Source organism: Marmota marmota, unplaced genomic scaffold (assembly GCF_001458135.2).
Source record: "Marmota marmota marmota unplaced genomic scaffold, marMar, whole genome shotgun sequence".
Classification (NCBI taxonomy): Eukaryota; Metazoa; Chordata; class Mammalia; order Rodentia; family Sciuridae; genus Marmota; species Marmota marmota.
In genome coordinates, this window is record NW_026000241.1 from 11,096,111 (window position 1) to 11,160,657 (window position 64,547).

Sequence of the window (64,547 nt, forward strand, 5' to 3'; positions counted from 1 at the left end):
GTGTACCTCCCACACTCAGCCAGCAGTTTGTAGAGATGATTTGAAGGTGACGCCTGGGTGAGAGGGTCTAGGGGTTGGGAGAGGGAAGAGGATATCAAGCTTGGCTAAAGTATATGTTTAGAACATTATTTAGAAGAAACTCTCCTCTGCAGAGCTAAGGGTTCCTGTTTGCTCATGCCAACCCAGAAGTGGGGAGAGTGGGGACAATGAATTCTGTGGAGAGCAGTTGCCACTGCAGATGTCCTTTGCAGATTTGCTTTGGAGGTTTGTACTAAGGAGCAACACAAGCAAACGTACCAGACAGACCCTTCTCTTGCTTTGCTCACGCCCTCAGAGTGCCGTTCCCACTCAGGAAGAGAAAGATGGACCCAGCCTGGGTGGATCTGCCTGGGCTGTGATCTGAGACCTCTTGGTATGTAAGAAAACAAATTCTTGCCTGCTTCTGCTACCCTGGGCAGGTATTTGTTAAACACAGCAAAACATCCTCCCAACCAGGACACCTGGAAAATAACCCACATTGGGGGGCTGCCCACACACGGGTCTTACTTGACTAGCATAGTGTTTTAAGTAAATGTACTTTAATTTTTTTCATTTGGTACCAGGGATTGGACCCAGAGGTGCTTAACCACCAAGCTACATCCCTAGCCCTTTTTTTGTTTTTTATTTTGAGACAGGATCTAAGTTGCTCAGGGCCTCGCCAAGTTGCTGAGGCTGACTTTGAACTCTAGATCCTCCTGCCTCAGCCTCTCAAGTTGTTGGGATGACAGGCATGCACTGCTGTGCCCAGCTAAGTCACTGTACGTTAAAGGCGGGAAATTTCAATCAAAATCCAGATTGCTAGCTTCTTTTTAAAAGTTAGGGGCATGGGGCTGGGGATGTGGCTCAAGTGATAGCGCGCTCGCCTGGCATGCGTGCGGCCCGGGTTCGATCCTCAGCACCACATAAAAAAAACAAAGATGTTGTGTCCGCCAAAAAAACTAAAAAATAAATATTAAAATTATAAAAAAAAAAAAAAGTTAGGGGCATGGAAAGATGTGGCTTCTTTTGCTGTAGAGCAGCACAGTCCAACCCGACCTCACTCCCTCTAGGGAAGGGAGGGGCAGTCACTGCTCAGCATCACAAACCTGAGCTGATTTCCCCAGGGACCCCGCAGCCCTCTGTATTGGTGAGCCCTGGTGTTGGAAAAAGCACAAGTTTGTTAGTTGGTCATCTGGGCATGAATCCCTGCTCTGAGTCAGGTCCTTAGCCTCTCTCTGAGTCTCTGTTTCCTAATAGATATAAAACTACCCCAAGAAGGGAAGGTTTGGGTTTAAGGGAAAAATTTGAAGGCACTTTGCACATCTGCTATTTCAGCCCTCATGGTAGAGAACTAAACCAAACAAACCAATAAAACAAAAACAAAATCCATAGTGCAAGAATTAAAATCAAGAATCTATAAACGGGATGGTGAATAGAGAGCCTACAAATTGGGAACAAATTCTTACCATATGCATGTCAGATAGAGCACTGATCTCCAGGATACATAAAGAACTCAAAAATCTTAACACCCAAAAAACAAATAATCCAATCAATAATGGGCCAAGGAATGAACAGACACTTCTCAGGAGGTGATAGACAATCAATCAACAAATATATTAAAAAATGTTCCACATCTCTAGCAATTAGAGAAATGCAAATCAAACTACTCTAAGATTTCATCTCACTCGAGTCAGAATGGCAGCTATTAAGAATACAAACAACAATAAGTGTTGGCGAGGATGTGGGGGAAAAGGCACGCTCATACATCGCTGGTGGTACTATAAATCGGTGCAACCAATATGGAAAGCAGTGTGGAGAATTCTTGGAAAACTTGGAATGGAACCACAATTTGACCCAGCTACCCCAATCCTCGGTCTGTACCCAAAGGACTTAAAAACAGCATACTACAGGGACACAGCCACATTACTGTTTATAGCAGTACAATTCACAATAGCTAAACTGTAGAAACAAACTAGATGCCCTTCAGTAGATACTGTGGTGTATATACACATGGAATATTATTCAGCATTAAGAGAGATTAAAATCATGGCATTTGCAGGTAAATGGATGGAGCTGGAGAATACAATGCTAAATGAAATTAGCCAATCCCAAAAAACCAAATGCTGAATGATTTCTCTGATTTAAGGGTGCTGGTTCATAATATGCTGCAGGGTACAGGAGATGGGAGGATTAAATAAACTCTAGATAGGGCAGAGGGAAAAGGGGGGAGGGAGGGAGCATAGGGATAGGAAAGATGGAGGAATGAGCTAAACATCATTACCCTAAGTACATGTATGAAGACACGAAGAATGTGACTCCACTTTATATACAACCAGAGATATGAAAAATTGTGCTCTATATGTGTAATATGAATTGTAATGCAGTTTGTTGTTATATATAACAAATTAAAATTTTTTGAAAATTTTAAAAATAAATTTAAAAAAAGAAAGAAACAAACAAAAAAACCCCAAATCCATAATCTCAGGTTCTTCTACCTGCCCCAGATCTTGGAGGTTAAGGTAAAGGTGAAGCTGGTAGAGTGCAGGTCCATTTCTCGGAATCACACAATCAGGACAGTTTGCAGCTTTGATTTTTCCACAAACATGAGAATCGCGGGCAGAAGATTTGCTCTTGCAAACTGGCTAATATCTAGTCCTCATTAAAGGTTTTGGTAAAAGATTTAGGCCAGTTCCAAGGAATGATGAACCCTAAGAGTTTCAGTGATTTGAGTACTAAATTCCCAAGCCTCCCCGTGGAGACCTGCGGCACAGCAGCCTCTTCCCCAAGGCCCTTTGTAGCAGCTAGGAATTATGGATTTTCTTTGTGAAATCTTCACCTATTCAAGAAACTCACGCTAATATTGGCGAAAAGCATGGTAATTGCCACTTATTAACTTTTCCATGCATTAAATGTATACATGCTTTTGAACAACCAACAATAAAAACTTTAAAAAAAAAAGATATTAGCAAAAAAACATGAAAAAAAAAATGTATACATGCATTTTCTCACCCGTAACTGGAAACTTCTTGAAACTTGTCAAAATTTCTCAAAATAAGGACAAGGGTCAGCCCTTTCCATCTACCCACCAACATGCATGCCCAGGTGCTCCTGTCCCTGCATGTCTCCTGAGACTCACATGCACACATGTATTCATTCATTGCACACTTGTAAGTTCTTACTCTGCTCCAGGGACTTTTCTAGATGTCGGGAAAATGCTGTAAACAAGAACAACAGAGAACTTGCCCTTAGGTCCTGTATTCCATGAATAGAGAGAAAAAAATCAACTTTAAAGACTGTTAGGGCTACAAAGAAAATACAGGTCCTGGCTCATGGACCTTCAAAGGCACCTTTTCAAGGTGACATCTCCTTGCTTCTCTCTTGATACTGGCAGGGGAGCAGCACCAGGAAGGGGGTGGTGTTCAAGGAACAAAACAGCAAAAACCATGTCATGAGCAGAAGCCAAGCGGCAGCTCTGCCCAGGACCATCCTCTATGCCATCAAGCCCAATGCCTCACACTGGGGACTTGGCCAATCCATCCCTTCTGCAGGAACATCCTTCCCACCTTCTTAGGGGGGATCCAAAAACCCACCCACTTACTTGTTGAGGCCTGCTCCCTCCTTGCTCTCTGTAGAATTCCATTTTCTGCTTGAGCTCCTGTCATGTCATATACCAGTTAGTCTATTAGGAAAGACAGTATTTTAATATCTCCAGCTACCACTGAGGGCCCAGAGCTTAGCAGGTGTTTAATAAATGAGATGAGTGTTGACTGCCTGATGGGTGGAGAGGTGGGCTATTCTGTCTGGCTATAGACAGAGAGAAATCATTGCTGGCTTGAGCCTTGCCCTCCGTCCATGTCATTGCTCCTTCTAGAGCATATTCCCCTGAGACTGGACTGGGCAGAAATCCACTGAGACCCCAGAATTTTCCTCCTTTGGAGCTTGCTGCCCAGAGGAGGAGTGGAGCGAAGGCAGCAGACCAGGATCTATCTGCACATCATTTCCCTCTCACCTAACGGGTCAGTGCATCCCCACCTCCAGCCCCATTATTCCAGGGCTTTCTGCCTTGTCTGCGTCTGCGGTCTTCCCTCAGGCCAGCTCCTCTCCCTGCTCTCACCCCACTGCTGACAGCTTCCTATTGCCTGGAGGAAGCGGAAGCAGAAGCTGACTCCGGGCTCCAGCTCCCTGGCCCCGAGCTCTGAGCTCTGAGCTCTCAGCCTCGGTTCTCTCCACCCTTACTACGGGAGATGGGCCTTTCCAGCCAAGGGCAGCTCTTCTGCCCCAGAGCCCGCCCCCTCTCAGAGCACAGCTCCAGCAGCTCCCTACCTCAGGCTTCTCACTGTCACACAAGCACGTCCCTGTTTCTTCTCTCTGAAAGGAGAAAGCATGTCCTTGACCCCACCTGCTTCTGTGCAGATGTTACCCAGCTGTCATGCCTCTAGAACAGAATCCTTAAAGGTCCCTAGTGCCCCTCTGCAATTCTCCTCCTCTCTTTCTCTTCTTTGTAGATCTGTGCCAATCAGCCTTCACGGCCCTCCCAGCTCACCAGAGACCTCTGCTCCGCTAGCACCAGCACCAAGCTCAGGCCTGAACTTGATGACACTCTCAGTTATTCCTGGCCCATCCGGGACCCATTCTTCACTCCACCTGCAGAACCTTACATGCTGGGCCTCCCCCTGCTTCAGCTGCTCCATCTCAAACTTGTGCCAGCTCCTCTTCACCTCTCCAACACTGCCCCGGACACCACAGACAAACCCCAGGCCCTCTTCTCTGTATGCTCACCCCCTTGTGGAACTCACTCGCCTGGTCCCTTGGACATTTAAGCCTCTGCATCTGCACACAGCCCAGTGTCCCTCCTCCCTGGCATCTCTCCACAGGAGCTTTTTATCAATCAGGACAAACTAGATGAAGGTATACCACTATCAACTGCACCCTCTCCATGGCCTAAAACAATAAAGGTTCATTTCTCACCATGCCACCTTCCAGGTCAGCTGGGACTTTTACTCATGTTTACCATTCAGGGTCCCCAGGCAACGAAGGGGCCAGCCTCTTTTGGGCAGCCTTCTCAACACAGACTTGGGACATGCCATGGCAGGGGAAGAGGGCATGGAGAATCGGGTACTCTCCTCCCCAACTTAAGCCAATCACATCTGGAGAGTGTCCTCTCTGCCATTGCCATAGGCAGTTTTCAGAAAGAATTATGTACATACACACGCAAATACACGTCAATTTCATAATCCCATATAAAACTAGCCACACTCATGAACAATGTGGTTCATGTCATGTTCTCAAAGTTCTGCGCCTAAGATGGAGTTATAACAAAGTCTGTGAAAGTCGAGGATTGGGTCTCTGGCAAATGAGGGCTTCCCCCAGTGAGGCGCTTATAAATGTTTAACAACCAAAAAACATTCTGCTTTCTCTAAAACCAAAACCAAAAAAAAAGAAAAAGAAAGAAAAACCAAACCTTTGATTTGTACAGTTTGCCAACTAGCATGGTGTCTAAAACGCCACCATGATTGATTTCAAGTCACTGAGCTTACAAGTACTGAAAATCAAGTCACAGACCCTTGTGAGCTGCTATAAGCCAGCTCTGTCACACCCTGGTCTTTACCCCAAATTCTTCTTTCTCACAGCACTTGACCTACTCTCCAGAAAAGAATGAGTGGGAAGCAGAAACATGCCAGTAACTGCTAACACTGGGTGTTACTCAATTTAAGATGGGTATTAGTCAGTATGTTGGTTCCACTGCTTTAACAAAAAGACCCAAGGTAAGATTTACACCATAGCAGTACTATCCACAGAGGCCCAGAGGCAGAAATGACTCAAATGTCCATCAACAGCTGAGTGGATACATGAATAAACAATAATATACACGCCATCGAATACTATTCAGATCTTAAAAGGGCGGAAATTCTAACATGGCTACGACATGAATAAACCTTGAAAACATTAGGCTTGATTAAATAAGCCAGAATCAAAAGGACGAAAACTGCGTGATTCCTCCTCCCCAAGGTACCTAGAATAGTCAAATTCATAGAGATTCTTTAAAACAATAGAGGTCCCTCTGCTGGGAAAGGGGGCAACGAGGAATGACGAAAGGGTTCTAGAATGGACAGAGGTGAGGCTACACAACATTGGAATATACTCAGTGCTACTGAATGACATGCTTAAATGCTTCAAAAGATCGCTTTTGCTTCACATAGGTTTCACCACAATAAAAATGTTTAATTACTATTTGTCACTCATCAAAAGCTAAGGAGCTGGACCACAGCTGATACATAACCCCACAATCACCAGAACAAATCTTCTACCTGGTTTCTTTGCCACTTTCAATGTGAGGTTTTTTGTTTGTTTGTTTTCTCCTTCTGGGTTCCAGTGGCTACTTCTGTTCCCACCATGATATCAGCATCCCAGCCAGCAAGAAAAAAGAGCATGGAAAGGGAGAGATGTTCTTACCTTTCAAGAGTAAAGCTTGATATTACTACACATAGCTTCCACTTTTATCCTATTAGCCCAGAACAAGCTTGTGTAGCTGGGATTTTTTTTTTTCTTTTTTTTTTTTTTTGTACCAGGGATTGAACTCAGGGGCACTCAACCCCCGAGTCACATCCCAGCCCTATTTTGTATTTTTTATTTAGAGACTGGGTCTCACTAAGTTGTTTAGCTGGGATTATAGGAGTGTGCCACCACCACGCCCAGCTGGAAATATAGTCTTTAATGTAGACAGGCGTATGTGTGCACAAAGTTGACTGCTGTATAAAAGAGGGAGAAGGGGTATTGGGAGATAGATAGCAAAGTCTGTGGGAAGTCGTTATAACCCTGTGAAGTACCTACTATTACTCCATCTTACAGATCAAAAAACTGAGACTTAACAACTTAACAGAGCTGTTAAGTAATATAGCTCAAGGTGCCTCCACAAAGGAATGGCAGACTCCAAAAGCCCTGCTGTTTCTCATTCCATGTCCCTCAGGGACACTGCACAGGAGAGGACCAACTGGAAGCAGAGGGAAGGGTGGGGCAGCCACACAGGAGGGGGTATCCCTGTGTCCATTCACCACAAACTCAATCTGGTGGTGAAGTTAGGGTGACATCTCTGAAAGCACCATGAGCTGCCATCGGGCCCTGCCCACAGTGCTGTGACCCAGCTGGCTCTTCCTTGGCCCATGAGAATACTTATTAAATGTCCAGAAATTTTGTGATCTGGCTGTTAAACAGTCATCATAAAAATCAAATTACATAAACTTACAATGAAATACTAAGATAACACATACACAGACCCTAGACCCATCATGTCCTAATGATGTCTCTGCATTTTAGTTTGATCTATGCTCCTGAGCGCCTTTGTGTGTGTCACATCTGTATGATGGACATACAATCTAAGGGTGGGTCATGCCCAGTAACATCAGGCCAGGTAGCTGGACATCAGTTGGGGGAGGAGCATTTACAACCCAAGAACCCACAAAGGTACAAACTAGAGCTTTTGCCACTTCTTAGAATCTGGTTGCTTATGCCTGTGAGGCCCCCCAGGAAGCTGTCTTGGGAGGGGTAGCCAAGGCCCATGCCCCCTTCTCTGACTGCCTCCCCGGGCTTTTTTTTTTTAAAAAAAACTTTAATTTTTATTTTTGTGTGCAGTGCTAGGGATCAAACCCAAGGCCTTGTGCATGCAACCCAAGCACTCTACCAACTGAGCTATATTCCCAGCCCTCCCTTGTCTTTCTTTCCTGCAGTCTGTCTCTCCTGATAAAAGACAAGCAGAAGGAAGCTCCCAGCTGCATTTTAAGAGATAAATTCCCAATAAACAAAGTATTGAGGGATTGAAGTAGAAAATGACTTGGGCTGATATCCATATGCCTGTTGCCACATAGTCCCTGGCTGAGGGCTTGCAGAGGCTCCACTTGTGGCCACTACACCCCTCCCACCACTTCTGCACTTCCTCTATCTGTAGTGGGTGTGGATGGCCTAATCCCCTTTCCCAGGGGGTGGAGGCAGGAGGAAGTGAATGTTGGGATGAAAGATTGTTCCCAGCAGGGACTCCCTCTTGTCCTTTGAATAGATAATGTCAGTTTCCCATTGGGACATGAATCAGGTGGTAAAGTGGTGTCCTGGTCCCAGAGCAGGCACCTCTACAGGCCTACAGGCATTTGGGGGCCGCAGAGTCAGGGACGTGAGAGGGACAGCAGCCAGGGGCTGCAGGCATAGCTGAGCATGGCTCAGTCAGGAGAATGCTGAGGCCCCAGGGATTCATGGTCATCAGGCCCCAGGGCTCTAAGTCTCCCTCATTAACACACACAGAGGCAAGGACCCACATCTCATCTGCAAGCAGAGAAAACAAAAACAAAGTAAGTGTTAAAGATGAAGGAGCCTGCCTCATTTTTCTGTATAAGAAACAAAAGTGGCTTTTAGAAAATATCTACAATGTTAAGCTGAGCCCCCTCAGCACTCGATCACAGCCTCCCTCTCTCCAAAGACTCTCCTGTCCAAAGACTTGTGGTTCTACTGCAGGTCAGGTCCCCTGGATTTCTTAGGGGTTGGGACTGTGGTGAGAAGTAGGGCAGGATAAGCAGAGGGAGAAGCTGACCCAGGCCCATGAAGCTTGGCTGGCTCGGCCTAGGGCCAACAGTAAGATGGCCGGCCAGTGTCCACATTTGCTCCAGCTTTTCTGCATCTGGCTCCTCCAGTGCTGAATGCCACACACATGAAGGAGCTCACAGCTCCTGACCGCATGCCCCACAGCTGGCCACCAAGTCCTCTCTGAAGGGAGATCTGGACAGCACAGCTCCATTACACAAGCCAGGAATGCTCTGACGTTACATCTGAGGTTGGCGGGCCCCACAGGGCTGTATTTGCCTCACCAAAACAACAGGAGCTTGAATACTTCCTGCTTTTCATCCCTGCAGCCGGATGTGGTACTTCCATCTTAAACCTCCATTTCTTCATTTGTAAAATGAGGTATGAACACTCCTGAACTCGGGATGCAGCAGGCCCTGGGCAAAGGCATGTATGTGTCTTTCTCCTCCCTGTCCAGCAGCTCATCCCCTGCTTCCTGTGATGGCAAAACCAGACCTGGTTGTGAAATGAAATTATAAAAACATTATAGTAAGAAACTGATGCCTGGGGAAAGGGTCAGTCCCCCCACCCCACCACCACCAGAAGCCTTTTTTCAGGAAGCTTAATAAACCATGGGTTCCTATCTTTTGTATTATAAATAAGTGCCCTAATGTAAATACCCCTGTGCCAGGCTTTCAAGGCTAGAGATTTAAGAGATGCCTGCGAAAAGAGCCATTTCTTCTTTCCTATTTCTGTAAGCTTGTTTTATGTTAGAGACTCTGTACAAGGCCTTCAGTCATTTAGATTAGGATCTTTCTTTCTTTCTTTCTTTCTTTCTTTCTTTCTTTCTTTCTTTCTTTCTTTCTTTCTTTCTTTCTTTCTTTCTTTCTTTTAAGGGGAAAAAAATCCCCGATGATAAGACAGGTCTAAAATGACACCAAATAACCTATAAATGTTGTGAGAAACTGGGGTTCAGGGCTCAGAATTTGGAGTTTGTTCTCTTCTGGGCCCACCGGTATAAAATAAAGTTTGGAGTTCTCTTCCTCTCCGACTGCTGCTTGCTCCTTCTCAACTTATCTCTTTCCCACTACATTCCCAGAGTGACCAAGACTCTCCTTTCCTGATTTTCTATAATTGCACACTTTACCCCCATTTCTCTCACTTCCTTGGTGTCTGGGGCCCCCCATGTCTGTTTGAGAGCTATCTTTACAGACATCTGTCCAACTCCCCACATCCCAAAGTCTTTTAAAGAACAATTGACCAAGTCTCCACCTCTGCTCCCTAGTCCCTCATTTAAAACCTTAATATTTTCCTTTATTTATTTGTTTGTTTGTTTATTTTTGTGGTGCTAGAGATTGAACCCAGGGCTTTGTTCATGTGAGGCAAGTGCACTACCAACAGAGCTATATCCCCAGCCCAAATCCTCAACATCTTCCTAAACTTCCAAACTATATTAGAATCCTATTGCTGCTGTAACAAATGGTCACAATCTTGGAGGCTTCAAACAACACAAGTTCATTGTCTTATAGTTCTAGAGGTGAGAAGTCCATCCTGCATCTTACTGGATAAAATCCAGATGTCCATGTAGCTGTGCTTCTTTTGAAAGACTCGAGGGGAGAATCTATTCCCCTCCTTTTCCAGTTTCTAGAGGCTGCCCACATTCCTTGGCTCATGGCCCCTTTCATCTTCAAATCCAGCGATGACCAGTCCAGTCTTTGTCATGTCACATTGGTGGTATGGTATTGACTTTTCTGTCCCCACTTCCACATTTAAGTATCCTTGAGATTGTATGGGGCCTATCTGAAAAATCCTGGTTATTATTCTTATTTAAAGGTCAGTTGATCAGTAATCTTAATTTCATCTGTTACCTTAATTCCCCCTTATTTAACATAACATATTTACAGGTTTCGGGGATTAGGACCTGGATATTCTTGTGGGGTAGGAGGGTGTGTTATTCTGTCTATCACACAGGCCAAGGGTGGGACCCCCATGATGTCATGAATGGCTTTATCAAAGAAGGAAGAGAGGTCTGAGCTAGCGGACTTGCTCTGTCTCGCCATGGATGCCTCCGTCATGCAATGATGCAGCAAGATGGCCCCTCCCAGAGGAGGAGCAGTTGGCTGGCACCATGCTCTTGGACTCCCCAGACTCAGAACTGTGAATCAAATAAGCTTCTATTCTTTATAAATTATCCAGTCTCAGGGATTTTGTTGTAGCAACAGAAAATGGACTAATGCAAGGTAAAATATACTGGATTATCTCAGTGGGACCAGTATAATCACAATGATCGTTAAAAGAGGGAGGCAAGAGAGTGGGAAATAAAAAAAAAAAAAAGAAAGAAAGAGAGATTCCATGACAGAACCAGAGGTCAGAGTGATATACCAAGGAAGGCAAGCATTCTCAATAAACTGTAAAAGGCCAGAAATGGATTCCTCCTTAAATAAAGTCTCCAGAAAGAAACTGCCCTGCCCACACACCTTACTTTTAGACTTTGACCTCCAGAACCGTAAGACAATGAATCTCTGTTGTAAGGTAATTTGTTATAGTAGCAATAAGAAAATGATTTTAGATAAGAAATTAGCCACTGACTGCTCAATATGCCATTACTGCAGGCCAGAATAGTGCTTCCTATGGAGTGGAACCCAATAAATAGTGGTGGGTGGATGGATGGATGGATAGATGGATGAATGAAATCCCCAGCAGACAGACCGTAAGGATTCCTGCTCTTCACTAGCCTGGTGCGCATGCTTCCTTGACACTTCAGTTCCCAGGGGAAGAAATATGGAAAACTATTCTCAGAGTTGGCCTGTGAAAAAGCATAGAATAACGGGCTGCAGTGGTGTGGTGACAGGATCCGCCCGAAAGAACAGCAGCACAGCCTAGAGGCTCCAGGAGTAAGGGAGAGACCCTGTGTGGATTACGAGGGTGGAGCAGGAAGAACTTCCAGCGCCTCTGACTGCATAGTTTTGAGGTGTGCATAGGGTCCTCTTCATCTTAACGGGCAAGGGACCTGGCCAGGTGAGTCTGCCTGAAGAGACTGGTTGAAAGTGTAGCCCTGCACCCCTGCTATATGCACAAGTCTTTGCTTGTCTCTCATACGTTAAGAGATAGGGAACCAACAAGGTAGAGAGAATGAATTGGTGCAGGGAGGCAGGAGCAGAGGAGGAAATTCATAGGAATCTGCAATGTTTAGTTCCTTAACAATAAAATAGTCAGAGAATGCTGGGCGTGGTGGCATACGCCTGTAACCCCAGTGGCTCAGGAGGCTGAGGCAGGAGGATTGCAAGTTCAAAGCCAGCCTCAGCAAAAACAAGGCGCTAAGCAACTCAGTGAGACCCTGTCTCTAAATAAAATACAAAATGGGGCTGGGGATGTGGCCCAGTGGTCAAGTGCCCCTGAATTCAATCCCTGATACATCATGCCCCCCCCCCCAAAAAAATCTGAAAATGGCAAAATGCTAACTAACGTTTATTGAATCTAGGAATGGGGTATACATGATTCTCCCAATTTTTCTGTGTTTAAATATTTTTTAAACAATGGAAAAATAAAGAATACCATTCTCTGATATGAATTCATAAAGGAATCACGCTAATTCCCTCTTTTTCTTACGCACATACACACACATATTCACCTCCACCCCATGTAGATTTCTACATAGGCTCATTACCCAGTCCTGTCTCCTTTCCTCCCTTTACAAAAAAATAAATAATAATTTTCTCTGCATATAGAACGTATACAATCACAGTAGCCTTAGTGCTTTTTAAAAATTCAATGAGTTCTCTTATCAATTTAATTTTTTCAACACATTGTTCAAGTTAATTAACTTTTCAGAGTTGATTTAATTTTATGCGAAGGAAAGGGTTTTCGGCTCAAGAAGAAAAAGATTTTTGAAAGTCAACAATACGAAAATGCATGTTCGTAATTGAAATTCTTGTTGCAAAAATATTTACCTGCACTTTTCTAATCACTCTACCAGGCATCACCTCAACAGAAGTTCTTAATATGTTATATATGTCCTTTAGGTCACTTTTAAAAATAGGTAAAAATGTCATTAACTCAAATTTGTGTTTTTCTCCCTTAACATTGGATCATAAATGTTATAAAAGCATTAAAAACTCTTGAGTGTTATTTCAGTGGAGTCTTAATATTCATTTAGACGCATGTACCATAAATTTAGACAACTGCTATTTGCCAACATTTAGCATGTCCTGTACTTTCATTGTTACTTTAGTTCTGAGATAAACATCTTGGTGTGAATCTTTGACCCCAATTATGTTTATTTTCTCAGGGCAGCTTCTTAGAATTAAAGTTCCTGGGTGAAAGGGTACACAAGAGACATTTTTAGTTTCTTGATAACAGTTGCCAAATTGCTTCTAGTGTACAGGGCCACCAGAAAGTGTCTGCCCAACAGCCAGTGTGACCAGAATTTAGGAAATCTATCTCATTGGTTGAATTTGTTCCTTTGATAGTTAGTAAACTTAAACAGGTTTCCCAACTGCTTTAAGCATTTCAGTGTGTACTTCCTCTTGATAGTCTTTGCCCACATTACCTGAGTCTTACTGTAATTCCTACACACTGGTATGAGTGCTTTATCTACTAAGAAGACATTCTTTTGTCTCAGCCTCCTGAATTCCTGGGATTCCAGGGGTACGTCACCACACCCGACTGTCCTCTTAACTTTGCATATGGACTGGGAACTGCAGCTTGGTGGTAGAGTGCTTGTTTATTATGCATGAGGCCCTGGGTTCAATTCCTGGCTACAGCCAAAAACAAAACAAAAAAAGGTCATTTAATATTGTATATAATGTTTTTGGTGCATGAACAGTAGTTTATGTAGCTCCATTGATCTTTTTCCTTTGAATTGAGATGAGTCAGAGATCAATGTAAAAATAATAAACCAAAATGTCAATTTAAAAACATAAAGCACAAATATAATCAAGAGATGTAATATAATCAAGATGATTTAATTCTTTAATGCATTTGAACCTATTTGGGGGTAGGGCAGCAAGTGGGCTCTCGATTGATTTTATTTCCCCTCAAATAGCTACATTTGTTAAACACTTTTTTAAATTTTCACATTGATTTGTAGGGCTCTCTTTATCATTAGATTAGATTTTGGTGTGTGCAAATGTTGCCTTTTACAGCATAAGTGCCCTGACCTTGAAATGTTTTCTGTGATTTTGCTTTCTTCTGATTCTCTTTGTACCTCTCTGATTGAAACTTTCCCGTCTCCATGACTCTTAAGGTTTGGAAAGCCAACTGCTTAAGTACCAGTGGGCCTCAGTTTACCTGGATATCATTCACTTTGCAGGAACTCTCCCTCCTACCACCTGTTAACTGGCACCTTCTTCCTAATGAGAGCTGAGACTAATTGATTTATCAAATGGATATTTTTTGCAGCACTGGGGTTTGAACCCAGGGCCTCTTGCATGGACAGTAGTTTATGTATTGAGCTTTATCATTGAGCTGCAGCCTGAATCTGGATACCAGCCCACACCTTTCCCTTTAGTTTCAGACCCAAACTGCATCCCGAGTGCCCATATGTGGAAATGTCTCAAAATCCCTCTGTACAAAACTGGACATATCATCTATTTCACCAGCATCATATGACTGGTTCATAGGTGTAGAGTATGGATTGAGTTTCCTGGTGTGTGTGTGTGTGTTAGAAGAACACACAGTAGCCATCCTAGTAACAAGTACCTCACATGGACAGGTTATGCCAGATTCATGGGACCCCCCAATAGACCTCCAGGAGCCGAATCTGATGCAATCACACAAGAGTCTTTATTGCAAGCTCGAGCCTGGACTCACAACCGTTCCCGACGCAGCTGTCCCAGGGAGTGAGTCCAGGTCCTTTGTTCAGTGAGATTTTATAGGTTTTTGGGGAATACTCTATGCATCACAACATCACACAGCAAATCATTCCATATAGCAGGAAAATCACACAACAACTCTTAACATTGATTAGCACATTCACTGGCGGGAACAAATTGGGTAAGGGTGATTGGTTAGTACCAGAGGGGGATTCATTTGAACTGATTGGTTTAGGCCACGAGGGGTGTACATGCTGAACTACATGGTTTCCCAATATGTTATCAACCACCATAAACTACTGGGGGGTCATCTGGCATTCCAGGTATTTTCCCTGTCTCATATTGATTGGAGGTTGCTAGGGGGGTTGCTTTGCTATGGGTCCTCACTTAGCCTGACTGAGTCAGGGACACCTGGTGCCACAGACCTCTCCTGTTATTTACAGACAAACAACTCAGCAGGGTGGGTATGTGCTTAGGAGTGCTCTGTGGGTTTTTCCAAGGACAAGGGTCACGCCCCCTTCCTTGGACAGGCTTTGCTCTGAGGTAGAGGCTGGTTTCTCAAAAACGGAGTCACATTAGTTTCTCAGACAGGGAAGACAGAGCTCAACGGAGACCCCAAGGTCCCCAAATCACCAGTCCTGCCCTATAGTCAAGGCAGCTTCAGGCCCCTCAGCAGCAAGAACTGCCTCTTCATACAGCCATCTTGCCTTCCACAGGACCTGGCCCCTCTCTGGGTCTGCTCTGATCCCTGAGGGTGACCAGATCACACCTCCCCTCCCTCTCCTCTCACATCCTAGTCTGTACCAGGACTGTTCCTTGAATGGGCCATGTGATGCTTTGTGCCTACTCCATGGCTACTTTTACCTTCTATGTCCATGAAATGTAACATCATTTTCATTTCTCATCTCAAATTCTCAAGCACAGGAATCTGACTGGGCTTGGTCCTTTCACTCCAGAACGTGCCAGGTTAACAATCGGAGGTGGCTTCACATTGATCCTGGAATTGAACAATGAAGGAAGTGGATGGGAAGCAAGGGGAGCCGGTTCCTCACTGGGATCTCACACTGTCCCTCCCGTGTCCTCGTCCATCTTTCCCGCCGTCTTTCAACTTCCCTCGAACTACTCCTTAGATAAAATCTGTCTTAGAACTCTTCCAACTGAAATCCATGGAGGAACCCCATTGGTGTGGGGATGAGGTGTTGGGGAGGGAATATTCTATAATCTCCTGACTAAATCTCAGTCTTTCAGGGAACAGTCCTTGGGATATGACCTTTGCCCGAGCCTCAGGCCCTTAGGTGAGTCAAAAGGTGAACTCAGCTGGGGTTGGGGAAAAAGCCCTTTGCCCAGGTGAGATGAAGCTCTGGTGATGTCTGTTCCCACCGTTGACCTTTGCTGTAGGGAGTGCTCTGGACGTATTCTTTCCCCTTTCCATGCCAGAGCCAGGAGGGGAATCGCTCTTGATTTTTCACCAGAAGGATCTAGTAGGTTCCTAGAGGTAAAACCCATAGAAGTGTGGGGCCACCCTTAGGACTGAGACCTAAGGATTTTCACCCTCCCATTTGCCTAGACTCAGCTTCCAGCAGTTTATTGGAATTTTAATGTTAACAATCCCCACCAGTTTATGGTTCCACTGGCTTCTGCTTCAGATAAGTAGACTCAGCTGTGATTCTTTGTATTTGCCTTTCTGTCCAGATTTTGAAGTGGCAGATTACCCTATGGCCTCTATTCTTTAAAAGGTCCAAGAAAAATCACTAATTTTGTTCATTGATTTTTCTTATTTGAGGGTGGGAATGATGACTTCCGAGTTCTTCAAGCGTCTAATCCGAAACCAAAAGAGACTTATTTTTTAGGAGGTTTTAAAACATGAATTTAATATCTTTAATGGTTCAAGGACTATTCAACTATTAAGGAGGTTGTATTTGTAATTAAAAGCCCTCAAGAAAGAAATCTGCAGGCTCAGACGGTTTCATTGGAAAATTCTACCATATATTGAATAGTCCTATAACTTTAATTTCGTTTTAAATGCTCCATCTGAGTAACTTCAAGATCTAACCATCTTCTTTCCATTGCCATGAATTTTCATTTTAACTAAAAATGTATTTCTAGCTTGTATGTCTAGTTATGTATTTATGTCTTCAATGTTGCCCACCAGAATACAGTGATATTATTATTCTAGCTTTGTTTATTTCCTGATCAATCATCATCTTTACATCATATTTCAGCATATATCCTTGTTCTGTTTGAAGCACTCATTCCCATCTCTTTCTCTATATACTTAAAGGTTCTGTTGATGAAATTTGAAATGTGCAGATAAAACAAACAATACCTGTACCAATTGCCTTTGAGAGTGGTATGATAAAGCCTGTTAGTTTTGTTTTTTTTTTTTAATCAGCATCAATTAAAAAAAACAGACATTAGGACAAGTTTTAATCACTTTGCTGCTTTTCCATATTTATTACATTCAAGGGTCATCACAATCTGGGTGGGTGGGGGTCCTTGTAACTGGTGCCCTGATTAAACATTTCACTGAGGGCTTGTGGAGGCACCAACTATGTCTTGGTTCTGAGTCTGTCCTCCTCTCTGGCTTGTAGCACAGTAAGGTAAAAAGGTCAGGGGCAGTAGGGCAGTTGTTTGGGCATCATTTGGGACAGTTACTGCAACTCTTCCCTAGCACCAGCAGAAATCTCAAGAGTGCCCCAAGGTCAGGATACCAAACCAGGCTGTATATCCACATCACTTAGGAAACTTGTCAAAGACAGATTCCTAGGCTTCGACCCAGAAGAGTCTAATTTAGCAGAATGTGTCTCTGAAGTTTTAAACAAGACCCTCAAGGTCATCTGCTACATTTCCAATTTTGGACACCTGCAATCCAATGCATGTCTCTGCCTCCAGAGAACAGGCCACTTATATAGGTCCCAGAACCTTTGAGAGGGCTTCTTCTGCTGGAGATACTTTTTAAGCAAATTGTTTTTGGAAGCCATTTCCTGGTGATACTCAGTTCAAAAACTTTCCTGAGTGACTTATTCACCTCCTAAAAACATAGTCCAGCTCCTGTCCAAAACACCCACAGGCCCTGGGGTGAAAACCAGTCTGCTAGAATTTAACTTCCAGATGAGCAATGTAGATGCAGTTGGGTCCTCATCTCCACGGTCACAACTGGGAATCAGAGAGGCAGTGGGTGAAGAAGCTGCTACTTTCCCTGGAACTGGGTCTGGACACCTCCTTTGTTAGTGGTGCTCAGACCCAGCTGAGCAGGCCAGGCCCTCATAAACATGTGCCTTTGTTTGTTTGTTTGTCTGTCTGTTTTTAAATCTCCTTTGCTTATCACAGATCAAACTCTTTTGGGCTCCCAATGCAATTCCCTAGTCTTATCTCCTTTAGCCCCCAACTCCTGAGGCTGGAACCCCTGTCCCAGCATTTTCTGGCTAAGATCCCCTTCCTAGAGAAGAACTTCCAATGATGGCTTTTGACAACAAAAAGCTGATGAGTTTTGAGCTCATCAGAGAAATGGAGTTTCCAACTTTCTTATCCAGTCCCGATCAGAGTCACGGAAAGCAGGACCGACTTCATTCTCTCTCCTGTACTTTATCCTGCCCTTGATCTGCTGGAGCAGCTGGTGCTAAGAGCAACCAAAGGTTAGTTTGACTTTATCACGGAATTATGTTCCCAGCAGCTCTGGGAACCCAGGAATGGAGTTCCAAGGAAATGAGACCTATGATCTGCCATTCTGAGATGTGCATTTCTGCCACACAAGTATTTTCGTTGTGTGATGCTGAACCCAGTCATGCCCTGCTTCCACGGTGGCACAGAGCTGGATAAGTGTCACAGAGTAAAGAGGCCAAGTTCCATGGGGCCAGGTTACCAGCTGGGTCTCCTTTCCTTACCTTCTGGGAAATAGAATTTCACAAGACTTCCAGCAACAGCCACAGAGAACCTGATTGACTGTCCTGGGAGAGTGTTATCTTGGAGCAAGTAAGTCCTCCCACCTCCTTTTCTGAGGCTCTTTCACAATCTGTCACCCAACCAAAGAGTAGGGTCCTGTCTATCTCCCAGTGCTTAACCATTCCCAGACAGGACAGTCTCGATTGCTAGGCTTGTTTTCTTTTTATCACGGTAGTCTCAGGACTACACAACTTGAGGTGAAGGATACAGTGTCCTGCTGACCCCAATTCTTCTCCTCCTTGTCTCACCCTGAGTCCTTTGGATCTATGTTGTGTCTTTCTAAATAGGGAGTTGGCAAATTACGGTCCACAGGCTGAACGTCTGGTTTTGGAAATAAAATTTTATTAGTGCACACCTGCCTCCATCCACTTATATCTATAGCTGTTTTTGCATCAAAACAGAAGAATTAAATAGTTTCACCAGAGACTGGAGGGCCTGCAAAGCCTAAATTCTACTCTCTGATCAGGTACAGGAAATGTGTGCTGACTGCTGCTCTAAATGGAGAGTATTCAGTATCTTTATTTTTTTCATCTGGTTTCCAAAGCTCTCAGCTGTACCACCCTGCCTCTGGCCTCCCCCTCCTGGGTCTCTCTGGGTGCTACAGAACCACCCCAGAGGGCTGACATATATAAACTAGTGATGGGGTCTCATCTCATCTCTTTGAAGATGATCTAATCTCTCAGGGCTCCATCTCTTCTTGGGGATGGGGAGGGATCCTCAGTGCCATGAGGATCCGTGAAATGACCTACGAGGCCTTGGGCCAGTTTCTATTCTCCATTTTGCATGGGGAAGATCAGGCTTGGGAGGGGACTTGAGGTTGCCAAGTCTGTCAAGGGGGTCAGGTGAGATGGGTTATGAGAAGGCACGTGGCCTACAGCAGTTACCCGCTTGGTGCTCGTTGTCTGTGTTTCTTTCCTTGGTTTTCTCTCTCTTCTTTCCCATCCCCCAACTACTGCCATCTATCCTAGCTGGTGACCTAATGCTGGGTTCACAAAAATCTCACTATCCCAATCACTTAAGAAAATGGCGAAGAAAGCATGCAAACACACAGAAGTACCTTTTCAAAATCCAGGGATGGCTCTGTGACCTTAGGGGTCCATAGAAAGAGAGGGAGCCACTAGAATTCTTTATTCTTATATAGGAGACATATAAGGAGAGTTTCCTATCCCAAGAAGGGCAAAGAGGTAGGATTACAAAGGAACAGGTGAGTACCTTTTCAAAATCCAGGGATGGCTCTGTGACCTTAGGGGTCCGTAGAAAGAGAGGGAGCCACTAGAATTCTTTATTCTTATATAGGAGACATACAAGGAGAGTTTCCTATCCCAAGAAGGGCAAAGAGGTAGGATTACAAAGGAACAGGTGAGTGTAACTCAACCCCACTGCTGACACCTACTCCTGGAGCCACGCCTCATTATCTAAGCAGAGGTAAAGCCCAAGTTATTGCGGGGCACAATAATTGTTCAGTATCTTGCTCAAGACTTAAGGGCATATATTTCCAGAGCAGCTCCTGACACCCAACTTTCCATTAAACCTCCATCTACTCACTACACCCCCCCCCCAACCAAGAAAGCTCAGGGTAGAGTCAGGGGTCCTGATAGTCTGGGGAGGTGGGCAGTCTGTTTCTAATGGTGTCTGGGGTCAGGAGGGCCTCCTCCAGACCCTGGCTTAGAGTCTGGAGGCCAACGTTAAGTACATCACATTTCACTTTGGAAAACCCTCATACCTCTGAAGGAGTAATCAGATCTGGAGGTCAAGTCCCTGTCCCCCTCCAGGGCCTGTCCCCTTTAGCCCATGTCACCTTTACTCAGGAAATGAACCTCTGCCTAGGGGACCCCTTTTGGAAAATGAACCAGGGAAGACCTCCAGGTTGGGGGTGGGCACACTTCCCACTCTTGGCCATGGCTGATCTCAAGTCCAGGGAGAGCTTGGAGAACTTCTGTTCCTCCTATGGCTCCCATTTCCAGAAAAATCCAAAGAGAGCCCCTCCCTGCTTTCCTTGACCACTTGGTGGTGAGGAAATAAGGACACAAAATAATTACAAGTCCAAAGTCAAGCGACCGGAGCGGTTCAGTATTGAACCATGAATCCTAGCACAAGGCACCCAAATTTCTGAAGCCCTGCCCTATCCCTCCTGAACCCAGGGGAGCTGAGGACAGATGGCACACCCATTAAGTTCACCAGTACAGTGGAAGGTGGCTGGTAGAACAGAAGAGGCAGTTCTGTACCCACCAGGGATGCCTCCCAGAGCTGCCATCTGCTGTTGTTATGCTCGAATTCGGGACCCCCGAAGACTACCAGAGACCCAAGATCGATGTAAGCAGCAAAGAGGTGTTTATTGCGAGCTAGCTCGGTCCTCCACACGCACACACAGCAACTGGTGACGCTGAGAGGCCCTGAGCCCAGGGTTTGCAGCATTTTTATACATTCTTTGGAGAGGGCAGGGACTTCACATACATCATAGCAAATCATCACACACCGCGGGAAAATCAAATAACAACTCTAAAACATGATTAGCACATTCACTGGCGGGAACAAGTTGGATAGGGGTGATTGGTCAGTACAAAACGGGTATTCGTTTGAACTGATTGTTTGAGCCAAGAGGGGTGTAAGTGCTGAACTACATGGTTTCCCAAAAGGTTATCAACTACCATAAACCACTGGGAGGGTCATCTGGCATCCCAGGTATTTCCCTGTCTCATGCTGATTGGTGGCTGCTAGGGGGTTGCTATGGATCTCCACCTAGCCTGACTGAGTCAGGGACACCTGGTGCAGCAGATCTCTCCTGTTATTTGTAGATAAACAACTTAGCAGGGTGGGAATGTGCCTAGGAGTGCTCTGTGGGTTTTTCCAAGGACAAAGGTCATGTCCCTTTCTTGGACAGGCTTTGCTCTGAGGTAGAGGCTGGTTTTTCATTGTCTAAACATGTCCGCTAAAGTTAACCCTCAGATCATTGCTCCTCCTATTCCTGAGGTAGGATAGAAGGAATAAAGAGAAAGGTAGGAAGGAGACCAAAGAAAGAGCAAAGAAAATATAACTTGAATCTAAAAGCCCAGGACTAGAGTTCCTCATACCTTCACCCCCCAAAGCCAGTAAACTTCTCAGGCCTGTCACCCCCAAATATCTGGGAACTCTACAGATCTTCGCTCATAATCTGAAAGTCATCCACTCATGAAAATTGCCCTGTGCACTGTTAATTAGCCTACTAATACATTAATTTTTTTTAGAAGGGATTGAGCAAAAGGAGATACCAAACCTATAATATAGGGTGCTTTCCCAACCTTACCTATTGATCAGATAATAAAGATATGGGCCAAAGGATCCTGAGAATTTCCAGATCACCATCACCACCTTGAGATCACCAGACAGATGTCATCCCCACATACCTTCCCATGCCCACTCCTCACCTGATTTCCTTTAAAAGAAGAGCCTGAGAACCCCAAAAGCATCTCTTACTCTCAAGATGGGCTCTTGAATTCACACTACTTGCTTTCCTATATAAATCTTGTCTTAATGTCTGATATGTCTAGAAATTCTTCTCTGTGGCATTTGTCAAGGACCCCGTTGTCCTGAGTCAAGGTCTCCAGGACCTCCTAGGACCCTCTCCAGGGTTGGTTCTTATCTCCATCAAGCTTCTTGGAGGAGCTGGGACAGATGAGCCCTCAGCTCAGGGGATGCCAGACTTTCCCTTAAACTCTCTCTCCTCTCCCCTTTGTGCCCCCAGACACTTCTCTTCTACCACTAAGCCTCCTACACAAATTTTAGGCCTCTTTTAAGAAATCCAACTTAATTTAGCTCAGGATATATTTGTAGAGGACCCATTCTGAGCCAGGCACGTGTAAGAATTTCTGCTTAGGTCCCACCATCACCTCAAATGAAAGCTACAATTTCCATAAACTAAAGATTGCATATTTACCTAAATATAACTAGTGCTTTAAGTCAAAATCTTCCTCTGGGCTTTTACACCTCATCATCTCCCATTTTTCATGATGAATGATGATGATCTTACACCCTCAGGCAAATGCAGGGAACCCCACATCTGTGGACCCTCCCCTCCAAGTTGCCTTTGTTGGCTCAGGGTCTCCAGTAGAGACTGACAAGTCTTCTAGAGTCCTGGATCTTGGAGGTGCTCAGGAGAAGGGAGAGAAGAAGGCAAAATGGAGTGTGGAAAGAGTTAAGGAAAGATGCCTGACCTCAGTCCATCCCACAGATACTCAGAGAGAGAACTGCATTGCAGATGGGTCCCAAGAGCTGGCAAAGCAGTGACAGGCTTTCTGCATTTGAAAAACCAGCCTCTACCTCAGAGCAAATCCTGTCCAAGGAAGGGGGCGTGACCTTTATCCTGGAAAGACCCACAGAGCACTCCTAGGCACATACCCACCCCGCTGAGTTGTTTATCTACAAATACCAGGAGAGATCTGCTGCGCCAGGTGTCCCTGACTCATTCAGTCTAGGTGGGGACCCATAGCAACCCCCTAACAGATACCAATCAGCATGAGACAGGGAAATACCTGGGATGCCAGATGACCCTCCCAGTAGTTTATGGTGGTTGATAATGTGTTGGGAAACTATGTAGTTCAGCATGAACACCCCTCTTGGCTTAAACCACTCAGTTCAAACGAATCCCCCTCTTGTAGTAACCAATCACCCCTACCCAATTTGTTCCTGCCAGTGACTGTGCTAATCATGTTTTAGAGTTGTTTTATGATTTTCCCGAGGTGTGGGATGATTTGCTAAGAGATGCTATGATGTATGTGAAGTCCCTGCCTTCCCCCAAAGAGTGTATAAAACTGCTGCAAACCCTGGGCTCGGGGCCTCTCAGCATCACCAGTTGCTGTGTGCGCGCGGAGGACCCAGCTAGCTCGCAATAAACACCTCTTTGCTGCTTACATCAATCTTGGTCTCTGGTGGTCTTTTGGGGGTCCTGAATTCGAGCATAACACATTCACAGGCCACACAGGCACCAGGTACAGGATGAAGCCTCCTAGGTTCTTGGGGAAGCTCCTGTCTGGCCCAGGGCAATTCTCCAGGGGAGATAGCTTTGAGCCACTAGAGGCCAGCCTCCCAACAGCTGGCAGTGGTTGCACCAGGCCCGGCATGAGAACCCCAGGGTCCATCCCAGGACCTAATCAGACTCACCCCAAAGCTCACTGCAGAGGGCTAGATCCCTGAATTATTCATCCAAGCCCTGCATTGCATAGACAGGGAGGTGAATTGCCAAGGCGACACAGCCCATCTGTGGGAGAGCTGGGACAGGAATCCAGACTTCCTTCCTCTCGGACATGACTTCGCAGATTTCTGGGTTGGCCTGATTCTTGTGCCAAGAAAGACAGCAACAGTGATAATGAATCAATTCCCAACAATGTGATCTTGAAGGCACTGAAGGGGTTAATGTGATGCAGTTGCTGCTCCCTTGCACACTGATTAAAATCTATGCTATTGTGATTGTGGAAATATGTACCCCCCAAAATGTTTTTCTCCTTGAGTAAAGGACGTTTAGAAGGAGGTACTATATTTGTTCAAGTTTCCAGAGAGAAACGTGATTCAAATGTAAATGGCCACAGGAGGCAGGACTGTGACAATAGTCCAGATGAGAAAGGCAAGCAAGCACAAGGGCATCCGGTGGAAAGATTTTGTTCTGGAATGTGCTGAAGATCTTGTTTTGTCCTTCCTGGCATGACATTTTGACCTTTAATATGCAAAACTGCCAAGTCCATTTCAATGCAAATAGAAACCAACCTGTTAATGATATCAAACTGTTTTTCAAAACTGTGTTCCTTCGCAGCCATTGATATATGCATTCAACAAATAGTGATTATAGGATTGCATTTGAAACTAGGTAGGGATGAGCAAGACATTTACTTTCTAAACTGTGGGGAGAGCTGGCGAGGCTTTGCGTAGATCAGGTGTGTGGCCAAGTCTCCTTTTTCTGACAAACCCTCTTGTAAATGTATGTGGCTGTGAGTAAGCCCCGAAGGATTCCTGCTTCCTGGTCTGCACACCCTTGGGTTCCTTTCCCCCTGAGTGGGGTTGCCTGTCATGTTTTTGGAACCATTAATAGAATCCAGTAAGGATGATGTCACCTGTGGTTACATCACATGGGATTGTAACTTCCATCTCACCAGCAATCTTGGTTCACCACGCTGGGGAGGTTCACCCTGCTGGGACCAGGGTGGCTTCAGCTGACAGCCAGCTAGAGACAGAGGCCCTCACTCCACAAGGCAGTCAGGAACCAGATCCCACCAACAACCAGAGAAGATTGGAAAGCAGATACTTCCTCATTCGAGTTTCCAGATGAGAGCCCAGCCCTGGCCACCCCCTTGACGGCAGCCCCACAAAGACCCTGAAGCAGAGGACCCAGCTGCATCATGCCTAGATTCTTGATCCACAGAAATTGCAATATAATAAAACTATGTTATTTTTTAGTCACTAGTTTTGTGGTTACTTTTAAATATTGCTGCTTCCTCTCAATATTTGGAATCGGTTTTAAAAAAATATGTTTTGTTCTAGTTAACTGGTGTCTAAAACATCCATTGTTCCTAAACCTCACAAGGCATGAAGCATGCTTTGTGCTTTTACCCCTTTCCCATGCCTTCTGTGTTGTTGAAATTGTTAAATTTTAATGTGTGATTTTAAAATAATCATCCTTCTTTCTTCATAGTATTCTTTAGGAAACCACAAATTTAAGCTTCATAAAGAATATTGTGGTTAAGACAATCTTTTAATTGGGATATTTGGTTTATCTTACTCAATTTTTTTTTTTTTTTGCCCATCTCTTTTTTAAATTTGTTTTAAAAATTTAAAAAGGTCCTTAGGCCAAAGTAACTTCATTTTGAAAATCAGTACCTGCCCAGCCAGGCATGACATTCCTGTTAGGCCCTCCCTGGAAGAGTCCCTAACTACCAAAACCACAGAAAAGACATCAAATAACAATCACAGGACCAGATGGGTTATTTTTTAACTACTCCATTGTATTTGAGTATATAGTTAAGAAGTTTTATCCAGCAGGCCTTGTAGGAAGGCAGCCTGGCTGATATTCTCTGTCAATAAATCTTTGCTTAATCTCAAAGATGTGTCTCTCGTGAATATTTGTGCCACCCACCTTAACAAAATTCAATTTTGTTTTACATAGAAAGAGTTCATGGGTGGCAAGCTTTCTGGGTTCAGGGTTAACTTTCTGGGTATGTGAGCCCAACATGCCTAGGAAAATGGACCTGCATTCGGTGGCGGGGGCGGGGGTGTCCCACACTTATTTTCATGCTTTGCAGTTGCCATCTTGAAATTCTTCATAATTTTTGAACAAGAGATCTCAAATTTTCATTTTGCATTGAGTTCTATAAAAATTACATTGGGCTCCTGTCTAAGTTTTTACATGTCCAAGAATACTGTTATTTTCATCTCACTGTTAATGGTAGTAAACTGGATATAGAATTCTAAGTTCAAAATAATTTTCTTTCATAAAAAATTAAAACTTTTTTAGATAGTTCCCATTTTTGATGATGCGCAATCAGCCAATTCTGATTATCAAAATGAGCCAACTTTGATTATCAAAAATCTGCCTTTGTGTCTCCTCCTGGAGATCTGTAGAACTTGCTCTTTAGCTTAGCCAAGGATCCCTGGCATCCTTAAGAGGTTAAAACTTCACTAGGTGATGTTTGTGTGTGACTTTATTCCCACTGTTTCTGCTCACCACTTGGGAGCCTCTCAAGGAAATTCATCTTTAAAAATGGATAATTTTCTATTCACCATTATGAGAATTTTTTTAAAGTCTGTTTGGAATGTTTATCAGTTAAAAGATAGATCAGGGCAATCTAACATTTGTCTCTTGATAGCTTTTTCCAAGTTCTATCTCTTTGTCAGCCAGGATATTCCCTTGATGTTGTCTTCTAGGTTACACGCCCAGGAAAGGCTATAATTCTCAGATGGTATAAAACAGTTGCCAGCCAACATCAGCAGGAGATGGCCCAGTAAGACCATCTGGGACAGACACCATCAACATCTGCTGCAAGTTTTCTCTCTGAGCCCTGGGTTCCTCCTCTGTGAAACAAGGGTACTTTTCCCATTCAGATGTTCCAAGAAAAAAATGAAATAATGTTGCAACGATTAAAGCATGGAGAAGTGTTCCATAAATGTTATTTTTTTCCCATCAATGTTTATAGCAGCTCCATTCACAATAGCTAAGCTATGAAACCAACCCAGGTGCCCTTCAACAGAGGAATGAATTAAGAAAATGTGATATATATATATATACAGAATAAAATCATGGCATTTGCCAGTAAATGGATGGAACTGGAGACTATCATCCTAAGTGAAAAAAGCCAATCCCCCAAAACCAAAGACCAAATGTTCTCTCTGATATGTGGATGCTAACACACAATAAGAGGTGTGGGGGTTAGAAATTAATTGGATTAGACAAAGGGGAATGAAGGTAAGGGACGGGAATAGGAAAGACAGTAGAATGAATAGGATATAATTTTCCTATGTTCATATATGAATACATGACCAGTGAAACTCCACATCATGTACAACCACAAGAATGGGCTCCTAATTAGAATAAGTTATACTCTATATGTGCATAACATTTCAAAATACACTTTACTGTCATGAATATCTAAAAAGAACAAATTAAAAAATATTATTTTTTATGAAGGATGAATAGACTAATCACCAGCTTCTTAATATTAGTTCGAATGCTAACCTTTGCTTCAGCTTTCCTAATCTCCCAGGCTGGATGCAATCACTTGTCCTCTGCAACAATGCAATGTGTTTACCTTGTAGTAGAAGTTAACAGAAGCAGACAAGGAACTATAGGCAGAAATAGGCTCCCAAATCTCTATGTCCCTGTAGGAAGTGATACTGAAAGCTCCCGTCTGGCTGTTTTCCAATTATTATTTGTGTATCTAATCAATGTATAACTGGCTTCTGTGAAAGAGCTGTTGTTTAGGTTTCCAGGTCTGGATTTCTTTTTTCTTTTTCTTTCTTTCTTTCTTTCTTTTTTTGGTACCGGGGATTGAACTCAGGGGCACTCGACCACTGAGCCCCATCCTCAGCCCTATTTTGTATTTTATTTAGAGACAGGGTCTCACTGAGTTGTTTAGCACCTCACTTTTGCTGAGGCTGGCTTTGAACTCATGATTCCCTGCCTCAGCCTCCTGAGCCACTGGGATTATAGGAGTGTGCCTGGATTTCTTTTCTCTTGTGGACAGCCAGTGGAAGGGCAGACAACTCAGTTTGGGACAGGAAGAATGTTCATCTTGGCTTCCCCTGTCCTTGGGGAGGGGAAGAGGGAGAAAAGGAAAGAAAATAAAACATGTCAGTTTTAAAACAAGCCACCACTCCAGGGACTCCTGTTATAGGAGGAGTCCGCACCTTACCCATGTTCTTGACTAGAGTCTCTGTAGCATAGAAAAGAGTACTGGCCCGTACTGCTATTATATTTATTTGAGTACCTTCTATCATAGAGCAACTTGTCATCATTCTAAAAATACCTAATCTGCCTTGCTAAGGCACTGGTAGTTTTCTAAGATCACAATCAAAACTTGGCTAGACCAACTATCTACCTTTGTCATGTCTATAATTTTCTGCAGAGATTCTGCCCACTGTCACACATGGCTGGCCAACTCTACCCTATTATTTACAATATCTGGCAACGCTTGGAAGAAAGAAGTTCAAATGGAAAGAATTTGAAAGGAAGTAAGAGTCTTTGGGTTTTAATATCCCAGTTATGTGATCTTGGGCAAGGCACTTAACTTCTCTGGGCTTCATTTTCCTCCTTTGTAAAATGGAGATGATTTCTGAAGATACTTTTCAAAGATCTCTGGTCCCATCCCTCACTCTCCCAGTAAATTCAGGTTGCCCTTAGGATGAAATCCAAAAGCTTATGAAGTGGCATAAGGTATTTGCGGCACTTTTTATAATATCACTGTGCTTTTTCTATCTTCATCCATAGGATGTCCCTGGTCCTCCACTCATCTGAGGACCTTCTTTCTGTTTCTCACACACCAGGCTCATGGTCATATATTCTCTGCCAGCCTCGTCATTATGGAGGTCACTGCTATCGAGGATTCTGGAACTCAGTCATTATCAGAGAGGAGAACACTGCTTTTCCACAAGAGTGGATCTCTTGGAAGCTCTATCCAAGACTATTGTTGTTAGAGTTGCCATGAAGACTTTAAAAGCACGTGTGTGTGTGCATATACCTGTATATATGTTTGTATGTTTGCATATGCATACATACAAACGTGTGTATGTGTACATATATATGTATTTTTTGGGGGGGGGCACTAGGGATTGAACCAAGGGGCACTTAGCCACTGAGCCACATCTCCAGTCCTTTTTTATATTTTATTTAGAGATGGGGTCTCCCTGAGTTACTTAGAGCCTCACTAAGTTGCTGAGGCTGGCTTTGAACCTGAGATCTTCCTGCCTCAGCCTCCCGAGCTGCTGGGATTATATGCATGTGCCACTGTGCCCAGCCAAAAGTTTATATTTTTTAAATGAACCATCTTATTCTTCATTGCTCCCTGCTTCTCAGTCTCAGCAAACATGACCCATGGTCCCAGGAAACCCTGATTTTTCACAAAGGATTCTACTCCATCCAGCAGATTTAAAAGAACAATTTAGTATGAGAATGACAATTATTTAAATGCTGAGGGAGAGCCTCTGAGTTTTCCTGGTGACCACAAAGCACAGGGGTTTTGTGCACAGGCTTAGTGTATCATCTCTGGGTGTGCAGGGGTTGTTCCTTCTTAGTTCTCACATGCGACTCTGATGGTAGAAGCTGCTGAACAGGTATGTGAGTGACACCTGACTTAATGGTTGGTTCCTGGATCCACAGGTCAAAGATTAATGAGCAATTGTCAGAGTAGCAATTTGTGGGTCACAGGACAGTGACTCTCAGAATTCCAGATCCCCATTCCTGAGTCTCTGGGTGATAAATAACTCCCATATCGGTGCCATCTCATTATTTTCAAATTCCTTCTTCCTCAATATTGGAGAGTAGAAGAGTGGAGGAAATCTATCAGGAACATCACTCTCAGGGTTACTTAGGGGTTAGTTTTAGGGAAGCATGATTGGTTTTCATCAGCAATGCAGAAGTTTCAAAACCTTCATCCTCAAGATTGTTGCTGACCTGGACTCTTCACTGATCTTATCCTGAAGTTGGTGTTCTGGGGTTTTGAGTTATGCAGAGTATTGGGGCACCTTACTATTTAAAATTATTAGAACCTTGTTAATATATGAGAATGGAGCATTCTTCAAGAACTTAGCCATTTTGTTCTGTTTGTTGTGACATTACAATGAACCAGCCTGGTTCCACAGATGCCAAAGAGGGCAGAGCCTTCAGGAGCAATGGGTCTGGGAACTCTTGCACACTTCTCGAGAAACTACTGCAGGATGAGGCCAGAAAAAGCCAGAGATAAAAGGGTTGACGACAAAGTGGCTTTAGAGACAGACAGAAATGATGGCTTCCAAACAAGATATTGCCTGAAAACTACATTTTCACTCCAGCTAGGTTTGAGGCCTCATTATCTAAAAGCAGTGCAAACACCACACTACTTCTCCTGCACTGGCTAATTCTTGCTGACATTTCTAGAGTAAAGTACGATATCTATTTCTTGCTACATGTAGTCACAGAAAGGAAGTACAGAAATAAGACGCAAGCATGTCTTTCAGCATGACGAACCTCTCACTAGCTAGTCTCAAGGGATGCGAGGAAAGACTGATTCTCAAAGTCTGATCTAGGAGCTCATCTTGCAGGACAGAGAAATGAGATCCTGCTGGGCACAACCCACTCACTGACAACTAGAGACAAGATCGAGAAACAACAGCTACAAAATGAACAAAACCAAACAGATTCAGGAGGGGAGTTGACACTTGGAATAGAGAACAGAATTTTTACAGCTTTTATTGGAGGAAAGGCCATCGCGCAGGGCTGTGAGGTAAGGAGAGAAGACCAGAACTTTAGTGGGAAACCAGCAATCTTGGCTTCAAGGACCAGAGGACAGAGTTCAGGGCAGCCGCAGCATTGCAAAATGAGGGGGAAGTAGTGAAATGGAGAATGTTGTAAAGGGAAGCCCCAAAGTCTGAATATGATCTCTGCCCTTATTTCTGCCTACATGTAAGACAGTCGGCCACCACCTCCACCCCCACCTGACCCCTGAAAGGGGAAAATGTACTCCAGGGACCTTAACTCATAGCTTGATAACTATTAAGAACTTCATATGGTTGAGCGCAGTGGTGCATTCCTGTAATCCCAGAAGCTCAGGAGGCTGAGGCAGGAGGATCACAAGTTCAAAGCCAGCCTTAGCAACTTACCAAGGCCCTAAGCAACTTAGCAAGACCCTGTCTCAAAATAAAATATACAAAGGGCTCAGTATGTGGCTCAGTGGTTAATTGCTCCTGAGTTCAATTCCTGGTACCAAAAAAAAAAAAAAAAGAACATGATAGAGAGGCTGAGGCAGGATAGAGGATTGCATGTTAGAAGCCAGCCTTGGCAATTTAGTGAGACCCTGTCTCAAATAAATAAAGTTAAAATTAAATTAAATTAACAGGGCTGGGATGTAACTCAGTGGCAGAGCACCTCCATAACAATTCAATTCCCTATAACTAACACACACACACACACACACACACACACACGAAGAAGCATGCTACATGCCATTCCCTACCCTCTCAGTCACTCAGTCACTCAGTCTTAATGGCCTCAGAAGGCAGGTGCATCATTAAAGCCAGGATCCTTTGCCAGGAATCTCCCAGAACAAATATCATAAGCCATTAAACTGTTGAGGAGCCTCTAAAACAACAAATTCCCAAGATCCTTGACTTGTTACCCACTTGATTTGTGTTCTTTTCTGCTCCCACCTGTGTCTCTCTCACCAGCCACAGCAACACGTCCTTATTACAAGGCCAATGTGATCTACAGGGAGACAGGGAGCACTTGCTCCACATTGACCGCCCTCCCTCCAGGCTGAAGTGCTTGCCCAGGACCTGCAAAGAAAGCATCTCAGAACACGTGCTCAGAGCCAACTAAAATTCCTAGACTCTACCCCACCCCTGCAATAAAATAAAATTGCTCCCTTCTGTGTTTGGGGAGCCAGCTTAATACTCTCGTGGTTGATGCTCTGTGTCCCCTCTGCTCAAGCAAGAAGCCTAAGAAAGAGACTTGGTTTCTTCACAGTTGTTCCCTTAACTGATTCTTCTGATGGAAAGTACACCAACCCACCAAGCCATTAACATCCGTTTGGGGTCAGAATAAAATAATTAAACTGCGATTTCAGCTACTACAAAGAGGCAGCATTTGTACTTTTTGAGTCAAAATGAACAGCCCAATAAACCACAGAACAAAAATTTGGACACTCCTATGTCAGCTGTATTGGGGAAGGGGTACTTGTAGAAAATGTAGATTCCAAGCCCTACCCACAGATCTGTAGAATCAGAATTTCTCAGGAGTAGTGCCTCAACTCTGCATTTACCAAAAGCAGCCTTGATGACTGCAGCACACTAGAGTTTGAGTGTCACTGCTCTGAGAGTTGGCACAGTCCACGTCTCATGCTCAGATATTTGCTGGGACAGGCTGTGCTTATGGGCGAGGTGTTTGGCTGCTAAGGAAGATGCGTCAGCTGCCGGCATTGTTGGCACTGGCCACGAGAAACTGAGAGGTCATATCCCAGCACAGAGGAGATGTCTCATGACTTTAGATCATCACTGAAAACCTTCTGATAAGGGACCACACAGAGATAGGACAGCTGGCCCGTCTCTTGCAGGTCATCACCTGAGTTAGGCCCTTTGGGTTGCCCTCAACATCTGGCCTCCCTTTATTGCCAACTTTTATTCTCCATATCCTCGAACTCCAGTGTCCTTCCACCCCCACAGAAAACAGCACCTTCAAGACTTGAGCAGACAGATATGTTAAAGATCTGTTGGGGCAGAAAGATGGGCAGCCGGTGGGCATAGGAGAGTGTGTGTCTGGCACCTTGGGTCTGGCACCTTGGGTCTCAACATTTGTTTTCATTGCTATTAACTTACAGTTATAAAAACACTCACAGGTTAAAAATTAGGAAATAGTACATAATGAACACAACAAACGGCCACAAGATTTGTAGGCACTTACCCCCCAACTCTGTTCACCATGACTCATGTGTTTCTGATTCTACCAAAGAGGAACTAGAGCAGTTTGTGGAGCTTTTCATACCCATTTCTATGACCCGTGTGTGTCCAGGATCATGCATTGAAAACCAGATTGAGATCTCTATACCATCACATCTGTCAGCCAAGTGATTCTTCTCTCATAGAATACAATATTTTAATAGGAAAAGAGGAGGCTCAGGTTAATCTACATTATCAAACAATTAAAAGGCACTCATGAAAAACTTTTTAAAAAAATTTATATTTTATTTGTTGATGGACCTTTATTTAATTCATTTATTTATATATGGTGCTGAGAATTGAACCCAGTGCCTCATACATGCTAGACAAACACTCTGCCATTGAGCCACAACCCCAGCCCTCATGAAAACCTTTTAAGCCATATGTAAACATACAAAAGTCTTCTTAAGGATTAAATGTGCGCTGGAATAAAATTCCTTACCCATGTCATTTACAAACTCACTGGTAAAAATGTCTTTAAATTTTAGCTGGGTGTGGTAGTATATATATATAAAACTGTAATCCCCGTGCTTAGAAGGCAGAGGCAGAAGGATCCCAAATTCAAAGCCAGCCTCAGCAATTTAGTGAGGACCTAAGTAATTTAATGAGACCCTGTCTTAAAATAAAAAAATAAGCCATGCTGGTGGCACATGCCTATAATCCCAGTGACTCAGGAGGTTGAGGCAGGAGAATCATAAGTTCAAAGCCAGCCTCAGCAACTTAGTGAGGTCCTAAGCAACTTAACAAGACCCAATCTCAAAATAAAAAGGGCTGGGGATGTGCCTCAGTGGTTAAGTGCCCCTGAGATCAATTCCCAGTTTCAATAAATAAATAAATAAACAAAAATAAATAAATAAATAAAAGGGCTGGGGATGTAGCTCAGTGGTAAAGCCTCTCTGAGTGCCCCCTCCAATACCCCCTCCCCAAATTTTAAATCTGGGAGCTAATCTAATTGAGTATAAAGCTAAGATATAACCAGGAAATCAGCAAATAAATTCTAGCCAGTTGTAACTTAATGTTACAATGAAAGAAAAATTTAGGGGGAACTTTAAGAGAAAATATCAGGAGTGATATGGTGGTCATATGAAATGGAGACAGATAAAAGAGAGAGTATATTGTAGAAACTTAGAGAAATACTATAGAAATACTATTAGAAATGTTCTAATTCTGGTGCCTCTTTCAATAATTTTAAGAAAATAAGGGTGAATGAAGAAGGTGGATTTGTGCTGAGACTGTTTCTGGAGTTAGGGAGAGCAGGATCAGACAGACCAGTCATAACTTCATAGCTCACTTTTCAGTAATGAAATCACTGAGCCGTACAGCCTTCCATACATTGAAACTTTGTCCCTCTGCCTAATCTGGATCTGCATATCTGCCCACAGATGGCAGCACAGTCAGTAAGATCCTTCAGTTATTTTCTTTCATATTTTATACTAACTAGGATTTCTTTTTTCTATTTTAGTTGGTTTTTATTAAAACATAGCAAATGCACAAGTCTCCAAAGTTTACAAAAGCATTTACAACAGAATTGTCCCTCTCCAATACTAACCGTTAACAAACTCATGTACATATTTATCCTCCCCCAAAAGCCTATACATATATATGAGCATATGTGTATCTTTATGAAACTTCAGACACATATTCTGTATGTATGTACATATTTATGTGTCTGTATATTAAATATTCTGGATTTTAGTTTATTTTTATTAGAGATTTTGGAAACTTTCCAGATAGCCACTTACAGATCTTACCTTGTTTGTAAGGCTGCATAATATTTCACTGAATGAATGAACCATAATTTAATCAATCACATCTTGTTCCAGACTTTTAATATTACAATGTTGCAAGATGAATATTTTTTTTTTTCCAAGTCCATGCTGATATATTCCTGGGATAGAATCTTGGAAACAAAATTGCTGTGTCAAGTGGTGGGGACCACAAACAACTTTGTTACATATGCTAAATGACTCCATTCCCGTCAACAGGAAATGGGGGCTCCTTTTGCCCTGATCCTTGTTAATACAGCACTGCAGTCTGCTCTTCTGCCCTATCACTTCCCCCTCTTTCTGCTACTGCTGAGATAGTTAGTTATAAAGCTCCCCCCTCCATCTAGTTCCCACCGTTCATACTGGCATTCTTCAATCTCTCTTCCCATTCTCTTTCATTCTGTAAATTCATATTATGGAATTTTTTTTTTCTTTGGGGTACCGTGGATTGAACCCAGGGGCACTTAACCAATGAGCCACATCCCCAGCCCTTTTTATATTTTATTTAGAGACAGGGCCTCACTGAGTTGCTTAGGGCCTAAGTTGCTGAGGCCGGCTTTGAACTCAGGAGCCTCTTGCCTCAGAGTCTCAAGATGCAGGGATTACAGGTGTTGTGCCATCGCCTCAGCAATGGAAATTCTTTAACATGCATCAAAGTAGACACACAAGCCCCTGTGTGTCTATCCCCGGCATCAGCAGAACACTCTGCTCATTTTATCTATTTCCTGCCCAGAGCATTTCCGGTCTGGGTTATTTTCAGGTAAATCCCAGTCATAATTTCAACTACATATACTTTAGTATGTCTCTCAGAGAGGTAAAGGGTTTTTAACAAAGCCACCATACCATTATTTCACCTAACAAAATTAATAATTCCTCAATATCATCTGATACCTAGTCCATCTTAAACTTTTGTTTCAAAAATGTCATTTTGTCTCATTCAAATGATACAAACAAGGTCCTTTAAAAAGTTTCTCTGATCTTAGAATTCCATCATCACTTTTATTTTATACCTTCAATTTTCTGAAGAAACTGGATTATTTATTCTGTGGAATTTTCCACCTTCTGGAGTTAGCATGTTGTTTAATGCATTCCTAAATCTCTGGTGTTTTTACAAACTGGCTAGACATACAGGCTTAACTAGATTTGTGTGCAAATTTGTTTGGGGCAATAATTTTTCCTGGCTGGTGTTAGGTTCTTGGTGGCACAACAAAGCAGGACATCTGATGTCTGCTTGTTCCTCTTTTAGTGATGTTAAGATTCATCCCTGGGTTCAAATGTTACCAAACAGAGCCATGCAATAAAATGCCCCCCACCCTCAACTTTTCATCTAATACTGTTAACCGCCTAGATCCATTATTTCATTAGAGGTGGAAAAATGATGTCTTCCTAATCCTATCATTCCTCTGGTACTTAATGATGATTCTTTTGTTCTTTCTGAGACAGGGTCATGCTATGTTGCTCAGATTGGTTTATAGGCTCAAGTGATCCTCCCATCTCAGCCTCCTGAGTAGCTGGGACTACAGGCATACACCAAAATGTCCAGCTTAGTTAGGATTCTTACATGAAGAACTTTTCTTAGCAGGTTAAACTGGATACACAAAAAAGTCAGAATACTTGGTTTTTTCCAATTAGCAATTTTTTAAACATTGAGTGGGTACCCTACTTGCTTTCAAAGGTGAGCACTATCATGTTAGCCACTGGGTCCTTCTGATGCGATTTTATTTATTCTGCTTCCTTAGTTTCTGTCACTTCTCATCTTCTCCCTTCTTTTAGTGGGTTACTTTAAGTGCTAGGGTACACCTTCCTATTGGGTTGGAATTGCTTCCAGACTTTTTTTCAGTGGACATTTGCTTGTTTTTCAAAAAAGAAATTACAGATTTTACTTGCATTTCAATTCAAATATAAAACTACAGGTTTCTTGTATTGTTTTTTGTATTGTATTGATTGTATTCTTGCATTTGTTCTCTTCAGGCTCTTGATTCCACTGACATAGTAAACAGTTGCTTTATCGTGTATACTCTCACACACAGTATGGGGAACAACAATATTGTTGCTATAAAAGTACTGAATGAAATTTAAGATTTCTTTGTGGTTCTTTGGTGTGTAGGATATACTTCATAGGAATATAGGCAAAATGCTGGGATTTAAAGTCACTTGACATATTTGTCTACATGTGGCTATACTACCAACTTGATAGTTACATGTTTTAAAGAGTTGCTTTAACATTTTTTATTTTAAAAAGGAACATAAAACATTGACAGAATCTAAAAGATACACAGCTCTAGTTGTCATCCTTGTTATCTCCCTTCCAGGACTACCAAGGGAACTGTCTGATTAATTATTGGTGTACCTAAAACTTCTATTGATAGGAGCAAAAAATACATTTGCTTTTTTTTTCTTCCCCAGTTATCACTCCTTTCTTATGTAACAGGTAGCACACCGTGTCCTAGTCTGTTTTTCATTTCCTGTGTTCTGGGAATCAGCCCTCACTCGTTTTCACAGATGTACCGTATTCCCCTGTATGGACATACCATGATGCTTCCATCACTCCCCTCTCAATGGGGATGTGGGTGGCTTCCAGTCCTCAGCTATTATCAATAGTGTTTCATATTCTTACCAGTGAAGAAGTTCATGTGGAGTTTTAGAATTGCCTTTAGATTGAAGGATAAATTCATATTTAATTATTAATCATTAAAAAAATTCTACCCACAGGGATTTATACTTTTCAGAGTACCTGTTTTCTCCATCTCACAATAGAATGTATCACCTAACTTGGTTTTCCCCAATCTGACAAGAAATAGTGTCTTGGTAGTTTTGATTGGCACTTCTCTTATGATGTATATCTTCATATATTTAAAGGTCATCTGCAGCACTTTATTTTCTGCCTATTGTCTATTTGTAGCTTTTGCTTATTCTTTCAGCTTCTTTCCAAAGTATAAAAATTCCTTAACTGGAGTTTTTTGTGATGAATGTTACAAATACCTTCATTTTTTATCTTGAATTTGCTTATTTTGGCCAGAGGTTTTCATTCTTGCAATAGGGTCATTGATCCATCCAGATTTTATTCTTGTGTACAATAAAGAAATGCATTTAATTTTTTTCCTACATGGTTAGCCACACTTGCCTCAACACCATTTTTAAGTGTTTTCCTCCACAATTGAGATGCTACCTTTATCCAATACTAAATTCTTAGACTTTGTTTATAAAATAATATCTAATATCCATTATGCTTTTCTAGAGTTCTTCTGGTTATTCTGTTTCTTCTTTTCCAATAGCATGGTACAGGACAAAAACTTCCTGTTCTGGTATGGCCCTTTAAATATATATATTTTAAAAAAATATATGAACATATTTCAAAAATGTTCTCTAATATTCTGAAACCAAGCCTAGGTAAGTTTTTTTTTTTTTTAAATTAGTTTTAGGAAACCAAGGGGAAGAAAGAAAAAAAAAACAGAAATTATCTTTAGAAAACATGGGAACATGTGAAAAACCACATATATCAGCCATGACACTTGCACACTAGAGTAGCGTTCCCTCAGGATAACAGCGTTTACAGAATGCTCACTGGATCAAAGGTCAAGGAATGGCCCATGATAAACACACAAGGAAATATACAGCTGTCTTATTGCAACTATCATAGTAAAATTTATTCTATAAAATAAAATACAATGTGCATAACTTAGCAAAGATCAAACATTGAAAAAGATTTTTTAAAAAGAAAAACATTTAGCACCCACAGTATTTTAAAGAATTCTAGTTTGTGACCTTCTCTGCTAGTACAATCTTTACAGAATTAGATATACTGTACCCCAAGGTTTTCAAATGAAGAAAGTTCAATCAGTAGTAAACTTCACCAGATATTTGGGTATATCTTTCCTGAATCACTTGGCACATCTGTAGCCAGAAACCCCACTTAGTAAGTGAACCAAGGAATTTTCCTTCAAGTTGTGGGACCAAATTCCCTGGACAAAAACCTTCTATGAGAGAAACTGGCATATTACTCAAGTTATTTGTACTACTGTCAGGTTTTAATTTGTCTATCTGAGACACTGACTAAATAGTGAAGCTATTTTTGTTCTTAAGGTAGAGAAACTCACCCTAGCTTTCATGTTGTCATATTGAACTAACCTAGTTAATCTGATGAGTGAGACAAATGGTTCATTGGAAAGTTGTTTCCATCTTCTGTGTAGTTCTTTTACAGGGGAAATAATATTGAAAACATAATTTTCAGTTCCTCTGGCAGTTTATCAACAGCATACAATCTTACATTTCCTAATGACTACAAACTCCCTAATTAACCATCTAAAAAATACAATAACCCAAACCATTATTTGTTCTAGTTCACTGTCTATTTACATAGCCTGCCTTTCTCCTAGACAACAATGTTAGCAAAACATAAGGCAAAGATGCCTTATTGGTGACAATTATACTCAATTTTATTTTGTTGAGGATTTTCTCAGCAGCCAGTTAGCACATGGAGCTTTCTCACAGTTTCAAAGTTTTAAAACTCATTTTAAAACTGCAAGACAGTGCCACCCTTGATGATAGTTACTGTCAAATAGTATAATCAATGTTATAGATTTTTCACAATATAAATGCAAGTCTGCAATGATTTAATCAACACAATACTCAATAAAAACCAAACCCAAGTGTGAGCTCACTTCTGGTGCCATGAGACAATAACAGCACCCATTTTTTTATTTTAGTGGTAAAAATGCAATCCAGTTTTAGCACCCATCTAAAGAGGAGATGTTCATGAAAATATGATACGACATGGCTTACTGGAAGGTAACAATTCTAAACTCCCCTGAAGTGAGGAAATCTGTCCTAGTTGCTGCAGCCTGGTTCCAGGAAAAGAATAACATTAATGGGAGGAGAAAGGGCTGGATTTTTGGTTAAGAGATTCAGTATTTGAATCCCTTAAGCATTAATGTCATTCTTCCTTAAAAGTACAGAACAGTGTCATACATAGAAGGTTCCCAGGAGTGATGCTGTTGCAGTTTGTATCATATTTAAAATGCCGAACATGGGGTTTGCAGCTTTAAATATAAAACAGAGGAAAACCAAAAAATTAATGCTAGTGATTAAATCCCATACTTTTAACTAAAAACCTATTTTGTCACTCCATTTAATCTTTAGAATATCATTATTATAATTATTTTTCTGTGCTAGGGTTTGAACCCAGGGCCTCCTGTATATTAGGCAAGCTCTCTACCACTGAGCTACATATCCAGCACTTGTCACACCATTTAAAAATCAGGTGAAGTAGTCTAAACAACTGACAAATTTTTACATAAAAAATAAATTGAATTTGAATTAATTATATCAATTATTAGATGTGGTAAATACAATCAGACAAAGAAAATCAAGTGCACTTTTATAGTATATAACATAACAGACCCAGAAACCACTTCTTTAAATTTGTAAAATAGACTGCAATATTAAAAGTACCTGACCAGCAAAGTTAGGTAAAAATGAAAAAAATCTTAATTGAAAAATTACAGATTTTCAGTACAGAGGGATAAATAACCTTTTATTTAAAGCCATTAAATTTTGAGTCTCTTGTATATTTCAATTTTGTGTAGGAGAAAGGAAAGTCATTCTTCTAGAAGGCACTAACGGGTTTAAATGTGCAAATGGCTTTAAAAAGAAATGTGCAAGATGCAGTCAAGGAGACTGCCTGGTTCTTGGGTTGCATTCCTCAATCTTCATCGTACTGTAGATTATTGCTCAAGAATTCTATCAGTCAACAGGTGTTCTTACAAAGGCTTCAGTGTGTTCAGTCCACCAAGCTGCAGATCTCCTTTACTTTCTGGTTGAACTCTTCTGGTTGATCTGCATATACATAATGCCCTGCCCCAAGAATAGCCTGGGGAAAGAAAAGCAGTCATGGTCAGTGTGCACAAGCATTTATTAAAACACAGTGATATTTAAGCAAGGAAGCTTAAAAATAAAAAGTGAGACTCACTACATTAAAAAAAAATAAGGTAAAAGAATAAGCAAAACTGAGCTATGGTTAACTATCAAGTATTGCCATCCAAAAGATTTAAAAGTAAATAGAAAAATCTATTTAATCTTAATAAAATTTTAATATCCACCCTCCCCCCAGAAAAAAAAAAAACCCAAAACCCCACTCTAAATGACCACTAGTGAATGAGCCAACAGAGAAACGGAACAAAAGGAGAATGTTCTGTCTTGAGGGTGCGAGTAAGCAGAGATGCTACTGGACCAGTGTTTCTTTTAGTCTCTCTATAGAGACCAGAAAGCCCCTCAAGAAAGGTAATTCACTGTTGGGACAAGAAGATCTCACATGTGAGATCAGGTCTCTGATTGAGGCTGCAGGTACAGTTTGCTTGTGAAATCATTATGACCCAAAATCTTATTTAAGGGAGAACATCAGAGATTTCACCTACAACTGAAAACTAAAAACCAAGCCACACACTTACTATCGTCTTCACATACGAATGTGGTCGTAATGATTGGATGCTGGTGCCAGAATTGCCATCTATGCAGGATCGGGCGCCAAAGATCACTGAAACTGGAATGTCAGGGTGCATTTTACCAATTCGCTGAAGCATTGGCCTTTTTGCCCATCCATAGGGAATAGTCATATTCTTGAAAGCTGTTTCACCACTTTAAGGGGAAAGAAAAAAACCACATTGCTTAACTTTTAGAGATGAATATGCTTCTCAGTCTCACCTCTATCAAAGCACATCCACATTTAGCTTCTCCAGCATTTAATAAAAATCTCAGAAATATCACAGTTAAATAAAGAACATATTCTTGCTAACTCCCATGATAGGTCCATTTCTGTCATTCTTTTTTAAATCAAGGATTGAACTCAGAGGTGCTTAACCACCAAGCCACATCCCCAGCCCTTTTTTGTATTTTATTTAGAGATAGGGTCTTGCTGAGTTGCTTAGGGCCTTGCTAAGTTGCTGAGGTTGACTTTAAACTCACAATCCTACCTCAGCCTCCTGTGTTGCTGGGATTATAGGCATGCACCACCACGCCTGGTCATTTCTATCATTCTTAAAGGACTCAGCATTGTTCTGAATTACCTTTTACAAACCAAGTTACATCATATGAAAGACAACAATCGAGGACTACACAGGCACATGTAATCATGAAATGAGAAGGAGTATAGCGTAAAACCCCAAGCCCACATAGGAAAACCAATCAATGTTCCTGAACAGCCCCCTAAAAACTGCTGTAACAAGTCAATAAAATGTATAGACTTTAATCACCAGACCTGACAGCCTAGTGAGTCACAAAAACTCTCTTGAGGATTCCAAACCTCCAGTCTCCCTCACTCTTGGCAGAGAAATTCTAATCTTCTTTATTGAAAAGACTGAGACTACAACTACCAATAGCTGCCAAGGCCTCACTCTGTTCAATGAAGCAGGTAGACATATTTTCTTCCGAAAGTGAGAGAGGATAAAAAAGGAAGGAGGATGTTTCTACATCTAGCCTCTCAGCCTTCTGTCCAGTTCTTAGTTTTAGGAAAAAAAAATGAGGTAGCATGTCTGTGAAAGTGTGGTTCATGACCAACCTATACTAGAAACTGCCTGAGGTATTTGTTCAAGATGTAGCCCAGAATTGCTCAATCAATCTTAAAAATAGGCTCCCCCAATAACTGGTATACCACAAAGTACAAGAATTGTATTCTTCTCTTTGTACTCCATTCTAGAAACTCTAGAGCTTTGTCTTCCTAGCTCTCCACTATCTTTAGATTACTTTCTCCACTGGAACCCTGCACCCAACATCCATCCATAAGTCATATGTTATAAAAAAGATGTTTGGCCCCCTGTTTTCTCTTGCTACTATGCACACACTTGTATATTTTCTCTCATCACTATCAATATACAGGCAGAATCCCTCCTCCCCTCCACCCAACCCTCACTCAGTCCTTACCAACTGCAGCCTTGTTTCTCATGCTGATGTGCAGATGTTAAGAGTTCCTCAGTAAAGGGTGCAATCATCAAGTGAACTTGAAAACTCCTACATAGCATTTCCCATGAACTCGGGAAGTTCAATACCCTCAGGTATAGTAAAGTTTCTAAGAAGATCCATGGTGCAGGAGACCATTTACTTTTGTTTAAACAGCACTCCTTTTTCTGGTGGAACATTTATACTATTTGGGAAATATTTTTTTTAGCTTTCTTAATTCCCAGCCCAACCACCTCCTAAAATGGAGGATTTCTAAGATCAAGGCTTCTTCAACTTATGCAAAAAAGCACTTTAGGGAAAGAAAGTACATCTTATTTTTTTAATCCCCCATCAGAACTCAGAACAATGTTTTATATAGTGGGCACTCTATTAATACATGAGTAATTAAGAAGTATTAGACATTTTTCCTTTTAAATTTATTTAAATAAATTTAAAAGGAAAACTTCAAAAACAAAAAAGTTTGATGCACACACAAGTAAATTTAGAATTTAACCTTACCTTGGAGTCTGTACATTACAGTGGTAGATGTATTCTGTCACAGTGTCATCTTCAAACATTGAAGAATACTTCCGTTTGAAATCAGGCCTTAACCGCTGAACTAGGCTTAAACCTATTTAATAAGAAATAAAAACATGTATATTTTTAAGTTATAACTTATAACTAAATAATATAGAAAGTTTTAATGCTTGCTCATATAATAAGTGTTATGTGTATACACATCTACATGTGTTCAAATACATATTTTAGGTGGGAAAAAGCACATTTCCTGGCAGTTGTTCTCAATTTCCCTAAGGGAAGTTTAAAATAAGAATTAAAGAGTGCTGTATATTGACTTACAGATGCACTTTAGGAGCTCAAAAACACATATGTTAGTTTTCTAGGACTTATTTTTGTAGGAAAATGAATTCTTTAAACATGACCAATGAACAGAGCAGTTAGTACATAAAATTAACATACTAACTTGTATCCCCTTCAGGATTACAACACACCAGCATTTGCACCAAGTGAAGTGGGATACACAAATATTTCTGTGGGAAAATAAACTCAAGAATTTCTGTTTGGAACACTGTAACACTCCCTGCTGAGGTCATTCCTGGTGCCACACTCCTCTTGAGGAGTGAAGCAGAGGTAAGGCCCCAGGGATAAAGGCTGAAGAGCAGATGCCTCTTCCAACCACAACCTTTCATTCTGGGGCCTAGCCCCCGGCTAGTTTCTCTCTCTGTACCAACACCCACTATTCTGGCAAGGTTTTGTTTCTTTAGTGACAATTCCTTCCTTCCTTCCTTCCTATCTCCAAAGGAATTACCCTACTCCACCAACAATTTTATGGTGCAGTTGATACTCTATATCATCTCTGCCACCCCCACTACAAGCAGGGAGCATCTGCCTCTTAAATTGCTAATCTATAAACCTTCTGCTTTCCTAGAATATGAGCACTCACCAAAGGGTCCTGCAATCCTGAGGCCAGCTAAAGGGTTAAAGGGGGTCAATGCTGCTCCCAGGGCTCTGATCCAAACTGGAATTGGTCTGTCTTGATCAGCAAGGTCTGGTCGCTCAGGAAAACCCCAAGGCTCCACTAAAATGAGATGACTAACCCTGTTGAGGAAAGAACAGACAAATTCATTTGGTATATCTACCCTAAACCTCAAAGAACTAACAATGTATACAATAAAGATAGACCACTTTCAAAAATGTTCATGTTAAAGAGAAAACTGATTGCTAAACTGGTTATTACACATAAACTCTTGAGACTCAGTAGAATTTGAGAGATATATGGTAGAGAAAGGACTTAATTTTAAAATATTTAAGTCAATAATAAAAGATGTGTAAAAGCAGAGCACAAAACTGTATTATTTGAGAAAAGAGGTCACTTGTCTAGGCTACACTCTGGCAGATGAAACAGATCAATAACCACTCAGAAAAATCGAATGATTCCATATATCTTGGGGTTGACACTGGAGAAATGACTAAAGATCAGTATCGTGCTTTAAAAAAATAGCCTCAGATACCAACAATAATCTCCCGTGAATCAATCATTCTAACAATTTTAAGAAAAGTCAAAGTGGGTTCAAAAGAAGTTTAAGTGAACTTTCTCACAAATGTAAGAATGATGTAACATGAAGAAAAAATGTGTCCTTTAGTTTGTTCCTTTTCACAAGATTCCAGATGTCCAATCTATCTACCCTACTTGTGACATCATGACATACTGGCATTACATTCTGTTTCTAATCCTTTCCCAAATTTCTTTTTTACTCAACAGATACATTAATTTCATATAAAAATATCTCATTAATAGCTTTAATTTTTCCATTATTAAATTTGTTCATAATGAAGAAAAACCAGAACTACCAGAATACTTTCATGTGGCTGTCATGCTTTTATATATCATAAAGATTCTAAACCAAGCACAAAGGTTTTCTGATGCAATACAATGTTCAACTGTCACCCAAACATCCAAATGCCCGCCAAAATCTCCAGAGGATGAACTGACAATGATTCTAAAATCATAACTGAAACAGAAAGAAATTAAAACGTCCACAGAGAGCATTATTCCTTATATCAAATCTTTTATTATTTTTGTCAGCACATGTAAGGATCAGTTAGCTTTTTACTTTGATTGCATTTTTTAAAACGGAAAGCTTTAGAACACAGACTCAGCACAGAGCTCCATGGGTCCTTGGGGAATACTTGGTTCAATCACAGATGGGAAGGAAGCTGAGACATATCTTCACGACCTGCCCTAGAATACAAAGCTAGTTAAGGTAGAACTGGGGCTAAAACCCACATTTTCCCACTCTAGCATACTAACAGATGGCAACAAGTTACTGTTCAGGCTTTCTTTCCTCTAGGCCAGCTCTAATAGGGGACCCTAGATTTCAAAGAATTGAGAAGATTTATGGAATATAATTATGAATCTGTGTAGAGATACGTGACATAAGAGTTCCATATATTTGGTGTGCTTTTACAGTTTAAAAGATTTTATTTGTTTGTTGTACTGGGGACTGAATCCAGTGGTGCTCTGTCATTGAGCTATATCCCCAATTCTTCTAATTTTATATTTTGGGACAGGGTCTAGGTAAGGGGCAAGAGGAATTGACAATCAGCCATTTAGCTGTAAGCAGCAAGGACTCAAGTTGGGAAATAGCCAATATTATTCATCATTGAATTATCTGCTAAAAAGAAAAATGAACTCTTTATTAAAACATACCCTATCCTAAAAGATTAAGTTTTTGTTACAAATTTGTTAAGGGATTCTATCCAGTCTTTTCTAGACTCTTTCTGACCTATTGACCCAAGAAGTGGGAGGAGAGAAGAAGGGAAGTCTCATCTTCCTCTAGTTCTTTTTTTGCTTTACTTTTTGCTTCTCTTGCTTAATATAATCTTCAAAATATCACCCCTAAGTAAAAATGTCATTTAATAAATTATGCAAAGCACACGTATACTAGGCAAATAACCTCTTCTTGCTTTTATAAAGGAGTAAATTAGCCCAAGAATTGTTCAATTCTGTGTCTTCAGAACCTAGCATGGTGCTTTAGCACATGGCAGATACTCAGTAAATGTGGATTATTATGCTTTCCCACATTTTCTTTTGCTCTGTATCTATAACAATATACACATCTTATAAAGTATAATTATAGAGTAAGCCTAAGAGTTGGTCTGGCTCCCCAGACGATATTAGAATATTACTGGTGATATTTGTTTTATTAATCTCACAGGCCATTACTTATTCATGGTTAATAAAATCCACTTTGAGGGTAAAGAGCCAGTCTGGTGTGTTTTTTAATAAAACCATAATATCTGGAATAGAAAAATATAACAAACATAAGTATTGTCCCACAAAACTTTTGTTTTACACACACACACACAAACACACACACACACACACACAAACACACAAAATTTGTAACTGAGGATTGTGGTCAAAATGTTTAAAAATAATTTTTAAAAACTCTACAACTAAATCTAAACTATATTTACATAACTATCATCTGCTTTGACTAAAGGTAAAAGACCTCATAAAATGATTCTTGTTTATTTTTTGTTGTAAGATTTTTAAATAAGTAAATGTAAGCTAGTTACGGTAGCAAAAAAAAAAAAAAAAAGGGAAAATTTCTATAGTAGAATTTATTCCAAGGGACACCAGAAGATAGTGGCCAGTCTGGTGAGCAAAATGTCATTTAACCTCATCATTCCAGAAAGCCTAATCACAGGTTTTGGCTCACAGCTTATTAGATACTGAACCAAGTTCCCAGGCTATCTTCTCCTGCACCCTTAAAGATTATCTCCTCACTTCGTTTTAATGCATACCTAAACTATGACAATTACCCACATCCTACTATCGAATATTCTATAAAGGACACCCTGATGGGATTCTTAGTTCACATTTAGGATCAGGAATGGGTCTAACAACACAGCATATGTGAGTCATCTTATCAAGAAATCTTGATCAAGAACTAGAAACCGAATTAAACTACAGGAAAAAACAATGAACCAGTAGAGCAGGAAAAGGAGAACAACCCATCTGTTTTGAAACACAGAAAGGCATTCATCTCAATATTAGTCATTAGAATTTTGTCTTGAGTTTGAAGATGATGAGCAAGTTACAGCTTTAATGAAAAAGCTGTGGATAACACCTGCACCAAAACACTGGGATAAGATTTGATTTTGTCTAAATGCTAACAAGGGTATATAAATCTGACCTTCATGAAATTCAACCACCAATTAGACATAATGCAGCAAAAACAATCAGTCCCCAAATCGATTTATGGAACAAGGAAAGGAACAAGGGAAAAGATCTGAAAGAACTTAAGTCAGTGCACAAACAAGGCATTCTCAGAGAAGTTACATATCCCCATGGGCTGCAGTCCACTGCGGGTAGGGGGACAGGGAAGGCCTGCAGAGAACGACCTAAATTCCTTCAACTCCAGGTCAAGTGGAACAGCTTTTCTTCTCAAGAGGACCCAGCAAGAATTGCTCTGCCCAGGTCTGCATAATCAGGAGACAGAGCCAGGCAAGGTCAATGGGAAAATATTCAAGATAAAATTATCTGAAAACCTTTTATTAGTGAAGAATGGTTATAACCTATTATTTTAACTTCAGACTGGATCTCTACTAAACATTTTCTAAGTTAAAAGTTTCCAGAATCTCCTTTTCCCTAGGTTATAACCAATACCTATAAAACATCAACAGTCTTTGTATAAGGTCCTGAGCAGCAAGGGTAGAAAGGAAGGGAAAAAGAAAAACTGAGCACACAGTTCAAAGAAAAGTGATGGTTATCTTTGGCTACCACTGCTGGCTTACTTTACCTTATAAAGAAGGTTTTACAGATGGCAGCCCAAGACACCTCATACAGTGAGTGGCCCTACTGTTTGTGACTCAGCACATTAATCTACTAATGAACTTGTAGATGGCATCTCTAGTTATTAGACATTGTAGCAAGACAAATGAACTAAGATTGTTTGTAGGGAGAAGCTTGGGTGTGTGTACTCATCTGAAATCACTTCCTAAGCAGCTCATAACTTTTCTGATTACAAGTCACACTGGCCTTTCTGGAATAGTCCAGATGTCTGCCTAGCACAGGGCCTCTGGAATTTGTCCCATTGCCTAGAATACTCTCTCTCTCTTACCACTCCTTTGAGACTTCAGCTCAGGCAGTACTTCTGCAGGGAACTATTACTGCACCTCATGATCACGTCAGGTTCTCAACACTGCCCACCTCCCTACACAGCACTCATCACAGCTGTTATACTACTATATGAACGTTTAATGTGCATTGCTTTCCCAACATAGTGTAAACTTTATACGCATCGAGATTCTGGGCTTTGTTTCTTTCTGCTCACTCTAGCACATAGCAAAATAATGGGCATATGCCTGATGGATGAACCAATGAAAGACATGATGAAGCAGAGAGAGGTATTCCCTTAATTAGATATGATTAATATCATTTATTATAAAAAGACAGATGTGGGCTGGGGTCGTGGCTAAGTGGTAGAGGGCTCGCCTAGCATGTGCAAGGCCCTGGGTTCAATCCTCAGCACCACATAAAAATAAATAAAATAAAGGCATTGTGTCCAACTATAAGTAAAAAATAAATATATAAAAAAATCTTAAATTTGATATGAACATTTAAAAAAATAAATAAATAAATAAAAAGATGTGATGTAAAATGTTTTTTGAGGGGTACTGAGGATTGAACCCAGAGATTCTTAATTACTGAGTCACATATGCATTCCTTTTTATTTCTGATTTTGAGACAGGGTCTCACTAAGTTGCTTAGGGCCTTGCTAAACTGCTGAGGCTGACCTCGAACTAGCAATCCTCCTGCCTCAGCCTTCCAAGTTGCTGGGATTATAGGCATTTGCTATTGCACCAGCAAAACAAATTTGTAATATGAATGGAGCTCAGCTAACTCTTTAGACATTTTCTTTTTAAAGAAAAAGAATTAAAGCAGAGAGAGAGAGAGAGAGAGAGAGAGAGAGAGATAAGAGGTGCAGTGAACAAAAGAAATTATCTGAATTCCACTGATCTCCAAACCCCCCTCTTTCCCTTTCCTCTCCCCCAAATCCCCAAATCTTTCTGAAACTCAATTCAAAAATTCATTTTAATCTCATGACAGCATAATAAAAATGTCACCTGGACCAAGAAAAAGTAGGATGAGACATTTAGAGTAATTGGTTCTGCATTTGCTTTGTTGATACAAAGTCAACTGCTTGATAGCAGCAGAGCTATTATGTGTGTGCTAGAGAAGCTGTCAACTGTGTGCTCAGTAGTGGAGTCAAATTGAAGGAACACCAAATGCTAAACCTCACTTCCAGGTTAACTTGAACACATATACTTGTAGTATATCCCACATAATTGGGATACAGAATGTCATCATTTTGAAACTAACTTGTGTTTAATAATTTAAGTTTTATGCAGTTAAGGATATAGCCTGCAAGGTTCAACACACTCTAATTGAGAATAACATTTTGGTGGCAACCATAGGAATTTAAGACATGCTAATTATTCTAAGCATTCTCACATCCATCTATTCCTACTACTTAGTGGTTCTTGTTCCTCAGATAGTACTCAAGTTTTATTTCTAGCATTAAGTACATCACTGGCTCTGATTTAGATACTTGTTGCTGTTCTTTTTTATTGACAGTTTTTAAGTGTTCACTCTGTTCTGGATCTCTGCAGTCTCCCTATTTCTTTAGAGCATTTCATAATTGAAAATGAAAATCTTAACAACTGATTTAATAATCAGTAGGTAACTATGAAGGGCCAAAATTCTAAGAATTAATGACCAGCATCTAACCAACAGAATCCCATGTCACCTCCTGAGATACAAATACCACAACAGACATAATAAACACCTGATAAAGAAAAAAACAAAGAAAGGCCAAGTCCCACAAAAAGCTCTGCTGTCTTACACTAGGAAACTATCCACTTCCTTCTCCTCCTTTTCCAAAAACATAGCTACATGTTTATCACTAAGAAAGAATACCAAAAGAGAATAAGCCCAAAATGCTAATTAGGAGAACATTTGGATTTCTTTTGAAAGAACAGAACTGCCAGTTGACAAGTCTATTTCTATCTAGCATATACAGAACTGTAATCTCTCTACCAGGTATTACTGCTGAAGTTTAGCTAATGCATCTGTGGAGAAACAGTGTCTCTGCCAAGAGGAAGAAAACCTTGGCATACAGGGCTGCTGCCCCACATGCCAAATGCTGTGTAGAACTACACACTCTGGAGTTATACAATGGGGTGGCCTCATACACAGGTGTATACAGGCACTGGGAAAATGACCATCATCCCATGTTTCACTCACAGACCTCAAAGTCAAAGTCTGTTGCAATTCTGGATTTAAAGATTAGATTAAATGGAAAAATACCTTGGCAATACAAAAATGCTGATATTTATTTTTTTGTTTCTTTCCAAAAGATAAGCAAAACAATAATGTTTTTCTTTGATTTTCTTATATTCAAATGTAACCTCCTCTCAGAGTAGCAACATGAATAGGAAATAGCATAAAAATCTAAGGTAAAGAAAGGAAATAATGCTAGAAAGGTTCTGAAGCAAACATTCATTAATTCAATGACTGAAATACAGTTCTATAAATGAGAAAGGTCAGGGAATTTATCAAAAACCATGCAAAATACACTATGAAGGAAAGTAAAGTTTAGAGGTTACATGATTTGCTCCAAGCCACAAAGATAGCACAGTTCTTAGATCTTCAACTTCTAACCTTGTGATACCCATTCCAACTTAGAAATGGTTAGGAAAAGCCTGCTAGATCCACAGGTTTAATGATGATAATAATAATAAATAATAATATCACAATAATTTTGACTTGTGGCTTAAAATCATACATTAAATTTTATACATTTCTAAATAACAACTATAGAGTCCTTTATCAAACTTACCAATGTATAGCTTATGTAATAGGAAAATCTGACATCATTATTTCAGCTACTATACTAGTCCTTCAAGAGAATGTTCATCTTGTAAGTCTCAGACAACAATAATCACCAAACATGGAAACCAGAGACCAGCACTTAGAAGCCAAGGTGATGATCCCTCTCTCTGTCACCATCACTTACCTTGATGGGTACTTCAGTGAGTAAGCAGCAGCCAAGAACCCACCCAGGTTATGTCCAAGCAGGATCATTTTGTCCAATCCTAGGGCACATCTCCACTCTTCAATAGAATCCACAAACTGGTTCTCCACTTCTTCTGCATCACTGTCAAATCTGGGTCTACTACTCCGTCCAAAGCCCAATAGGTCAAAAGCATAGACTGGCCTATCGGTGCAAAGATCACCAAAATTCAGTGCCCAGAGTCCAAGACCTCCACCAAAACCATGGAGGAGAACAAGTGGAGTCTTATTTGAAATACTGTGAGAGAACTTCAGTGTCCATATTCTATTTCCATTAGATATACGAACAGGTTCCTTTTTGTAAGTGCAGGGGACACCTAATGAAAACATAAGAGAAATTTTGTTTAGTTTCATCTCTTTTTAAGAAGGATATACTCAAAGCATAAAAAAATTAGTAATCTAGAAACCATGTGGTATCTAATCATATGATTTTAGCCTTTACTGATTTAGCCCTAAAAAATAATAAGAGATTATTTTATTGAAACAAGTAATTTTAAATTATCAGACAAACCTCAAGCATCCATGGTCAGTCTTTGGCAAATCATATTACCTCTCGACTTAGTATTACATGCAAAGAACTTGATGGTCACTGAGCCCATTATTTTTAGAATGCTTGATTAGCAGACAATAACAAAAGAATTCCACCTTGAATTTGTAGAAGATTTTCGGAATTAAGCACTGAATGTTGAAGTCAAGTTTGAAGGAATAATGAAAAGATTCATGAATTTAGACAAGGATTTCAGAAGTCCATATTAGCTGGGAGGGTGGTGCACACCTGTAATCCCAGCTACTCTAAGAGGTTGAGTTTCAAAGTTCGAGGTCAGCCTAGGAAATTTAGTGAGACTCTGTCACAAATAAAAAACCAAAAAGGGTTGGGATGCAGCTCAGTGGTAGAGTACCTCAAGTTCAATACCCAATACTGTTAAAAAAAAAAGATATCCATATTAAACACTTAACTGAAATATTAAGTCATCTCAATGCTTAGTAGAAAAAAAGGTGAGAGGGTATGTATGGTAGGAACTCCTTAGCATAAGGCATCAGGCAACATGAGTTCAAGTCTAGCACTGTCCAGAAAGTGTAAATAATCATGATTTCATAGAACAAAACTCTTACTTTTGTTCAATACCACAAGACTAAAGACTATGAACACTCTTTAAAATGAACTATAGATGAAACTAAATCTGAGATTCATTTACATTAAAATATCAACTGAATAACTGCACTTTATATCCCTTAATTATTTATGCATATTTGTCTGTAGTAGACAAAACAAGGAGAACCAGGAGTTTCCGCTCTTTAATCATCAAAGAAATAATCACAGGTTTTGTATTCACATAATGGTGGCAAAGAAGAAATCTAGCATTCATTCAGAATATTCCCAGCTACCATGCCCCTAAAGGGGGGGGGGTGCCACTAATTTAGAAAAGGAGGTGATCTGGCATTAGTATAGAGCTGAATCACTTCATCATTTTGAACACAGTTGCCTGAGTATTCCCATAGAAATTATCTGTAATGTCTAGTAGAGAGCTTATCTCACTGTATTAGTTGCTTGCTTTCATGTCTGATATTGGAGCAAGGACCAATTCTCATTCCTATTTGCACCCCTAGTCCCAGGAATAGGGAATCAATGTTTGTTAAATGAATTATTGAATGTCCAGCACCCTGTTTAATCTCCTTACAACAATTCCTTATTTTTGTAAGCCATAATGACTACTTTCCCAGTTTTGTAGAAAGCAGGATTATCTAAGTATATAAAGTAGAAATTAATTTTTATATTAAAAATTCATGTAAGATGGCTTCCTAGGTGACCCAAATTAGGCACTGAATCCCCAAATACACATCAAGAAAATTCATTAACGGTAAACAGGACAAAAAATAGGTGTGAACAAACATCTACACATATGTACAAAATAATCATGTATGATTCACACTGTTAATCCATTCTCCTAAATTGCATCACCAGAAAAAAACTGGACAATAAATACCACTGCTTAAAACTATACCCACCTGGGAATGCCCTAACAGTAGAAGTTTGGACAAAATTTCAGTGCTCATAAGAAACAAACAAACAAACAAACAAACAAACAAAAAAAAGGTTTCCACACCAGTATAAACATATAACTAAAGCATCCTAGAATTCTAGAGCTGTAAGTACTCTATGGATAATCCTACCATAAGGTAAGAAATAGGAAGATTAGTAAAGTGGCCCAAGATCCTGTAGCCAGCGGTGGCTGATGTGGGCTATGTTATTCTAATCTAGTACTTGTTTTATTATACTATGCTCTGTAATATCTAGAATCTGTTCTTCTTCTTTTTTTGTTATACATGGACACAATATCTTTGTTTATTTATTTTTTATGTGGTGCTGAGGATCCAACCCAGGGTCTCACACGAGTGAGGTGAGCACTCTACTACTGAGCCACAACCCCAGCCTTAGAATCTGTTCTTGAAGTATACAGTTGGGAACATCTGAAGGGTCTTTAAGATCCTCTGAGTAAGTCAAAACTGTTTTTGCAATAATAGTAAATTTTCATTTGCTGTTTCATTCTCATTTTCTGAGAATATAGTTTTCTAGAGATTTCATGATAATTGTTACCCAAGAGACTGAATGTAGAAGCAGATATTAGAATCCAGATGCCTTATGTTAAGCCAGATAGAAAAGAGACTTGCAAACATATAAACGATGTTAATTTCTTCATTACATTTTTGTTTGTGGAGAGTAGCTATTTTTTTTGTAACTTATTTTAACTTGCAACAGATTTATTATTATTATTTTCAAATAAATTAATGCATTAACATTTTCAACTATTCAATTTCAATTTCTAATATGGTAAATATTGGTAACAATAACCTATAAACAAAGCTCTTTGGGGTCCTTACAAACTTAAGGAGGTGACTCAAAACAGAGTAGGGAGGAAGAGCATGAGAAGAAGAATACCACTAAACAAGGAAGAGAGGTGGGAGGGAATGGGAGGGAGAAGGGGAATTGCATGGAAGATGGAAGGAGACCCTCATTGTTACACAAAATACATACACCATAGTGTGAGGGGGAAGGGAAAAAAAAGAGAGAGAGATAAGTGTCACAGTAGAATGGGTAGAGAGAGGTGATGGGAGGGGAGGGGAGGGGGAGATAGGGAGGGCAGCAGAATACAACTGACACTGGGATTGCTGTATGTATACACATGGATATATAACCAATGTGATCCTGCAATCTGTACTTGTGAAAAAATGAGAATTCATACCCTATTTGAATACAATGATATGTCAAGATCACTGTATTGTCTTGAGCAACAAATAAAAGAAAATAAAAATAAAATAAAAAGAGTTTAAAGTTGAGAATCACTGGCCCACCATATTTTGGCACTTGCTGATGACATAGAAGAGGGAAAAAGTTCTTTTGTTAATAGCTAACACACCATAGAATCTTATCTCCAGTTTTAGGCAATACAATATATTGGATCAATTTTAGTAAATAGTTCTGAACTTTCAAGAAGAAAACCTTACATTTTAACATTTTCTCTTCAGCTTCTTTAAGGTGTGATGTAGATGTAGGGCACCAGGTGGGGAGCCAACCCGTTAGCCATCCTGACCTAGAGCACCAAAAACAAAATGCAAGTAGGTGAGTTTATGGTCTTCTCAACTCTCAACTATTACACACCCAGAAGAAAAGCAGCAGTGGAATCCTATATCTCTGTGATAGTGAGCTACAAGTGACACAAGTCATCTAATAGGTATAAAGCATTGTAGAAAATATTGGGAAGCAGATATGCAACTTCAGCCTGTGTGTATGTCTACAAGTAGATATCAAAGTCTATCTTCAAGGACAGATTCCAAATAATACAGTTGAGGCTAAATGGGGCAGAACAAGAAAAAACAAAAAAGCATTCCCTCTAATCCAAGACAGCCTCTTGATAAAACATTTAAAGACTAAGTAGGTTTCTTGAATGGCAGGTTCACAGCAAATGCTGTGATGGTAATTGCCATTGGGATTCAGAGAAGAGAACCCTTATTAAAAATCAAAGTTAAAAGAAAGAGATTCAAATCTCATGAGAAAGAGTAGTAACATACCCTCAATACAAATGCAAAGAGCTGCCTGTGTACAATCTGCCTAGGGTAAACTAGATAACTATTAACAGAAAAACAAAAGAGCTTTGGGTTTCAGTTAATAGTAGTTGAAAAAACAACCCAGGCATCTTTCAGAACACAGCCAAAGAAAGAAAACAAAGAAGAAGATCTGAGGCAACAGGTAAAGAAAGATGTAGAGCGGCTAGAACTTACAAACTTTGCCAGGATAGAGTGAGCCTTCAACTCCTGGCCTGGCAGCAGCAGACCAAAAGCTTATTGGAATAATCTGAGACAAGGTAGAGCTTCAGTAATCATCTATCTGACTGTTGACAAGGGCTGGGTATGTGGTGGAAAAATAAGAACTTTCTGGTGAAAGAAATGTTAAATAGAAGAGGAAAAGTGATCAATAACTAGAGAGATGAGAGATTAAGAGCCTGAACCCCCTCTTGGCAACAGTGTTAGAGACAAGAACACTTGGCCAAGGAATGTTTACAAGCAAAACACAATGGATTTGGTGATTAGCTGGATATAAAGGTGTAATAAGGATCCCCAGTCTTCTCAGGGTGCCACTATAATGATAGAGAACAACATGAATAAGAATAGGTGTGAGAAATGTGTTAAATTTTGGAAAGGTTGATCTAGCACCCAGCTTTTTCTAAGCTTTGTAGGTTCATCCTACATCACTTCCTTTCTCTGTAGTCATTCTCTGGATATTATACACAATAGGTACTCAATAAGTAGTGCTTGTTGAATGATTAAGTCACTTACAATCCAGGGTATTCCCAGTGTGAATTCTCCCCCTCACAGATGTGAAAACACTTGGTCCAAAGGTATACAGCTAGTAAATGACACAAATAGAGACTTCTAGGTCAATTCTGAGCGACTCCAAAGTCCTTTTTTTCCTCAGATGATTTCTGTCCTTAAACTGTCTGGGGAGTTGTCCATTATGCACAGGACAAGGTCCACATTCCTTAAGTCAGCACAAAGGATCCTTGACAATCATATTTTTTCGGTACCTCATCATTCCCAAAGCTTCATACTACTGCATGTCTCTTTGCCCAGCTCTTCCCTCTACCCAGAATGACTCACCTGTTTTGAGATACCGTCCCTGACTCTGATGCCAAGGGCAGAGGTTTAGCCCTTGATACAGAGATGGTTACTAGTGCTATGGTTATTTATTTACATATTTGCCTACCACACTGAAGGATAAGTCAATCTTCAGAGTCATCCATACAGCCCCAGTGCCAAACACACTAACTAGCTGATGATCATGTAAGGGCTTGAGAATTGTGAGCCTCTGTCATAAGAAATAACAGAAGTGAAAAGAAAGGCAGATGGGGTTCATTTCTACAGGCAGTGAGTACTTGAAGTACCACAGGTTCTTTAACATAAATAGCATACGGACAGGGCATTTATGTTAAAGAAAATAGAATAACAACAAAAAAGTGCAGATATTAGGTTCTGATCACCTTACTTTACGTAACACACACACACACGCACACACACACTGGATCAAAGGACAACACTATAAGTAGATGTACTTGTTCAGGCTTTTATAGCCAAGCAGTTGTATTATGGCAACAGTATGTACAGAAAAGGTCTGAAGAAATATAACAGCCTGTATTATAATAAGGCTCTACTCTAATGTTCTCTGCTGTCAGTTTCAATCCTTGTGCAATAAAATAAAAAGATGCTAAGACTTCTAAGTATCCCTTGCAAATGTTACCTATATTTATCCTCAATGTATAAACACAATAAAAAACATTAATTAGTCTATTTATAAACCTATTTACAAATTATCTAGGAAAAAGATTCAAGGCGTCAGCAATTAATTTTTCAATTCATTCAACAATTTTTCAGTTATTGAAAAACTGTTTAATAAACAATTAAAATTTTAAAGATCATGACCTTTAGTTTTTTTTTTTGTTTTTTTTTTTTTAAGTAAACTGTCACGGAGCTGAAGCTCCTTTGTCTTTGACCAGTCATTAGGTCTCTGACTGTAACAATATGATCTAGCACCAAAAGGAAATTACTTAAAACTCAATCTCATCAACTTTCTTAAGCAAATCTCTCTCAAAATCATCGCTTTGCCAGAGAGAATCAGAGGTCAGTTAGAAAAAAAAAAAGTGAAATGAACTGTAATCTACTATTGCTCCAATTGACATCATAAAGTTGGAGCAAAGAAAACACAACTGCAATCTTTGTTTCAGTCTTTAAACAAAATTACATCCAAAAAATAATTCAGACTCTGAATACCTCTGGTGTACAAGGTACTTGAATTTAAAAAGTTATATACTAGTCTATAATATGGGAATTAGGGCTACCTCCACCAACTTACCACTTATCACAAAATGAACTTTCAAAGGATGGGACTGTCTGCCCATGATAATAACCAGCTCAACTCAGAGTCTGTAAATCAACTCAGAGTTTGTAAGTCTAATGCATTAATTTAAAATTAGGGCTCTTTAACCACAAGAAGAGGGGCCATCTCTCTTCATGTGCACAGCAGCCTTTTCATCAAAGCATTTTTTAAATGTTTTTTCTCAAGTATATTTAAACTGAAAAATCTATTCTTAATATAATAAAACATTTTGTTTTCATTTGTAATAGAACACTTTTCCCCTAAGCCCTGACAATGTTTCTGTCCAGGTTTACTTTAACCAGATGATAAATGTTTTATAGAAACTGTCCTCTACCTCTGTCTTAGAGATAGACTGCAGGATTGAGTGTTATATGCCTAATAGGTTCAAAGGAACACTTCTAAAGAGTGAAAAACAAAGATCTATCTTATCCACCCTTTAGCTCTTGCCCTTTGTTTAAGGCTTCCCACACCTTATCTTCCTACATCTGTTGCCTCAACCCTCTAAACTAACCCATCCTACCCTACCTCCTATCTTTGGTTAAGTTAACCTCACTTTCAAAGACCTCTGCTGCTTCCCACTGAATCTTCTATGCTGTTCAGTGTTGTTCAGCATTCCCTAGACTGAGCATGTGGAATACTGGAACCAAGGACATGAGACTGGAACTAAGGACACAACCTATCATATTTCTAGCCATTCTTCTGAGGTCACAAACCTTAAAGTAAAAATTTATATGGTCCATCCATAAAACAGTGAAATAGATACAGGACTGCCTCCTCATAGCTTTGCGGGGTGGGAACAGAAAGACAAAACCTAACTCCTCTATTTTATTTAAGCAGATAATCAGTAAGCACTATCATCCACTGCAGAGACCCAGATTTCAGGAGATCGAAGTATCCATTGTAATATGAAAAAAGCCAATCACCACAGAGACTGTAACTTTCCAAAAGTAAACATCTGTAATACCAAGGAGGCTTAGGAATGTGTCCCAAAAGGATTCCTACACAGCCCATCAGCTGGCCCCTAACAAGTATTACTAGCAGGGCAAAAGACCCAAGCCCTAACGCATTCAATCAAAAACCAAATAAAAGTATTCTTGCTTTGTAACCACTGTAGCTGGAAACACAGAAAAAAATTAATAAGCAGATTTCTGAGTTAAGGAAAACTTTAAAAGACCACATTAGAAGTGATCATTAAGGAAAGTCAAATGAAATGTGCTGAACATATTAGAGTATATTTATTTGAGAATTTGATTTTAAGTATCCTGAGTTTGAGAGATGAACACCAGTTTTTTCCCCCGTAACCTTCTACCTAATCTTTTTTTGTTTTCCAATATTATTAACATTGTACTTGTACCCCATGCCATGAACATTTAAGTTCCTGGTAATCCTGTTTTGTTCTCCAAGACATCTGACTAGATATCTATAGTTATTACTAAACCTGAATTGCACAATCTATAAATATTATGAAATAGTGAAAGAGGTTTCAAAGTATTCTGAAGAAAATATACAGAAGTCTGGCCAATTTCCACACACTCTTGGCCACTTAAAATAACATCTCTAATCAGGTTATAAGTAAAAAGGATCTCATTAGATTATAGTTTTGTTTAAAATAGCTTCCAACACTATACTGGTACAGTCAAGAAAAAAAAATCACGTAAGTTTATTATTGTTCTCTACAAACTAAACTAAGCACACTAATCCATCTCATTTAAAGCAATCATGAGGTTTTGATTTTTATTATTAATATATGGATTAATTTGAAGTGTAAATATATGTGTTCTGAAATAATCCCTCAACCAATAAATAATTGAAAACTTTCAAACTAGAAACTGTAATACAACTAAAGGTCTTCTTTCCTGGGAACTGACTTCTTAAATTCTATTCTTAGGAAAGAGAAAAAAACTGTCTCATACAACTACAACTTAAGTGACTAACACACCATTTTATTTTAGACAAATGATACTTAAATGATTCAAATTATCACTGGCCATCATATCAATGTCAACACAGACCCTCAAATTTTAACACATTACTTAAGAGTTTTCTAACTCCACCCATCCACCACCACTTCTAGTTTATTATTTTAAAAGACCAGTGTTTTATTTTTTTTATTTTTTATTTTTTTGAGAGAGAGAGAGAGAGAAAGAGAGAGAGAATTTTTAATATTTATTTCTTAGTTTTTGGCGGACATACATCTTTGTTTGTATGTGGTGCTGAGGATCAAACCGGGCCGCACGCATGCTAGGTGAGCACGCTACCGCTTGAGCCACATCCCCAGCCCAAGACCAGTGTTTTAGACAAGCCATGTGCTGGTAAAATCCCTCCCTCTTCCAGCCAACTGTTTCCTACCTTCCCTCACACAGCAAAACAGACCATTCAAAAAGTCAGACCTTTTCATGACTTCACGTTCAAACAAACCTGAAGCAGCTACATGTGTACATTTACATTTACATAGCTTAACAAGTCAGAGTAACATTTCTTTGTTAGTTCTAAAATAAACTTATCCATTAGATAAAAAAATAACAGTGTAAAATCCTGGGTCTCAAACAGAATAGTTATTTTTAATAAAATCATGTCTCCATGCATTTATTTTGATAACTCACAATCAGAGTGAGGATTATGGAACCATGTTTTGATTAGACTAAAACTTAAGAGTTTTAGTCTAACTAAATTTTTAGTCTATCAGTTAGTGAAGGCTATTTTTAAGCCAATATAATGTTTCAGAATAGCTATTATAAATACTACAGTTCAAGCTTTTAAAGACTCCATCAAAAACACTTGTAATTCTGAAATATTTATCCTGTGTTGCTTTTTATTAAATGGATCACTCCTGGAACTTTACAATCTTTTGTTTAAAGGACTTTTGTCACAGGACTAAAATCTGCATTTGCTGGCTCGTGATTGGCATTTTGGAGAGCAGGCACAACAGTGAGGCATGGGTTGGTTCAACTAAGGTCAAGAAATAGAATCCTATTCCCATTCGCCCCAGTACAATTTAATTTCATGATCCTAAGTGTTGTCCTATTCAAATTCAAACTTTTCTGTATATCTTATGATGAAAAAACATAGTTCACACAGCTGCAAAATGTTTAAGAAACTCCTAAGTTTTTTATCTTAATGTTTGTATCAGCATAAATTTACTATAGTTGAAGTGCTTAATTAAACAAAAATGTATTGAAGCTTAAAGCCAATTTAAGGTCTACCAGACATATATGTAAGACAAAAGCCTTGTTCTCACTGAGCTGACAAAACAAATATATAATAAAAAACTATACTAGGAAACATTGATATAAGTGTCATAAATAAAGTTTAAAAAAAAATACTAAGGACCTTTAGAGAAGGGAGATCACAATTGTTTGAGGTTAGAGAAAACAATGTTAAACAAACCATAGTAAAATGAGAGGGGAGCAAGGGCCATTTTCAGGACTCAGAAACCTAAAGCTTTGCTAAAGTACAGTACTCAGGGAAAAAGACTCAAAAGCCAGGTGGGAGGGCTGGTATTGTGGCTCAGTGGTAGAGCACTTGCCTAGCATGTGTGAGACACTAGGTTTGATTCTCAGCATCACATATAAATAAAATAAAGTCCATTAACTACTAAAAAATTTAAAAAAAAAAAAGCCAGGTGGGAGCTGCATTGCCTACAAAGAGCTTTAAAGTCAGGTTAAAGATATATAATAAAGCCACTGTGTGTGTGTGTGTGGGGGGGACACATATAATAAAGCCACACTGTATGTTACTGTGCTGCAAACAGGACTGGTCCTTTTGGAAACATAAAAGTATTTAATGAAATGAGCTATGCTAAAAGCCATGTTATTGAGTTTATAATAATCCAGAGGAGGAAATAAAGAGGGTCTAAACCAGGTGGCTCCCAGGTAACAGTGTGACTAGAAAGGAGAGATACATTTAGAATCCAGTGGACTTGGTAAGAGATTTGGTATTCAGGGGCAAGGGAGGGAGCGAAGGAGAATCAACAGTAATGTCACAATTGTGATTCTGGAAGATCAGAAGAATGTATCTACCCTAAATACATAAACTAAAGAAAATAATAAACAAAAGAATGTAATTTTCCTAATAAAAGTAGGGAAGTCAAGAAGAACTGCTGATTTTATATTATCTAGTTTAAGAGTAAGTACAGTACAAGTAAGGTCCAGGTCTGAACACATTAAGTTTAACAAATCAGATGTAAACATCCAACAATTAGAAATGGCACTAGAATATAAAGAGAGATGTGTCTTCTCCACAGATGAGACAGTTCATAAAATGAGTAAACAAAGTAAAAACAAAGATGAAGATAGACTCTTGGAGAATAAAAATAGTTAAGAGAACCTAATAAAAAAAGTTTACTGTTCCCATCAAGTAAGACAATAAGCAAAATGTCATAAGAGGTAGAATGTCAAAATCAGAGTTTCAAAAAGAAGTAGCTATCATGGTATCAAACACTGAAAAGGATCCAAGAAGGAAAGCTGAGAAAAATAAAATGCCAATGGGATGTGGCACTGAGGAGTTTCTTGATTTTTAAAGTCAGGTGGCAAAGGTTACAAAAGGGGAGATGGCAGCAGGTGGAAGGAATAGACTATAATAGTTTTGTTTTGTTTTGTTTAAGATAAAAGAGAGAAATCCACTCTTCTAGCTCCAACACAAAGAACTACATTCAAATTCTGAAACTAGTGTGATGCTTGCAAACCAACTGAGGCATGGAGTAGAGAGAAAAATCCTTTATTTATATTTTATTTATAGCATTTAATGATTTTCACACTGTAAATACTCCCACCACAGCCCATTTCAAGCTGCTGATGGTTGATCAAATTGTCGAGAATTTAGCAATGGCTTGTGCTGCAAAATTCTTAAAAATTTAACAATGGCTTGCTGGCATAAATCAACTTTAGTATATCTCTGCAAACAACCCATTTTATGGTCTATCCTGTAAATGAGCTATTCTGTGACAACTTTCCTCTAAACTTCATTGATATTTATTAATTCTCTGGGACAACCTTACAGCCATTCACAGAAGTCTATCCTGCTCTTGTTACATATCACTTTCTCAACTGTATTGCAATTAAAAAGATTGGATATTGAAAGCAAAAATGGCTCCCCAGCAGGCCCATCTTCACTTAGAGCCACAAAGGAAAAGACAAAAATTATACACTTCAAAAAACTGTCAGATGACTGTTTTATAATTGTTTCATTAGTTAATGTCATCTCCCCATCTGTATTGGTCTGTTTTCCATTGTCAATAAGATAATACCACAGACAAAGTTATAAGAAAAGAAATATTTTGGTTCACAATTCAGGAGACACAAGGTTAAAGGGCCTCATCTGGTGTTGACCTTCTTTCTGGAAAAGTCTGGAGTGGCACTGAGAATCACATGCCAAGAGTCAGGGAGTACAAGAGTATACAGTATGTATATGTGTCTGATTTCTCTCTCTCTTTCTTCCTATAAAACTACAAGTATACACATCGGGGCTCTACCCTAAAGACTTTTTCTGAACCTAATCAGTTCCCAAAGGCCCTACTTTTAAAATCATAGACTGATTAAGTTTCTACCCTCTTAATATCTCATGATGCAGATTAATTTCAACATGTGAAGAAGCCTTGTAGGACACTCAAACCACATTCAAACCAATATACCACCTAAACCCTAAACATCTTAAGTCTAGGATACTTGACTCAAAACAAGAGGCAAACATCCCATCAGTCCCAATCCAAGTGAGAAGCAGCACAAATATGGGGGAAATACCTTAAACTAAATCCAGACAGCTAGAGGAAAGAGGTTCCAACCTAACCCTATTATTCATGGGTGGCAATTTCAACTGCAAAATAGGAACAGGAATACCTAGGATTTTAGGTTTAATATGACCAGTAGGAACAGGAACATAGCATTCTCTCCCTTCTTGGTAAAGAGTGGACACTGGACATTGCTCAAGTGTACTGCCAAGAACACCAGGGAGGCCCACCTCTATTCAGGGACTATAGCTCATCAGCTGCTAATGATTTTTAATGGTGTGCCCTCAATGACCTCCAGCCATCACCAAAGCCATACATCTTTTTTTTTTTTTTAACAGCTGTGTTCTGGACTCTCAAACCCTACAACAACATCAAGACTACAAAGTCCACCTGTAAGAAATCTCCAAAAGAGCCAAAAATGTTCGGACAAACCTGATAGGAACACAAGATACCAGCTGGATTCCTACTTGCCATCGCATGACATTCATCAACTCATCTCTGTGTAACAAGGAAGTTCATTAATAAAGCAAAACAGTGGACCCTTTCATTATATAAACAAAACTCAGAGAAGAACCTAGTTTCTAATATTTCACAATTTCCCCCTACTGCAATCTTTCCAAATACCCCTGTCTTCATGATACTCCATAATCTATCAGTTAGATTAGGTTTCTTATAAAAATTCCTCCACACATCTAAAGTAGAACTATTGTCAAAATATTTAATTTATAAGGGAAAAGTACACAACTTTACTCTCCAACATAAAGTACTAGTCTGGAGAAGCAATAATCTTTATGGTAATTAAACTTTTCCAACAACCAACTACTCCTCTTCTACACTCAACTGCATGAAATTAGTTGTGGATATAAAAAAAAAATACTTAGTCTACCTCTATCAAAACACCTTCACATCAGATGTGCCCTTCACCTTCTACTTTCCTACACGTGCGAGTCTTTTTTGGAGTTAAGCGCACGCGCACACACACACACAAACACTTTTCCAGTAAGGAGAGCGGGGCTTGGAAGTAAAGGATCTACATTTGAAAGATGAATTTTCACTGCTGAACTTACGGAAAGAAGGGGTTAACCTTCTTTCCATAAAGTCTGAAGTCAGAACTCAAAGCCACACGCCCACTTCCCAGACCCCTTTCCCTGGACACCCCAATTCCCCGCTTCTCAGGGGCTGTTTCTCCAGGACTGCGGAGGAGGCACCGCCCCCTTTCCCCCGGTTTTAGGGATGATCCGCCCGCGGCACTTTCCGTTTTGCCTAGCTGGACCCAGCATTGCGCGAACTTCAACACCCAGAGGCGCTAGGAGGCGGACAGTGACTCGGGGACGACCGATCACCGCTGTCCATGCCGGGCCGGGCCAGGTTCCATCGCGGGTCCAGAAACGCAGCCACCCAGCCGCCTCGCTGAGCTACTTACACAAAAGCGGGCGGCCTCAGGCGCAGCGGGTCACTTCGGACGCCCCGGGGGCTGGTGCTGACCGCGCCCGCCGGGCAGAGCTGCGCGGGGTTTCACGTCAGGGTGCCGCGCGGACGCGCATCGGACCGGACGAGGCCGCTGCCCGGCGTTGCCAAG

The 64,547-nt window shown here is 40.4% G+C and overlaps 1 protein-coding gene and 1 long non-coding RNA gene across 3 annotated transcripts in view; both read right to left on the bottom strand.

Annotated features, from left to right (window-relative positions):
* LOC125613787 overlaps positions 1 to 4,191 on the bottom strand; it is a 9,901-nt gene extending 5,710 nt beyond the window's left edge. Inside the window, exons 1-3 of the long non-coding RNA XR_007344364.1 lie at positions 4,051 to 4,191; positions 3,617 to 3,697; positions 3,155 to 3,233 (exon numbers count right to left, since the gene is read on the bottom strand). This is a non-coding gene — a long non-coding RNA (uncharacterized LOC125613787). The remainder of the gene's footprint in view (positions 1 to 3,154; positions 3,234 to 3,616; positions 3,698 to 4,050) is intronic.
* A 33,656-nt stretch (positions 4,192 to 37,847) lies between these two features.
* Positions 37,848 to 54,406, bottom strand: Abhd5 (abhydrolase domain containing 5, lysophosphatidic acid acyltransferase). Of its 2 annotated transcripts, XM_015488927.2 has the most exons (6): positions 54,321 to 54,406; positions 50,761 to 51,133; positions 43,617 to 43,771; positions 42,674 to 42,785; positions 40,672 to 40,858; positions 37,848 to 40,094 (listed from the first exon to the last, which is right to left on the bottom strand). In XM_015488927.2, exons 1-6 carry the CDS (start codon positions 54,328 to 54,330, stop codon positions 40,005 to 40,007), a joined length of 927 nt encoding a protein of 308 aa, XP_015344413.2. In that variant the 5' UTR covers positions 54,331 to 54,406; the 3' UTR covers positions 37,848 to 40,004. The 2 variants fall into 2 exon arrangements, with proteins under 2 accessions (XP_015344413.2, XP_048651443.1); XM_048795486.1 differs by lacking the exon at positions 40,672 to 40,858.
* Positions 54,407 to 64,547: the final 10,141 nt, after the last annotated feature.

Coding starts and splice junctions, on each gene's coding strand:
- Abhd5 (XM_015488927.2), bottom strand. Junction 42,786..43,616: donor CAGGATTGCAGGACCCTTTG/GTGAGTGCTCAT, acceptor CTTATTAAATAG/GTTTAAGCCTAGTTCAGCGG. Junction 40,095..40,671: donor ATTCGTATGTGAAGACGATA/GTAAGTGTGTGG, acceptor TTCTTTCCCCAG/GCTATTCTTGGGGCAGGGCA.